Source organism: Coregonus lavaretus, assembly GCF_964263955.1.
Source record: "Coregonus lavaretus genome assembly, chromosome: 28".
Lineage (NCBI taxonomy): Eukaryota > Metazoa > Chordata > Actinopteri > Salmoniformes > Salmonidae > Coregonus > Coregonus lavaretus.
The window spans coordinates 16592710-16664798 of record NC_140015.1 but is presented as its reverse complement, the minus strand read 5'-3'; the positions used below and the strand labels follow the sequence as shown (position 1 = coordinate 16664798).

Genomic DNA, 72089 nt, shown 5'->3' with positions numbered 1-72089 from the left:
AGCCAGGACACCCACTCTTACAATAAGTGCCATGGGATCTTTAGTGACCACAGAGAGTCAGGACACCCGTTTAACAAAGGTAAAGTATTTTAAATTATTTTATTTAGACAGGAGTCATTATATAATTTTGGCAAAACATCAATTTACTTTAGAGGAAGCCAGCATCCGAACAGTGCACCATGCACCCGCCAATTTTCCTTTCTAATTCGCAAGTGGCTGAAACCAGAGATCTGTATATAATGACGAGATGCTCATGTCTCCGCCCTCACAATGTGAGTCGTTTTCCCAATGGCGGGAATGCAGGCAACAAGTTTAGGTCTGCATATTATGTTCATAGAAATGTATTGGGCTTATTGAGGAAATATTTTGGTGAGCCCTCTCGCTTCGACACTTCCGCTCTGCTGAAACTAGCGAGCAAAACAGCGCCCCGCCCATGTATATGACGCTGTCTGAACAGAAAAAGTATGTGATGCCATACTCCTTTTGTCCAGACAGCATCAGATACATGGTGAACACATACGGCGACAGAGGGGCGCTGTTTTGATCATTCGGTTGCTTTATCTGAGATTGATCCGTCTTTCTGTCTGTGCGCGTCCCGCTCAAATAAATGATCAATATTTAAATATTCTATTTGGACGGCAAGGACGTACGGTAGGGCAGGCCAGGCCCCCTAGCTCCCGCCAGCGCTCCCGAGTGGCAGCGGTCTAAGGCATTGCATCTCAGTACTTGAGGCATCACTACAGACCCCCTTGTTCTATTCCAGGCTGTATCACAACCGGCCGTGATTGGGAGTCCAATAGGGCGGCGCACAATTTGCCCAGCGTCGTCTGGGTTTGCCCAATGTAGGCCGTCATTGTAAATAATAATTTGTTCTTAACTTACTTGCCTAGTTAAATAAAGGTATAAAAAATAACGCCGACCCTGTTCATATTCAGAGAAGCCCAATCTGAACTGAGGAACAGGGACTGAAGTGTGACATTAATACATATTTTCTCTCTGTGAGACTCAGGTCCTTATTGGTTTACCACAGACATGGTGAAAGTGAACGAGAAAGAGGGAAACAGGCTCAGACAATATGGAAACTTACTGAACAAGACCAAAAGACAAACACAAAAAGGAAGGGGGATAGGGAAACATTCAGGATGGATCCAGAAAGATGGACATACAGGAGGAGAACATTCAATTATAGGATTCAAGGTGGGACTCAATTCAGAATTTTGTATTGACTCCCATTCAACTCATGAGTTGAAATTCGAATTTAATTAGCCACAACCCACAGCATGTAGAATTAGAATTAGAGTTTGAGTGATGGGAAGTAGTATTTAATTCAGTGCAATTCAAAGAAATTCCACTCAGTCATAGAACATGAGAGTTTTATTGAATCTAACAGGTCACACTTCCTCATACCAAAGAATATATCACTCACTTTTCTCTGAAAACAATGTTAATTTACTCCTTAGTGCTTAGAATAGACAAGTATATTTTCTCGACAAGCAATGCAGTTACTGTATATTAGACCATACCTTATACAGTGCTTTTAGAAAGTATTCGCACCCCTTGACTTTTTCCACATTTTGTTGTGTTACAGCCTGAATTTACACATACAGTTATCTGTAAGTTCCCTCAGTCAAGTAGTTTTCCAATGCCTCGCAAAGGGCACCTATTGATAGATGGGTAAAAAAAAAAGAAGCAGATACTGAATTTCCCTTTGAGCGTGGCGAAGTTATCAATTACGCTTAAGATGGTTTTTCAATACACCCAGTCACTACAAAGATACAGGCATTCTTCATAACTCATTTGCCAGAGAGGAAGGAAACCGCTCAGGGATTTCACCATGAGGCCAATGGTGATTTTTAAACAGTTATAGAGTTTAATGGCTGTGATAGGAGAAAACTGAGGATGGATCAACAACATTGTAGTTACTCCACAATACTAACCTCCATGACAGAGTGAAATAAGGAAGGGGGAGATCACAAACTTCAATTCTTCCCAGTCTGATATTGACATGCAAGCGGTCGGTCACATTCTAAAATAAAGCATTTTGTGTGTACGGTACCTGTTAAATGTTGGGGGCTTCCTTGGATGTGCTTTTGTATGTTAATGCTGTAAGAGCAAGTTAGCTAGCATGTTCTAATTGTAATGGTCACATTAGCTCCCTGCTAATTCACAGTTATTTCCATGCTAACAGACAAATCACGAATCAACAGCCATCAGCATGCTGTTGTCCTGCACATCTAATGTGCTTCCTTGTGTCTATCGTGAAGTACTTACATTTATTGTATTTTGTACTATTTTTGTTATTGTTATGATGTTTGATTACAAAATACCCAGTCTGATATTAACATGCAAGGGACGAATCACGACTCTAAAGCCATCAACATACTGTTGTCCTGCACATCTGATGTGGTTCAATCAACTGGGATTGCTGGCTGGACAAAACAAAACAAAAAACACAACGCAAGAGTGTTACGAAGTGTGATGACATCTGTTACATATGTATATAACAACATGTTTGATGTTTACGTCGAAGATCTAACACTAACCCTAATAGAAGAGGCATTTGGATTAAATTATATTTCCTTTCATTCAAATTCTGTATCCTGTTTACTACATCATTATTATTTTTTTTAAATAGTCATGTTTAGCAGACACTCTTCTCCAGAGCAATTAGGCGTACAGTGCCTTGCAAAAGTATTCATCCCCCTTGGCGTTTTTCCTATTTTGTTGCATTATAACCTGTAATTTAAATGGATTTTTATTTGGATTTCATGTAATGGACATACACAAAATAGTCCAAATAACTTGTTTATTAAAATTTTAAAAAATAAATAACGGAAAAGTGGTGCGTGCATATGTATTCACCCCCTTTGCTATGAAGCCCCTAAATAAGATCTGGTGCAACCAATTACCTTTAGAAGTCACATAATTAGTTAAATAAAGTCCACCTGTGTGCAATCTAAGTGTCACATAATCTCAGTATATATACACCTGTTCTGAAAGGCCCCAGAGTCTGCAACACCACTAAGCAAGGGGCACCACCAAGCAAGCGGCACCATGAAGACCAAGGAGCACTCCAAACAGATCAGGGACATACAGTGAGGGAAAAAAGTATTTGATCCCCTGCTGATTTTGTTCGTTTGCCCACTGACAAAGAAATTATCCGTCTATAATTTTAATGGTAGGTTTATTTGAACAGTGAGAGACCAGATTCCAGAAAAACGCATGTAAAAAATGTTAGAAATTGATTTGCATTTTAATGAGGGAAATAAGTATTTGACCCCCTCTCAATCAGAAAGATTTATGTCTCCCAGGTGTCTTTTATACAGGTAACGAGCTGAGATTAGGAGCACACTCTTAAAGGGAGTGCTCCTAATCTCAGTTTGTTACCTGTATAAAAGACACCTGTCCACAGAAGCAATCAATCAATCAAATTCCAAACTCTCCACCATGGCCAAGACCAAAGAGCTCTCCAAGGATGTCAGGGACAATATTGTAGACCTACACAAGGCTGGAATGGGCTACAAGACCATCGCCAAGCAGCTTGGTGAGAAGGTGACAACAGTTGGTGCGATTATTCACAAATGGAAGAAACACAAAATAACTGTCAATCTCCCTCAGCCTGGGGCTCCATGCAAGATCTCACCTCGTGGAGTTGCAATGATCATGAGAATGGTGAGGAATCAGCCCAGAGCTACACGGAAGGATCTTATCAAAGATCTTAAGGCAGCTGGGACCATAGCCACCAATAAAACAATTGGTAACACACTACGCCGTGAAGGACTGAAATCCTGCAGCGCCCGCAAGGTCCCCCTGCTCAAGAAAGCACATATACAGGCCTGTCTGAAGTTTGCCAATGAACATCTGAATGATTCAGAGGAGAACTGGGTGAAAGTGTTGTGGTCAGATGAGATCAAAATCGAGCTCTTTGGCATCAACTCAACTCGCCATGTTTGGAGGAGGAGGAATGCTGCCTATGACCCCAAGAACACCATCCCCACCGTCAAACATGGAGGTGGAAACATTATGCTTTGGGGGTTTTTTTCTGCTAAGGGGACAGGACAACTTCACCGCATCAAAGGGACAATGGACGGGGCCATGTACTGTCAAATCTTGGGTGAGAACCTCCTTCCCTCAGCCAGGGCATTGAAAATGGGTCGTGGATGGGTATTCCAGCATGACAATGACCCAAAACACACGGCCAAGGCAACAAATGAGTGGCTCAAGAAGAAGCACATTAAGGTCCTGGAGTGGCCTAGCCAGTCTCCAGACCTTATTCCCATAGAAAATCTGTGGAGGGACCTGAAGGTTCAAATTGCCAAACGTCAGCCTCGAAACCTTAATGACTTGGAGAAGATCTGCAAAGAGGAGTGGGACAAAATCCCTCCTGAGATGTGTGCAAACCTGGTGGCCAACTACAAGAAACGTCTGACCTCTGTGATTGCCAACAAGGGTTTTGCCACCAAGTACTAAGTCGTGTTTTGTAGAGGGGTCAAATACTTATTTCCCTCATTAAAATGAAAATAAATTAATAACATTTTTGACATGCGTTTTTCTGGATTTTGTTGTTGTTATTCTGTCTCTCACTGTTCAAATAAACCTACCATTAAAATTATAGACTGATCATGTCTTTGTCAGTGGGCAAACGTACAAAATCAGCAGGGGATCAAATACCTTTTTTCCCTCACTGTAGTTACAGATCAGGGTTGGGTTATAAAAAAATATCCAAAACTTTGAACATCCCACGGAGCATCATTAAATCCATTATTAAAAAATTGAAAGAATATGGCACCACAACAAACCTGCCAAGAGAGGGCCGCCCACCAAAACTCACAGACCAGGCAAGGAGGGCATTAATCAGAGAGGCAACAAAGTGACCAAAGATAACCCTGAAGGAGCTGCAAAGCTCCACAGCGGAGATTGGAGTATCTGTCCATAGGACCACTTTAAGCCATACACTCCACAGAGCTGGGCTTTACAGAAGAGTAGACAGAAAAAAGCCATTGCTTAAAGAAAAAAATAAGCAAACACGTTTGGTGTTCGCCAAAAGACATGGAAGAAGGTATGCTGGTCAGATTAGACTAAAATTGAGCTTTTTGGCCATCAAGGAAAACGCTAGGTCTGGCGCAAACCCAACACCTCTCATCACCCTGAGAACACCATCCCCACAGTGAAGCATGGTGGTGGCAGCATCATGCTGTGGGGATGTTTTTCATCGGCAGGGACTGGGAAACTGGTCAGAATTGAAAGAATGATGGATGGCGCTAAATACAGGGAAATTCTTGAGGGAAACCTGTTTCAGTCTTCCAGAGATTTTACCTTCCAGCAGGACAAAGGTTTACCTTCCAGCAGGACAATGACCCTAAGAATACTGATGAAGCAACACTTGAGTGGTTTAAGGGGAAACATTTAAATGTCTTGGAATGGCCTAGTCAAAGCCCAGACCTCAATCCAATTGAGAATCTGTGGTATGACTTAAAGATTGCTGTATACCAGCGGAACCCATCCAACTTGAAGGAGCTGGAGCAGTCTTTCCTTGAAGAATGGGCAAAATTCCCAGTGGCGAGATGTGCCAAGCTTATAGAGACATACCCCAAGAGACTTGCAGCTTGAATTGCTGCAAAAGGTGGCTCTACAAAATATTGACTTTGGGGAGTGGGGGGAGGGTGAATAGTTATGCACACTCAAGTTTTCTGTTTTTTTGTCTTATTTCTTGTTTGTTTCACAAGAAAAAATATTTTGCATCTTCAAAGTGGTAGGCATGTTGTGTAAATCAAAAGATACAACCCCCCCCAAAAATCAATTTTAACTCCAGGTTGTAAGGCAACAAAATTGGAAAAATGGCAAGGTGGGTGAATACTTTCGCAAGCCACTGTAAGTGCCTTGCTCAAGGGCATGTCATCAGATTGTTCACCTAGTCAGCTCAGGGATTCAAACCAGCAACCTTTCAGTTACAGGCCCAACACTCTTAACCGCTAGGCTACCTGCCATCCAATAATTAAATGGGAATTTATGAGGCATTCTGAATTGAGCCCAACCCTGATACAAATAACAGCAGGAAGAGAGCTGTATCCTCCATCATCAACTATCGCTAGACAATTTTTGCTGCTCATGACTCAACTCCTGATTTGACTCTTCCTGTCTTTCCTGTCCTTACAATAGCCTCATAAGATATATATTTCCTGTCTGTTATCTGGTCCCACACAGGTTTTTTGCTCATATTTCCTTATGTACCTCGACCTTTAAAAAAATAAACTGCGACCTGGCCAAGATAAAGCAAAGCAGTGCGATTAAAAACAACAACACAGAGTTACATATGGGGTAAACAAAACATAAAGTCAAAAATACAACAGAAAATATATATACAGTGTGTGCGAATGTAGTAAATTATGGAGGTAAGGCAATAAATAGGCCATAGTGCAAAATAGTTACAATTTCGTATTAACACTGGAATGATAGATGTGCAAAAGATGGTGTGCAAATAGAGATACTGGGGTGCAAATTAGCAAAATAAATAACAATATGGGGATGAGGTAGTTGGATGGGCTAATTTCAGAATGGCTGTGTGCAGGTGCAGTGATCGGTAAGCTGCTCTGACAACTGACGCTTAAAGTTAGTGAGGGAGATAAGAGTCTCCAGCTTCAGAGATTTTTGCAGTTCGTTCCAGTCATTGGCAGCAGAGAACTGGAAGGAATGGCGGCCAAAGGAGGTGTTGGCTTTGGGGATGACCAGTGAGATATACCTGCTGGAGTGCAGACTACGGGTGGGTGTTGCTATGGTGACCAGTGAGCTAAGATAAGACAGGGATTTGCCTAGCAGTGATTTATAGATGACCTGGAGCCAGTGGGTTTGGCGACTAATATGTAGTGAGGGCCAGCCAGCAAGAGCGCACAGGTCACAATGGTGGGTAGTATATGGGGCTTTGGTGACAAAACGGATGGCACTGTGATAGACTACATCCAATTTGCTGAGTAGAGTGTTGGAGGCTATTTTGTAAATGACATCGCCGAAGTCAAGCATTGGTAGGATAGTCAGTTTTACGAGGGCATGTTTGGCAGCATGAGTGAAGGAGGCTTTGTTGCGAAATAGGAAGCCGATTCTAGATCAAACTTTTGATTGGAGATGCTTAATGTGAGTCTGGAAGGAGAGTTTACAGTCTAACCAGACACCTAGGTATTTGTAGTTGTCCACATACTCTAGGTCAGACCCGCCGAGAGTAGTGATTATAGTCGGGTGGGCGGGTGCAAGCAGCGTTCGGTTGAAGAGCATGCATTTAGTTTTACTAGTGTTTAAGAGCAGTTGGAGGCTACGGAAGGAGTGTTGTATGGCGTTGAAGCTCGTCTGGAGGTTTGTTAACACAGTGTCCAATAAAGGGCCAGATGTACAGTGGGGAGAACAAGTATTTGATACACTGCCGATTTTTTAGGTTTTCCTACTTACAAAGCATGTAGAGGTCTGTAATTTTTATCAAAGGTACACTTCAACTGTGAGAGACGGAATCTAAAACAAAAATCCAGAAAATCACATTGTATGATTTTTAAGTAATTAATTTGCATTTTATTGCATGACATAAGTATTTGATCACCTACCAACCAGTAAGAATTCCGGCTCTCACAGACCTGTTAGTTTTTCTTTAAGAAGCCCTCCTGTTCTCCACTCATTACCTGTATTAACTGCACCTGTTTGAACTCCTTACCTGTATAAAAGACACCTGTCCACACACTCAATCAAACAGACTCCAACCTCTCCACAATGGCCAAGACCAGAGAGCTGTGTAAGGACATCAGGGATAAAATTGTAGACCTGCACAAGGCTGGGATGGGCTACAGGACAATAGGCAAGCAGCTTGGTGAGAAGGCAACAACTGTTGGTGCAATTATTAGAAAATGGAAGAAGTTCAAGATGATGGTCAATCACCCTCGGTCTGGGGCTCCATGCAAGATCTCACCTCGTGGGGCATCAATAATCATGAGGAAGGTGAGGGATCAGCCCAGAACTACACGGCAGGACCTGGTCAATGACCTGAAGAGAGCTGGGACCACGGTCCCCCTGCTCAACCCAGCGCATGTCCAGGCCCGTCTGAAGTTTGCCAATGACCATCTGGATGATCCAGAGGAGGAATGGGAGAAGGTCATGTGGTCTGATGAGACAAAAATAGAGCTTTTTGGTCTAAACTCCACTCGCCGTGTTTGGAGGAAGAAGAAGGATGAATACAACCCCAAGAACACCATCCCAACCGTGAAGCATGGAGGTGGAAACATGGAGGTGGCAACTAAGGAGTGGCTCCGTAAGAAGCATCTCAAGGTCCTGGAGTGGCCTAGCCAGTCTCCAGACCTGAACCCAATAGAAAATCTTTGGAGGGAGCTGAAAGTCTGTATTGCCCAGCGACAGCCCTGAAACCTGAAGGATCTGGAGAAGGTCTGTATGGAGGAGTGGGCCAAAATCCCTGCTGAAGTGTGTGCAAACCTGGTCAAGACCTACAGGAAACGTATGATCTCTGTAATTGCAAACAAAGGTTTCTGTACCAAATATTAAGTTCTGCTTTTCTGATGTATCAAATACTTATGTCATGCAATAAAATGCAAATTAATTACTTAAAAATCATAAAATGTGATTTTTTTTGGATTTTTGTTTTAGATTCCATCTCTCACAGTTGAAGTGTACCTATGATAAAAATTACAGACCTCTACATGCTTTTTAAGTAGGAAGACCTGCAAAATCAACAGTGTATCAAATACTTGTTCTCCCCACTGTATACAAAATGGTGTCGTCCGCATAGAGGTGGATCCGAGCGTCACCAGCAGCAAGAGCGACATCATTGATATACACAGAGAATAGAGTCGGCCCGAGAATTTAACCCTGTGGCACCCCCATAGAGACTGCTAGAGGTCCAGACAACAGGCCCTCCGATTTGACACATTGAACTCTATCTGAGAAGTAGTTGGTGAACCAGGCGAGGCAGTCATTTGAGAAACCAAGGCTATTTAGTCTGCCAATAAGAATGTGGTGGTTGACAGAGTCGAAAGCCTTGGCCAGGTCGATGAAGACAGCTGCGCAGTACTGTCTTTTATCGATCGTGGTTATAATATCGTTTAGGACCTTGAGCGTGGCTGAGGTGTACCCATGACCAGCTCGGAAACTGGATTGCATAGCGGAGAAGGTACGGTGGGATTTGAAATGGTCGGTGATAGGTCTGTAACAGTTTGGATCTAGAGTTTCACCCCCTTTGAAGAGGGGGATGACCGCGGCAGCTTTCCGATATCTGGGGATCTCAGACGTTATGAAAGAGAGGTTGAACAGGCTAGTAATAGGGGTTGCAACAATTTCGGCAGCTAATTTTAGAAAGAAAGAGTCCAGATTGTCTAGCCCAGCTGATTTGTAGGGCATGGGCAAGTTGCAGCGGAGGGTGCAGAGCTGGTGGCCGGGGTAGTGGTAGCCAGGTGGAAAGTATGGCCAGCCGTAGCAAAATGCTTGTTGAAATTCTCGATTATTGTAGATTTATCGGTGGTGACAGTGTTTCCTAGCCTCAGTGCAGTGGGCAGTTGGAAGGAGGTGCTCTTATTCTCTATGGACTTTGCAGTGTCCCAAAACTTTTTGGAGTTAGTGCTACAGGATGCAAATTTCTGTTTGAAAAAGCTAGCCTTTGCTTTCCTAACTGATTGTGTATATTGGTTCCTGACTTCCCTGAAAAGTTGCATATCACGGGGGCTGTTCGATGCTAATGCAGTACGCCACAGGTTGTTTTTGTGCTGGTCAAGGGCAGTCAATTCTGAGGAGAACAAGGGGCTATATCTGTTCTTAGTTCTGAATGTTTTTGAATGAGGCATGCTTATTTAAGATTGAGAGGAAAGCACTTTTAAAGAACAACCAGGCATCCTCTACTGACAGAATGAGGTCAATATCCATCCAGGATACCCGGGCCGGGTCAATTAGAAAGGCCTGCTCGCTAAAGTGTTTTAGGGAGCGTTTGACAGTGATGAGGGGTGGTCGTTTGACTGCGGACCCATTACGGACGTAGGCAATAAGGCGGTGATCGCTGAGATCCTGGTTGAAGACAGTGGAGGTGTATTTAGAGGGTAAATTTGTCAGGATGATATCTATGAGGGTGCCCATGTTTACAGATTTTGGGTTGTACCTGGTAGGTTCGTTGATAATTTGTGTGAGTTTGAGGGCATCTAGTTTAGATTGTAGGTTGGCCGGTGTGTTAAGCATATCCCAGTTTAGGTCACCAAGCAGTACGAACTCTGAGGATAGATGGGGGGCAATCAGTTCACATATCGTGTCCAGGGCACAGCTCGGGCTATTGGGGGGTCTGTAGCAAGCGGCAACAGTGAGAGACTTATTTCTGGAAAGGTGGATTTTTAGAAGTAGAAGCTCAAACTGTTTGGGCACAGACCTGGATAGTATGATAGAGCTCTGCAGGCTATCTCTACAGTAGATTGCAACCCTACCCCCTTTGGCAGTTCTATTGAGATGGAAAATATTGTAGTTGGGGATGGAAATGGCTGAATTTTTGGTGGCCTTCCTAAGCCAGGATTCAGACACTGCTAGAAAATCAGGGTTGGTGGAGTGTGCTAACGCAGTGAATAACTCAAACTTAGGGAGGAGGCTTCTGATGTTAACGTGCAAGAAACCAAGGCTTTTACGGTTACAGAAGTCAACAAATGATAACGCCTGGGGAATAGGAGTGATACTTGGGGCTACAGGGCCTGGGTTAACCTCTACATCACCAGAGGAACAGAGGAGGAGTAGAATAAGGATACGGCTAAAGGCTTTAAGAACTGGTCTTCTAGTGCATTGGGTACAGATAAAAAAAGGGGCAGATTTCCGGGCATTGTAGAATAGATTCAGGGCATTATGTACAGACAATGATATGGAAGGATATAAGTACAGTGGAGGTAAACCTAAGCGTTGGGTAACGATGAAAGAGATAGCATCACTGGAGGCACCGATTGAGTCGGTCTCCGCGTGTATGGGGGGTGGGACAAAGGAGCTGTCTAAGGCAGGTTGAGCTGGGCTGGGGGCTCTGCAGTGAAATAGTACAATAAGAAATAACCGAAACAGCAATAAGCAAGGCATATTGACATGGGAGAGAGGCATAAAGCAATCACAGGTGTTATTTGAGAGAGCTAAGGCAACAGCTGGTAATGGCGACAAAGTTTGGGCTGAGGCTAAACATAAACAGGATGCGGTACCGTATAAAGGAACAGTCCAGCAGGCATCAGCTGTATAGCTGAGTTATCATAAGGTCCGGTGAACAGCAATAGGAGAGTTCTGAGGTAGTTTGGGGGCTGCTACAGCACTGGCGAGCAAGAGGCCCGGCTTGCGTGTGCTAGCAGGCCGGGGCTAGCAGATGGATCTTCGTGGTCGACGTTGTAACGGGAAGCCTGTTGAAACCACATCAGACGATTTCGTCGGCAAACCAGTCGTGTTGGATTGGCGGGGCTCCGTCTCAACACTAGGAGGTCCCATCCAGTTGACAGAGGGGTAGATAGCCGGGAGATGGGCCTGGCTCGAGGCTAGCTCAAGGCTAACTGGTGCTTGCTAAGGGGCAATGGTAAATATTCAACGACAACAGCCATTTGGTTGCAGCTAGGGTCCATAGATTCCGGCAGAAAATCCGATATGCTCTGGGTCGATAGCATGCTGTGCAGACTGGCCAACAAATTGTCCAGGCTAGAGCTAGAGCTGGCTGGTGGGTAGTGCAGGCCACGTACAATGGTGAAGACGCTAACGGTGGCTAATAGTAAGTAGCTAGCTAGCTGGCTACCACAGCCATTCGGTTGCAGCTAGACTAGTTTCAGCTTAAGGTTCTTGATAAAAGTTATAAAGAAATAATAGAATCCTTTCCACGTTGGGTGAGGCGGGTTGCAGGAAAGTATATTTAGTTAAAGAATGAAAAGTAAAATTTAGAAATATATATACAAAATAGACTAAAAAACTAAACATCTGTCTATTTACACAAGGACACTACAGAAAACACGACCGCACTGCTACGCCATCTTGGAAAATCTTTGTACATTAGAGGGTAGAAAGTTCCCCACCCATCTATTTGCAGTACAGTGTTTCTGAATGTGTTGAAAGGTTTTTCTTTTGAGATGACTGGAAAAGTGGAAGTAACGTTGATAACGACTTCTAAGAATCCCGACAGGGAAGTCTATGATTGAACAATCAACAACCACGGCCACCCAGAAATACAGTGGATATGGGGAGTAATGGCTAAACCCTTCTGGAGTATGACGCTAGTATACTGTATGATAAAAAAACATATCTAGTCATCAGCATGTGATACGAGTATTCTTAAAAGTTCAGACAGAACCAAGTTTATGCTCTATGGCAGCATTTACATAGGCAGCCCAATTTTGATCTTTTGCCCAATTATTGTCAAAAGAGCTGATCTGATTGGTCAAAAGACCCATTAGTGGAAAAAGATCTGAATTGGTCTGCCTGTGTTAATGCAGCCAAACAATCTTAAATTTATTATACGCAAACATTGTGCTGGCTAACATTGTGCTCTCTGTGAGTGATTTTTCCATGGATTATTCTCCATGATGATTGGCAAACAAAGAATGGCATCATCTGGATCATTCCCAGAACAGTTCGTATGGAAGTAGAGTATACCTTCCCTCAGAGCACATACTGTACGTAGTCCAGATTGGACCCAATCAGGGAAAACAAGTGACTGGTTTTGGCCAGGAAAGTTTGTTTACTTACATAAGCACTAAGGGGTGTGTGACAGAGAAAGAATGATCAGGAGAAAGTGTTTACATCATTGTAAAATAGGGACCTTGTAGCAGACGTAAGAGAAGAAGTGTTGCAGGAGTCAGACAGGATCCGGTGCAGAAGTTGACTTTTATTTACAGAAGAAGATGGTGGTTCAGATGTGCAATTGTATTTTGTAAATATCAATATTTACAAAACAATACAAAAAATAGTTTATTTACAAACTTCACAATTTAACTGGTCAATGAAAAGAAAATGCATTATTGGAGCAGACAAACCTGTCTAGTCCATAAGACTCAGGTTGGGGGTATGTCAGGCTCACGTCACTATTACCAAGACGAATCTGTCAGAGAAGCCCAAAACAGGTGTTTATGCTCTCCCTGGGACATACCAATGTCAAATGACAATGAAATGACTTTTTATCACGTTTCAGGAGAAGACCCAGATGCAGACAGTGTCGAAGTAACACAAGTTTATTACAAAAACAGGGGGCAGGCAAATGACAGGTGAAGGGCAGGCAGAGGTCAGTAATCCAGATCAGAGTCCAAAAGGTACAGAATGGCAGGCAGTCTCAGGGTCAGGGCAGGCAGAGTGGTCAAAACTGGGAAAACTAGAAAACAAGAACTTGAAAAAGACAGGAGCAAGGGGAAACTGCTGGTAGGCTTGATGAAACAAAACGAACTGGCAACAGATAAACAGAGAACACAGGTATAAATACACTGGGGACAATGGGGAAGATGGGCGACACCTGGAGGAGGTGGAGACAATCACAAAGACAGGTGAAACAGATCAGGATGTGACACTTAAAAAAAACAAAATCTAAATTTTTGATGTAAATGTCAATCATGTTAACTTTGAATAAGAATATGGCCATGTGAATGCTGTAGGCCTACTGGACGTTCATGTGTGTGACTGATTTGAGCTAGGATTAGCTGATATCGATCGAATCGTTGCAGATGATCCAGACTGCAGTTCTGTTGTCGTCATTAATCATTATTGCCTGGCTACCCAAACTCCTTGCTCCAGTCAAATGCTACGCCCACAGACATTAGTTTCTTCTCCGTAATGAGTCTGGATCTGAGTACCTTCCCAACGATTTCTAGAATGCAAACATATTCTAACCATTCTGACTGGTCCCAGAAACCGATGGGTTGAGCCAGAGTCATAACACACGTGGGTAAAGAGGCATTTGGAAAATTCTGTATGTAGCAAACAAAGAGCAGCAGAATCAGTTTGAGTCTTCATGCAAGAATCATTATGGAAGTAGTTATAGTCTTATGAACAGCCATCGTTCTGCAACATGGTCTCAGAGCATTTCGTATTATTATTTAAGTAAATCCGAGACACTCCATTTAGTATGCTATGTTATGTTTCGTATGGTAAGTATTAATTTGTGGATGTCCATCATCCATTTCGTATGATATGTTACGGATTACAATTTGTTTGATATGTTACGAATTGCAATTCATAAAATATGTTACGAAATGCAATTCGTACAATATGTTACGAATTTGCAAAACGTACAATATGTTAAAAATTTGCTAAACGTATGAAATGTTATGAATTCCAATTTGTTGTGGCTAATGTTAGATGGCTAGGCAGCTAACACTAACATTAGCTAGCTCAACGGGTTAGGGCTTAAGGTTAGGAGTTAGGTTAAAGGGTTAAGGTTAGGGTTAGGGTTCGATAAAAGGGTAAAGGTTAGGGTTAGGTGAAGGGTTAGGTAACATGCTAAAAATTAGTAAGTAGATGCAAAGTTGCTAATTACCTAAAGTTGTCAATGATGAGATTCGCACGCGCAACCTTTGGGTTGCTAGACGTTCGCATTATACGCCCACCCACCATACTTTCGTTTTTGTCATAAGTAACCTACAATCTTATGTAACCACACCAAACATAACATATCATACTAATTTGAGTGTACCGGATTTGATGTTAACTACAGTATGTTACGTCTAGTCTATGAGACCAGTCTGGGGCAGCTGACAGGTCAGAGTTAAATTGGGAGGAGAATTCCCTGGAAATGTCTTTATCTTCCTAAAACTCAGGACTAAACATAGAGCATGTGCAGACGTGGTTGCGAGTGTGTGTTCTGAGAATAATGTGTGTTTCACAAACTCGGATTCAACCTTGTGGGTGTTTAGTTAGAAACCCCCTTTCAGTTTTATACTGAGGGAGTGAGTGGCAGATGCTCTATCTAAAATCTACTCTAAATACTGTTTGGGAAAATACCCCCTACCCAGAGAGCAGCCAACCCACTTACTCACCCACTCACCAGGCCTTATCCTAATTGCCAAGATATGGGAAATGGCTTCTAAATGCCAGTAGCCCCATGAGGAACATGTAGTCACAGAGGGGCTTTTGTTGAGCTCATGTATTCTACATGATCATATTTCAGATGTTTGCGTCAGGAATTAAACGAACAACGACCAGATTGTTTTAATGTGCTCCACAAAATGTAGCCATTTTTGACTTTATATCTTTTACACTTCCAAACAGTTTACTGAACTGTGTTAACAACGAGACTGTTGACTGTACTCAGAAGTGTGAGAAAATACATTCTGGTCACTAAAGCTGACGTGGTCTTTAGTTTGTCAACAGGGTACAAGGTCATGCCATCGGTGTCCTGTATCAAAGCATTACAAAGCTATCAGAGGCTGGCCTTGGAGTGGGACACACACTGACTGTGCGCACGCACGCACACACACACACACATGTGTACACACTGAGGGGCACAGAGAGCAATGAAATAGTGAGGAGAGAGGAATGGAATGTGATAGGGCCACCGAAGGGTGAATAGATGGATAGATGAATACACTGTAAGGGGGACATAAGGTACAGGGGGCCACATTCTGCATTTCAGAAACAGTGTAAGAGGGTGCCAACATTTTCCTTTTCCCCAATTTCTACTTTCTGGAACACATTGTACTGTTTTCCTCTGTAATAGTGTTTTAATTTGTCTGGTGCATTCTCTGTTCTTTTCATGTTGCCAGAAGGGATGTACTGTCCTGCAAATGTTGCACTGTTGTCACGTGTTCTTGTGTCAAAGTTGCTAAAAAAAGTAATGAAAGTGTCATCTTAAGGGGAAGTCACGTGTGGGAAGAACACTCAAAGAAAAGCTGCTGTGTTTCAAATCCTCAAATTGTATTCGTTTTGACATGTCGCTCACTGAAACATGAGTTGCAAACTGAACCTTTGATCCACAGGAAACTGAAATGTTTGAGGTCTGACCCAACAAGCAATGTGTTAACTCCCTCCAGGTCTCTCTGCTTTAATGTACAGGGTAGCTACAGGATATCTGGTGGTAAAGTATCAAAACATACACAGGGCTGACAAAGGGGAGCGAGAGGAAAGCTGAGTTTTGGTTTCCTCAGCTAGAGATCTGAAAATATCTGTCCCGTTTGGCAACTGTTTATTTACTTTGCCTTTGAACTTGTTGCTTAGATAAGCAACACCCCTGTGTGAAGATTAAAGTTTCCTTTTGGCTGGAGGTCAATAACAACGTTTTTGATCTATCAATTTACATCTAATACTATTATTCACATTGAGTGTCTGTGTATGAACTTTCTATATCGTTTTTGGACATTGAATAGAGACTTTACATGTTGATGCAGGACATATAACACAGACGCAGAATGTCTTGAGGACATGGTTCCAGTAATGCCTGGCGAAAACCAAACTCTGCATTCCACAGTAAGAACATCATACCAAAGGTCAAGCATGGTGGTGGTGGTGTGATGGTTTGGGGATGCTTTGCTGCCTCAGGACCTGGACGACTTGCCTTAATAGAAGGAACCATGAATTCTGCTCTGTATCAGAGAATTCTACAGGAGAATGTCAGACCATCCGTCTGTGAGCTGAAGCTGAAGCGCAGCTGGGTCATGCAGCAAGACAATGATCCAAAACACACTATCAAGTCTACATGAAAATTGCTAAAAAGCAACAAATTGGAAGTTTTGGAATGGCCTAGTTAAAGTCCAGACCTAATTCCAATTGAGATGTTGTGGCAGGACTTGAAACGAGCAGTTCATGCTTGAAAACCCACACGTCACTGAGTTAAAGCAGTTCTGCATGGAAGAGTGGGCCACAGCGACGTGAGAGACTGATCAACAACTACAGGAAGCATTTGGTTGGAGTCATTGCAGCTAAATGTGGCACAACCAGTTATTGAGTGTAAGGGGGCAATTACTTTTTCACACAGGGGAATTGGGTGTTGCATGACTTTGTTTATGAAATAAATGAAATAAATATGTAATTGTTGTGTTATTTGTTCACTTATGTTCCCTTCATTTAATATTAGGTTTTGGTTGAAGATCTGATAACATTCAGTATCACAAATATGCAAAAGTAGAGAAAATTAGAAAGGGGGCAAATTATTTTTCATAGCACTGTATAAACACAGACAAGATATGGGCTGATGGATGATGGAGGGCTAAGAAATAAACTAAAAGGCTAGAGATTTAGCTACATAATTACATTATATTAGTCCAGACTGTTACAGTGACTAGACTGAGGGTCCCATTCAGACTAGTAGCAGATACAGGTTTTGATTGGATGGAGCTCTTGAGTTTCTTCCCACCTGCACTTGCCCACCTATGGGTTGCTTTAAAGCCTGTATAGTGAATAAGATAGTGAGGGAGGCATTTCTGTGTTCTCAACATCTCTATTCTTACTAAATCTCAGTCTCAGCCTACAGAGATGTTAATTGTGGATGGAGCCATTCCACCGCCCACTACCTCCCCCTCATCTAATGACTTATTATATCATCACCACTTCACAACTCAGTACTGCATCCACTCTACCAGAGCACACATCACATTATTAGGATATTTAGTACTTTCCACGAGTCTCATAGAAAGGAAACTGCGGAGAGAAACAGGAAATTACAGGTAATTCTAGAATAAACAGAGATTGTCCCCTATTGTACTAATTTCAATACTATGCAAAATTATAATACAAATATGAACTTTGACAAATGTATTTCAATGTATCAGGGGTGCTGTGGCACCGGCACCCTTCCCGCGGCTATGATTCTATAAGGAAATAAATGATGAAGTACAACGCTGGAGAGATGGTAGTACAGTTGCAGGCTCATGTCTATCAGTGTCACGAATTCAGCCGAGGCTGCCCCTCCTCCTTGCTCGGGAAGGTTTCGGCGTTCGTCGTCACCGGCTTACTAGCCACTACCGCTCCATTTATCATCACTCCATTTGTCTTGTCTTGTCTTGTCTTGTCAATCACACACACCTGGTACTCATTCCCTCATTAGTCTGTGTATAAGTGTTCCCTCTGTCCCCTTGTCCTTTGTGAGTGATTGTTCATTGTGAGAGTGAGTAGCTCGGTTGAGCTACTCTTTCCTTGTATGTAGCCAAGGTGGATTTTTCCCTTGTGCTAGTTTCGTTTTGACGCTTGCGGCGCTTTATTCATTGAATAAACTCTGGATTTCGGTGTTTTACCTCCTGCGCCTGACTCCGTCATTCACACCTCATCACAGAATCACTCACCTCTATGGAGTCTGCAGGAGAGGAGCACGTGCCTGGAATAGTGGCAAGGATCCAGGAACATTCCGCTATGCTGGCCAGCTTGGGGGAAGCGATGGATCGGGTTCTTCAGGTCGTCCAACGCCTGGAGAGAAGAGGAACCGATCCGTCCAGACCAGCTGGCCAACCGGATCCAGCCACCTACATCACAGCACCCGGAGGGATCCAGATATCTCGACCACGGGCGTTCGATGGGACGCCGGCTCTGTGTCAGGGATTCCTTCTCCAACTGGAGCTGTACTGCTCCAGTGTCAGGCCGGCGCCATCAGATCGAAAGCAGGTGTCCGTCCTCATTTCCTGCCTCTCGGGGAAAGCCCTGGAGTGGGCCAACGCGGTTTGGAGAGAAGGAGGAGCCGCGTTGGAGGACTACAGGGAGTTCGCCCGCCTATTTTGGGCGGTTTTCCATCACCCGCCCGAGGGTCGAGAGGAGGTGAGCAGCTGGTCCACTTGAGGCAGGGGACGAGGACAGTACAGGAGTTCGCGCTGGAGTTCCGGATTCTGGCAGCAGGATCCGGTTGGAACGAGCGGGCCCTGATCAACCAGTTCCGGTGCCGTCTATGGGAGGACGTCCGAAGGGAGCTAACCTGCCGTGACACCAGTTTGTCTTTTACCGAACTGGTGGACATGGCCATTCGTCTGGATAACCTGCTGGCAACCAGAGGACGTCCTGGAGGAGGTCTGCCCGTTCCCGCCCCGCCCAACGCGGATCCAGAGCTCATGGAGCTGGGTGGTACCGCGCACTGAGAGAGCGGAAGACGACAGCGCCAGTGCCAATCGGATGGCACGAAGGGACATTCCACCACACGTTGTCGTCAGCGCTCTTTTGGGTCAGGAGGCGGCCGGCAGGGCACTCTCGCATCACCCCAGGTATTGAGCACCCACACTTGTTCAGAGCCCTCTGCTGCGCACTGTACCATACCCATATACTTCCCTGATTACATGAGAGTTCCCAAGTGTAAGGCGCTAGTAGATTCAGGCGCAGCTGAGAACTTTATGGATAACACTTTCGCACGCCGCCAGGGCATTTCATTAGTTCCCCTATCCATTCCACGCCCCATCAGAGCACTTGAGAGTCGACCATTAGGGTCCAGGTTGATAAAGGAAGTCACGGTACCAGTCACCATGATCACACAGGAGACGAATTGTGAGCAGGTCACTTTTTCCATCATTGAGTCTCCTGCTTTCCCTGTGGTGTTAGGTATTCCGTGGCTAGCACTCCACAACCCCACTTTCTCATGGCCGCAGAGGGTTCTCACGGGGTGGTCGCAAGAGTGTCAGGGTAGGTGTCTGGGTGTTTCCGTTGGTGCAACCACGGTGGAAAGTCCAGACGGTGCCTCCACCGTGCGCATTCCCCCTGAATACCATGATCTGGCACAAGTTTTCTCCAAGAATAAAGCAACTAAATTGCCACCTCATCGGGCGGGGGATTGCGCAATAAACCTTTGGGTAGACGCTGTACCTCCCAGGAGACGGAGGCTATGGAGACATACGTCACCGAGTCCCTGCGCCAGGGGTACATACGTCCTTCCACTTCACCCGCCTCCTCAAGACAGAACAAGAACAGCGCCGGAAGAAGATGGCTGCCGTTTTACAGCCCTCTAACCAATTGTACTATTATGTGTGTTTTTCCGCGTTATTTGTAATTTATTTTGTACATAATGTTTATGCCATCGTCTCTTATAACCAAAGAGAGCTTCTGGATATCAGGACAGCGATTACTCACCTCGCGTTGGACGAACACTTTTTTTTCAACGAGGCGTTCGCGAAGGATATTCTACAGACTCCAGACAAGGCCCAGATCCCCGTCATTCGCGTGAGGAAGAGACGGAGATACCGTGGACGTAGGTCGGGGTGCCTTGTAAAGATCCGACGGCGAACGAGTAAACTGCCTCTCCCATCAATCCTATTAGCCAACGTTCAAGCTTTGGATAATAAAATGGACGATTTAAGATTACGGTTATCCTACCAACGGGACATTAAAAACTGTAATATCTTATGTTTCACGGAGTCGTGGCTGAATGACAACAATGACAACATTCAGCTAGCAGGCTATACGCTACATCGGCAGGACAGAACGGCAGACTCGGGTAAGACGAGGGGTGGCGGTCTCTGTATTTTTGTAAACAACAGCTGGTGCACAAAATCAAATACTAAGGAAGTCTCAAGGTTTTGCTCGCCTGAGGTAGAGTATCTTATGATAAGCTGTAGACCACACTATTTACCAAGAGAGTTTTCATCTATACTTTTCATAGCTGTCTATTTACCACCACAAACCAATGCTGGCATTAAGATTGCACTGAATGAGTTGTACAAGGCCATTAATCAACAGGAAAACGCTCATCCAGATGCAGCGCTCCTAGTAGCAGGGGACTTTAATGCAGGGAAACTTAAATCCGTTCTACCTCATTTCTACCAGCATGTTAAATGTGCAACCAGAGGGGAAAAAACTCTAGACCACCTTTACTCCACACACAGAGACGCATACAAAGCTCTCCCTCGCCCTCCATTTGGCAAATCTGACCATAACTCTATCCTCCCGATTCCTGCTTATAAGCAAAAACTGAAGCAGGAAGCACCAGTGACTCGGCTAATAAAAAAGTGGTCAGATGACGCAGATGCTAAGCTACAGGACTGTTTTGCTAGCACAGACTGGAACATGTTCAGGGATTCTTCAGACAGCATTGAGGAGTACACCACATCAGTCACTGGCTTCATCAATAAGTGCATCGATGATGTCGTCCCCACAGTGACCGTACGTACATACCCCAACCAGAAGCCATGGATTACAGGAAACATCCGCACTGAGCTAAAGGGTAGAGCTGCCGCTTTCAAGGAACGGGACTCTAACCCGGACGCTTATAAGAAATCCCGCTATGACCTCCGACGAACCATCAAACAGGCAAAGAGTCAATACAGGTCTAAGATTGAATCATACTACACTGGCTCTGACGCTCGTCGGATGTGGCAGGGCTTGAAAACTATTACAGACTACAAAGGGAAGCACAGCCGCGAGCTGCCCAGTGACACAAGCCTACCAGACGAGCTAAACCACTTCTATGCTCGCTTCGAGGCAAGCAACACTGAAGCATGCATGAGAGCACCAGCTGTTCCGGACGACTATGTGATCACGCTCTCCGTAGCCGATGTGAGTAAGACTTTTAAGCAGGTCAACATTCACAAGGCCGCAGGGCCAGACGGATTACCAGGACGTGTACTCCGAGCATGTGCTGACCAACTGGCAAGTGTCTTCACTGACATTTTCAACATGTCCCTGACTGAGTCTGTAATACCAACATGTTTCAAGCAGACCACCATAGTCCCCGTGCCCAAGAACTCTAAGATAACCTGCCTAAATGACTACCGACCCGTGGCACTGACGTCTGTAGCCATGAAGTGCTTTGAAAGACTGGTCATGGCTCACATCAACAGCATAATCCCAGAAACCCTAGACCCACTCCAATTTGCATACCGCCCCAACAGATCCACAGATGATGCAATCTCTATCGCACTCCACACTGCCCTTTCCCACCTGGACAAGAGGAACACCTACGTGAGAATGCTATTCATTGACTACAGCTCAGCATTCAACACCATAGTGCCCTCAAAGCTCATCACTAAGCTAAGGATCCTGGGACTAAACACCTCCCTCTGCAACTGGATCCTGGACTTCCTGACGGGCCGCCCCCAGGTGGTAAGGGTAGGTAACAACACATCTGCCACACTGATCCTCAACACGGGGGCCCCTCAGGGGTGCGTGCTCAGTCCCCTCCTGTACTCTCTGTTCACCCATGACTGCATGGCCAGGCACGACTCCAACACCATCATTAAGTTTGCCGACGACACAACAGTGGTAGGCCTGATCACCGACAACGATGAGACAGCCTATAGGGAGGAGGTCAGAGATCTGGCCGTGTGGTGCCAGGACAACAACCTCTCCCTCAACGTGACCAAGACAAAGGAGATGATTGTGGACTACAGGAAAAAAAAGAGGACTGAGCACGCCCCCATTCTCATCGACGGGGCTGTAGTGGAACAGGTTGAGAGCTTCAAGTTCCTTGGTGTCCACATCACCAACGAACTATCATGGTCCAAACACACCAAGATAGTCGTGAAGAGGGCACGACAAAGCCTATTCCCCCTCAGGAGACTAAAAAGATTTGGCATGGGTCCTCAGATCCTCAAAAAATTCTACAGCTGCACCATCGAGAGCATCCTGACTGGTTGCATCACCGCCTGGTATGGCAACTGCTTGGCCTCTGACCGCAAGGCACTACAGAGGGTAGTGCGTACGGCCCAGTACATCACTGGGGCAAAGCTCCCTGCCATCCAGGACCTCTATACCAGGCGGTGTCAGAGGAAGGCCCTCAAAATTGTCAAAGACTCCAGTCACCCTAGTCATAGACTGTTCTCTCTGCTACCGCACGGCAAGCGGTACCGGAGTGCCAAGTCTAGGTCCAAAAGACTTCTCAACAGCTTCTACCCCCAAGCCATAAGACTCCTGAACAGCTAATCATGGCTACCCGGACTATTTGCACTGCCCCCCCACCCCATCCTTTTTACGCTGCTGCTACTCTGTTAAGTATTTATGCATAGTCACTTTAACTCTACCCACATGTACATATTACCTCAACTAGCCGGTGCCCCCGCACATTGACTATGCAACGGTACCCCCCTGTATATATAGCCTCCCTACTGTCACTTTATTCTATTGTGTATATATAGCCTCCCTACTGTCACTTTATTTTTTACTTCTGCTCTTTTTTTTCTCAACACTTTTTTGTTGTTGTTTTATTCTTACTTTTTTGTTTAAAATAAATGCACTGTTGGTTAAGGGCTGTAAGTAAGCATTTCACTGTAATGTCTGCACCTGTTGTATTCGGCGCATGTGACCAATAAAATTTGATTTGATTTGATTTGAAGTTTCTTTATTGTGAAGAAGAAAGACGGCGGTCTGCGCCCGTGCATTGACTATCGACCACTGAACAAGGAGACGATTAGATTAGTTATCCTCTCCCCCTCATTCCGTCAGTGGTTGAGTCATTGCATGGAGCGCGCTTCTTCACTAAATTAGATCTCAGGAGTGCGTACAACCTGGTGCGTATCCGAGAGGGAGATGAGTGGAAGACAGCATTCAGCACAACCACGGGGCATTATGAATACCTGGTGATGCCCTATGGTTTGATGAATGCTCCCTCAGTCTTCCAGTCCTTTGTGAACGAGGTGTTTCGGGACATGCTTGGTCGCGGTGTAGTGGTCTACATCGATGACGTCTTGGTGTATTCCGCTACTCACGCCGAGCATGTGTCCCTGGTTCGCAAAGTACTGGCCCGACTGTTGGAAAATGACCTTTATGCTAAGGCAGAAAAGTGTATGTTTTTCCAAGAGTCTGTCTCCTTCCTCAGATACCGCATTTCTACCACAGGTGTGGAGATGGAGGGCGACCGCATTGCAGCCGTGCGTAATTGGCCGACTCCAACCACAGTAAAGGAGGTGCAGCGCTTCCTTGGCTTCGCCAACTATTATCGGAGGTTTATCCGGGGCTTTGGCAAGGTCACAGCTCCCATTACATCTCTGTTGAAGGGTAGGCCGTCCCGGCTCCGCTGGTCTGCTGAGGCTGACAGGGCCTTCAGTAACCTAAGGGAACTGTTCACCTCGGCCCCGGTACTGACCCACCCCGATCCATCACTACCGTTCGTAGTGGAGGTGGATGCGTCCGAGGTTGGGATGGGAGCAGTCCTGTCTCAATGCTCGGGCACGCCACCCAAGCTCCGCCCCTGTGCGTTCTTCTCAAAGAAGCTCAGCCCGGTGGAGCAGAACTACGGCGTTGATGATCGGGAGCTGTTGGCTGTTGTCCGAGCTCTGACCGTGTGGAGACATTGGCTCGAGGGGGCGAAACACCCATTTCTCATCTGGACGGACCACCGTAACCTGGAGTACATCCGGGCAGCGAGGAGGCTGAACCCTTGCCAGGCCAGGTGGGCCCTATTCTTCACCCGGTTTGATTTCATACTGTCATATTCCGGGTATGAAGAACGTGAAGGCAGATGCACTGTCCCGGCTGTATGATACAGAGGTGAGGCCCATAGACAATACCCCCATACTGTCAGACTCATGCATTGTGGCGCCGGTAGTATGGGCGATGGAAGCGGATATAGCACAGGCATTACGCACAGATCCATCTCCACCGCAGTGTCCAGCTGGGCTGCAGTACGTGCCTGTGCTTATCCGTGATCGTCTGATCTACTGGACACACACGTCACCCTCCGCTGGTCACCCAGGTATCGGTCGTACAGTGTGCTGCCTGACCGAAAAGTACTGGTGGCCTACCTTGGCTAAGGACGTGAGGGTGTATGTTCCCTCCTGCTCAGTGTGCGCCCAGAGTAAGGCACCTAGGCACCACCCAGTGAGTAAGTTAAAACCTTTACAAGTTCCACAACGACCATGGTCTCATTTGAGTGTTGATTTTTTAACTGATCTGCCTCTCTCTCAAGGGAACACCACCATCCTGGTCGTTGTGGACCGCTTTTCGAAGGCCTGCCGCCTCCTTCCTCTGCCCGGTCTCCCCACGGCTCTGCAAATTGCGGAGGCCCTGGTTACACACGTCTTCCGGCACTACGGGGTACCAGAGGATATAGTGTCTGACCGAGGTCCCCAGTTCACGTCAAAAGTCTGGAAGGCGTTCATGGAACGTCTGGGAGTCTCGGTCAGCCTGACCTCTGGGTTCCACCCTGAGAGTAATGGGCAGGTGGAACGGGTAAATCAGGATGTGGGTAGGTTCCTGAGGTCCTATTGCCAGGATCGGCCGGGGGAGTGGTCGGTGTTCCTGCCATGGGCAGAATATGCCCAGAACTCTCTCCGCCACTCCTCTACAAACCTAACGCCATTTCAGTGTGTTTTAGGTTATCAACCGGTTCTGGCACCGTGGCACCAGAGCCAGACCGAAGCTCCTGCGGTGGATGACTGGTTTTGGCACACGGAGGAGACGTGGAACACTGCCCATGTTCACCTCCAACGCGCTGTGCGTCGTCAGAAGGCCAACGCTGACCGTCACCGCAGTGAGGCCCCCGTCTTTGTACCGGGGGATGGGGTCTGGCTCTCGACCCGGAATCTGCCCCTCCGCCTGCCCTGCCGGAAGCTGAGCCTGCGGTTTGTAGGGCCATTCAAAGTCCTGAGGAGAATCAACGAGGTCACATATAGGTTATTACTCCCCCCTGATTACCGTATTAACCCCTCGTTTCATGTGTCTCTCCTCAGGCCGGTGGTGGCTGGTCCGCTCCAGGAGTCTGGCGCAGGAGGTCCCTCCACCTCCTTTGGACATCGAGGGGGCGCCGGCGTACTCTGTCCGTTCCATACTGGATTCGAGGCGCCGGGTGGGGGGCCTTCAGTATCTCGTGCAGTGGGAAGGGTACAGTCCGGAGGAACGGTGCTGGGTCCCGGTGAGGGATATCCTCGATCCCTCTCTGTTGAGGGACTTCCATCGTCGCCATCCGACTCGCCCTGCTCCGCGTCTTCCTGGCCGTCCCCGAGACCGGTGTCAGCGCGCTGCTGGAGCTGCGCGTCAAGGGGGGGGGGGGGGGGGGGGGGTACTGTCACGAATTCAGCCGAGGCTGCCCCTCCTCCTTGCTCGGGCAGGTTTCGGCGTTCGTCGTCACCGGCTTACTAGCCACTACCGCTCCATTTATCATCACTCCATTTGTTTTGTCTTGTCTTGTCAATCACACACACCTGGTACTCATTCCCTCATTAGTCTGTGTATAAGTGTTCCCTCTGCCCCTTTGTCCTTTGTGAGTGATTTTTCATTGTGAGAGTGAGTAGCTCGGTTTCCTTGTATGTAGCCAAGGTGGATTTTTCCCTTGTGCTAGTTTCGTTTTGACGCTTGCTGCGCTTTATTCATGTACACTGTAGCTCAGTTGGTAGAGCATGGCGCTTGCAACCCCAGGGTTGTGGGTTCGTTTCCCACGGGGGCCAGTATGAAAACATGTATGCACTCACTAACTGTAAGTTGCTCTGGATAAGAGCTTCTGCTAAATGACTAAAATGTAAATGTTAATAAACTCTTGATTTCGGTGTTTTACCTCCTGCGCCTGACTCCGTCATTCACACCTCATCACAATCAGAGCGAGAGAGATCATAGAAAGTGAATGTCATTCTAGTTCTGTGAGAGATACAGGCGCGCTTCACTCTCTCACCAAAGCAATGGCCACCCGTTGGTCTGTAAGCATTACAATGTTGCGCAAACCATAAAGCCGGGCCGGCCAACTCTAATCAATACTTACTATAGAATATCAGCCACGTTTTCACATTACGTTTTTTAGAGGATAGGCGAATTACAGAGGCAACTTGAATTAACTCTGATTGCTTTTATTATAATTTTTTACAATGCAAACAGTGCCGAGAGAGGTACCAGTCCTGGAAAATGGCTTTCCGGAAAGAAACAGTCCAAAACTGAGAAGTCCGATCCGTCTCATATTAAGCACTGGTTAGGTGTCAATTACATTGTTATTAGGCCTATGCATTAATTGAATACTGATCATTGTAAACAATGTAATATTTGCAGAACAGAGGACATTTTCAATGGATTGTAGGCTATGTAGAGGCCGAACAATGTGATATAAAACGAGTTGAAAAGAACACTTAGCCCACTTGGTATAGGCAGGCTTTGGTGTTCTTATTATGTCCTAGCGATAGTAAACTCCGTATTATGCAAGCACGAGGGGTTTGGGAAATTCCCAAAGTCGACATCGAAAGGTATTTTGCGCTTGATGACTGAATCAATTGAAGGGGTCTTCCAGTAAAGAGCACGTGACTTCTCACTATTTCACAGTCTTATTCTTGTAATTCAATACAGAGCCAAAATATATTGTAGGACCACTCACGACTGCGCCTGTTGAAGAGTTGGACTGTGTGCATGTGGGGACTGGACGCTTGGACATCACTGACACTGACCGCAAGGAATACCTACATTTTTCAACGTCTTTCTGAGAATAAAACATTAGTTTAATATCAAATGTGTGAAATAATATTTCGTCGGATTTTTCTTGGGTTTCCCGTCCTACTCCTCTGGATGGCAGGTAAAGTTAGTTTTGTTATACCAGTATTAAAAGATTTAAGAATTTCAAGCAGAATAGGAACACAGATAACGCTAAAGTATTTTACATTCCTGATAGAGGGATAAGAACAGTATCCGCCTTGGTTCGCGTTAAAATCCACAATAACTGTATCATATTTCATAGTGGCTAGAGAGATAGACCAATAACCCTTTTTGGAATAACCAGGAGAGGGCAATGTAGTAGCGAATAAAATCTGTCTGCTCGCAGTGAAGATGATTTGACATATGACACAAAATGATAATTCTTTAAGTTCTTTGTCTTAATGGGTATGTCTTTGTCCAATACATTACTTTTTAAACTTTATGCTCCTATATTTCAATTACTGATTAGCAACTGCCTTCTGAAAAAGGCAACTAATTTTAACCTCTTGGTAGTTTACCATTCTGCATCCTAGGCCTATGCTTAGGATCCTTTTTGTTTAAAGCTACAGTATTTGTATTTATTATGGATTTGTCTGCTTGAGAATGCAATTTAGCTGATTATGGTCTCTGTCATGTGGTCTGACCTGTAGGCAGGCCTACACATGCCGCCTGTCCTTTTGAGTTCAACCCTCCCAGAGTGGTGGTGAGATATGGAGACTCAGTCGCAGTCAACTGCAGCACATCATCCACAGACCACGAGGGGATGGGCTGGGAGGCCACATACGGAGGTACAGGTTTAGAAGATGTCAACTTTGTCATCTGGACTGTGGAGAATCTAACATACTGGACAATACAACCTAAATGCTACATCGCACTAAAAAATGGAAGTCAGTGTTTGGAAAATTTCCCTGTCATTCTATACAGTAAGTTGTTTTTCATTTGCGTCTTGTAGTGAGTTTTGTCAGTGAAAACAATTAGTTTTTCTCACTATATGTAACTATTTTGTCTCTAGAGATTCCAGACAGAATCTCCATCTCTGTTCTGAGCCACTCTGGTCCCATGGTGGAGGGGACAGAGTACCAGCTGCAGTGTGACATACAGAATGTCGCTCCTCTACGGAACCTGGTTGTGAGGTGGTACAAAGGGAATGAAACTGTAAAAACTCAAACATTTAATACATCCACGAGGGAACCAGAGGATGTGTCCTCCACCCTCAACATCACCCCCAGGAGATTTGAAGATGAAGTAGAGTACAGATGTGAGGCAGAGCTGGTCCTGGGACCAGAGGGACCACAACCTTCTGTCATGTCATCACAGCATCTTCATTTTCCTGTTTACTGTAAGTCTTTTTGTTTTCTTTTTGGGGCTGTTCAATGTTGGTCCTGGAATGCTGAAACACTTCTGGTTTTCATCCTCTCCTTCTAACAATGGACTAATTCAGACCTAGGACACCAGGTAAGAGCAATTAACTACCAGGTAGAAACAAAAAAACAGAAGTGTTTCTGGCCTCCAGGACCGGAATTGAACAGCCCTGCACTAAAAGGACCTTTTAAAGGGCTAAGGGACTTTTTCATTTCACATTCTTCAAACGATCCTAAAGTGATGTCATTGACCCTATTGTTTGACGTTAAGGTCAGTCTGCAGTGCCTGTAGTCTGTATCACTGGCATGAACTGTCATCTGCCAAAACAGTGGTCAAATCCTTGGTTGCTGCACCCATTGCCACTAGCGGCTGGATGTGGGGACTGCTGACTGAGGGGAACTGTAGTTCTGCCTGGATGACAGCTTGCGGTGGCTCATCTTAAAGGGGAAGGCAGCCATTATTTTGGTCTGCGCCATATTGCCTGACAACTCAAACTGAATTCTTACACTGCTCTATGTTTGTTACAAACCTCAATCTAAAACTGCCATCGTTGAAGTTGTTTGTGGTGACGTCAAAATGAGTGGTGTTCTACAACACAAAGTAATCAGCGTTTGGATCATCTCTAACCAATCAGGTACTCAGATCCAGACTCATTGCGGAGAAGAAACTAACGTCTGTGGGCGTAGCGTAGTGTATCATTTCAAATCAAATCAAATCAAATGTTATTGGTCACATACGCGTGTTTAGCAGATGTTATTGCGGGTGTAGCGAAATGCTTCTGCTTCTAGCTCCGACAGTGCAGTAATATCTAACAAGTAATATCTAAGAATTTCTCAACATATATCCGATACACACAAATCTAAGTAAGGAATTAATTAAGAATAGATACAGTACCAGTCAGTTTGGACACACCTACTTATTCAAGGGTTTTTCTTTATTTTTTACTATTTTCTACATTGTAGAATAATAGTGAAGACATCAAAACTATGAAATAACACATATGGAATCATGTAGTAACCAAACAAGTGTTAAACAAATCAAAATATATGTTATATACTTCAATTAGCCACCCTTTGCCTTGATGACAGCTTTGCACACTCTTGGCATTCTCTCAACCAGCTTTACCTGGAATGCTTTCCAACAGTCTTGAAGGAGTTCACACATATACTGAGCACTCGTTGGCTGCTTTTCCTTCACTCTGCCATCCGACTCTTCCCAAACCATCTCAATTGGATTGAGGTCGTAGGATTGTGGAGGCCAGGTTGTCTGATGCAGCACTCCATCACTCTCCTTCTTGGTAAAATAGCCCTTGCAATGCCTGGAGGTGTGTTGGGTTATTGTCCTGTTGAAAAACAAATGATAGTCCCACTAAGCCCAAACCAGATGGGATGGCGTATCGCTGCAAAATGTGGTGGTAGCCATGCTGGTTAAGTGTGCCTTGAATTTTAAATAAATCACAGACCGTGTTACCAGCAAAGCATCCCCACACCATAACACCTCCTCCTCCATGCTTTACGGTGGGAACTACACATGCGGAGATCATCCGTTTACCCACACCGCGTCTCACGAAGACACAGTGGTTTGAACCAAAAATCTCCAATTTGGACTCCAGACCAAAGGACACATTTCCACTGGTCTAATGTCCATTGCTCGTGTTTCTTGGCCCAAGCAGGTCTCTTCTTCTTATTGGTGTCCTTTAGTAGTGGTTTCTTTGTAGCAATTCGACCATGAAGGCCTGATTCACACAGTCCCCTCTGAACAGTTGATGTTGAGATGTGTCTGTTACTTGAACTCTGTGAAGCATTTATTTGGGCTGCAATTTCTGAGGCTGGTGAACTTATCCTCTGCACCAGAGGTAACTCTGGGTCTTCCATTCCTGTGGCGGTCCTCATGAGAGCCAGTTTCATCATAGCTCTTGATGGTTTATGTGACTGCACTTTAAGACATTTTTTTTCCCGTATTGACTGACCTTCATGTCTTAAAGTAATGATGGACTGTCGTTTCTCTTCGCTTATTTGAGCTGTTCTTGCCATAATATGGACTTGGTATTTTACCAAATAGGGCTATCTTCTGTATACCCCCCTACCTTATCTGTTACGCTATGGTTAAACCCAGCACTCAGAGAAACAAAACACGACTAAGGGAGTGGAAGAAACAAAAATTATTTTAATAAAAGTTCAATTTGTCTTAGTCCAAAAAACAACTGAAGAAAAGGAACAGAGTGGGCTAGTCGGCTCCGGAGGAAGGAGAGGCTGAGGCAGGCAGGCAGGAAGGCATGTCTGAACTGAAGACAAAACAAACGACAGGTTAAGGAGAGTAAAAAGCCAGGCTGAAGACAAAGACAATATAACTATACTGGTGAGCCAAGTTACCGCTCTAGTAAGAACAACGATCTGGCGCCGGTGGAGAGCCATGCCCAGGAATTAGTAGTGCAGGTTGATGAGAGAATAGGATGCAGCTGCGTAGGTAGGAATCACTGGAAACAACCCGCAGCTGCACAGGAGAGGCAGATCCTGAGCACGCCCCCCGATCCACTCCAGACACACCCACATAATGGGGACAAACACACATACAGATACAACAGACAAAGAGGGGACAAAACAAGGAGGAAGGGAAACAGAAAAGGGAGAGACAAGCTGCCCACATAACAGTACCCCCCCCCTCAATGGTCGCCACCTGACGACCCACCAGGCCTGTCAGGGTTGTCGTGATGGAAGTCCGTGATCAGCTGAGGATCCAACACAAAACGCTTAGGGACCCAAGACCTCTCCTCTGGTCCATAACCTTCCCAATCGACTAGGTATTGGAGACCCCTACCCCGCCTCAGAGAGTCCAGGAGCCTACTGACGGTGTAGGCCGGATGGTCGTCAATGAGGCGAACAGGTGGAGGTGGATCTGCCGGCGGACACAAAAGGCTGGAGGACACAGGTTTCAGTTGGGAGACGTGGAAAGTAGGGTGTATCTTCATGGCTGAAGGCAACTTCAAACGAACCGCAGCGGGGTTAATGATGGACTCCACCACAAACGGACCCAGGTACCGAGGAGACAGCTTGCGTGATCTGGTATGAAGAGGTACGTTCTTAGATGACAGCCAAACCTCTTGACCAGGATGAAACACAGGTGCGGGAGTCCTGCTCCTATCCGCTGTCGTCTTGTTCCTGTCGGTGGTCCGAAGCAACGCTTCCCGAGCGTCGCTCCACACTCTCTGGCAGCGGCGGAGGTTCTCCTGAACCGAAGGAACAGCCAATTCCTTCTCCTGAGCAGGAAACAGAGGGGGTTGATAACCCATGGTAACTTCGAAGGGTGAAAGGCCGGTGGCAGAGGTGGTGAGGGAGTTGTGGGCGTACTCTATCCAAGGCAGATGTTTGGCCCAGGATGATGGATGTTGAGCAGTCACACAACGAAGGGTTGCTTCGAGGTTTTGATTGGCTCTTTCTGTTTGACCGTTGGTCTGGGGATGAAACCCTGAGGACAGACTAACGGAAGCACCCAAAGCAGAACAGAAAACCTTCCAAACACGGGAAGTAAACTGTGGGCCTCTATCAGATACGATGTCCACAGGTATTCCATGGGGGACGGAATACATGTTGGACTAGGAGGTCCGCTGTCTCACTGGCAGACGGTAATTTTGGTAATGCTATATAGTGAACAGATTTAGAGAATCTGTCCACAATGGTAAGTATAGTATCATTACCTTCAGACTTGGGTAGGCCGGTGACAAAATCCATGGCTATGTGGGACCAGGGACGGCTGGGAACTGGGAGGGGTAGCAGCAGGCCCGAAGGGGACTGATGGGAGGCTTTGCCCCGAGCACAGGTTGAACAGGCTGCCACAAAAGCCCGAATGTCAGTTTCCATTGAAGGCCACCAAAAATGTCTCCTAAGCAGCGTCAACGTGCGTCTCATCCCAGGGTGACCAGCAAAACGGGAGGTGTGAATCCACTGCAACACCTGAGACCGGACCGTCTCGGGAACAAAGAGTAGGTTGGGAGGTCCATCACCCGGTCCCGGGTCCGTGGCAAGTGCAGTCTTCACAAGAGACTCGATCTCCCACTGTACTGCCGCCACGACGCATGAGGAAGGCAGGACTGCCTCAGGCTCGCTGGTCTCCGAAGGGTCAGCAAACTGGCGGGACAAAGCATCTGGTTTAACATTTCTTGACCCCGGTCTGTATGTAAGAATAAAGTTAAACCTACTAAAAAACAGGGCCCATCTGGCTTGGCGTGAGTTGAGTCTCTTAGTGGCTTGGATGTAAGCCAAGTTTTTGTGGTCTGTCCAGACCACAAACGGCAGTTCAGCTCCATCCAGCCAGTGCCACCATTCTTCCAGTGCTAGCTTGACCGCCAGCAGTTCCCGGTTTCCAACGTCGTAATTCCGTTCTGTGGGTGACAATTTCTTGGAGAAAAAAGCACAGGGGTGAAGCTTTTGATCAGTGGGGGAGCGCTGGGAGAGGACTGGTCCCACACCTGAGTCCGACGCGTCCACCTCCACAACAAACTGCAGAGAGGTATTGGGGTGTATCAACACGGGGGAGGTGGAAAACAGTTCCTTCAAAACCCCTACCGCCTGCTCCGCCTCAGGGGACCACAGAAAAGGGACTTTAGGGGATATGAGTCTAGTAAGGGGTGCCACCACTTTACTAAAACCCTTAATGAATCTACGGTAGAAGTTAGCAAAGCCCAAAAATCATTGAAGTTGCTTACGGGTGGTGGGTGTGGGCCATTCCGTCACTGCCCGGATCTTCTCGGGGTCCGCCTTCACCTGCCCGCTCTCAATGATAAAACCAAGGAACGATGTAGACTGTTTGTGGAACTCACACTTTTCTGCTTTGACGTACAGCTTGTTCTCCAAGAGCCGTTGAAGGACTTGACGGACGTGTGACTCATGCTCCTCGGGTGACTTGGAAAAAACAAGAATATCATCCAGGTATACAAAGACAAAACGGTTCAAAAAATCCCTAAGAACATCGTTCACCATGGCTTGGAAAACAGCAGGGGCGTTTGAGAGCCCAAAGGGCATGACCAAATACTCAAAATGTCCCAGTGGAGTGTTGAAAGCGGTTTTCCACTCATCTCCCTTTCGGATTCGGACAAGGTGATAAGCGTTCCTGAGGTCGAGCTTGGAGAAAACTGTGGCGCCATGCAGAGGTTCAAAAGCAGAGTTGATGAGTGGAAGGGGATACTTGTTTTTAACAGTTATGTTGTTTAAACCCCTGAAATCGATAAAGGGGCGTAACGACTTGTCTTTCTTTTCCACTAAAAATAAACCTGCACCCAAAGGAGACGACGAGGGACGGATTATGCCCGAGGCCAGAGAATCACCAATATACTGCTCCATTGCCTCTCTTTCCGGTCGGGACAGATTGTATAAGCGACTAGAGGGCAAGGGAGCACCAGGAAGCAGTTCAATAGGGCAATCATAAGGCCTATGTGGTGGTAGAGACAGCGTTGTCCTTACTGAAAACCTCCGCTAAGTCATGGTATTCTTTGGGGACAGATGACAGATCGAGAGGAGCTGAGGGATGAGTTGGGTTACTCTTAGTGGGGGGAACCGCTGACCTAAGGCACTCTGAATGGCAGTTAGTGCTCCAACTGAGAATGGTGTGACGTGTCCAATCAATTTGTGGGTTGTGAAGAGCCAACCAGGGGAAGCCAAGGATTAGGGAGGTAGCTGAGCCAGACATAACTCTTAACTGAATGCTTTCACAATGATTGCCAGAAATCACTAGGGAAACGGGGGTGGTTTGATGAGTTATCTCCGCGAGGAGGCGCCCATCAAGGGCTGTGACCCGAATGGGGGTAGGTAGTGGCTCCATGGGGATACGAGCTTGTGTAACGAACTGGTGGCTAATAAAGTTGTCTTCTGCACCTGAGTCTATGAGAGCTGAGAGTGGCAGGGAATGACTCTGGAAACGTAAGGTTACAGGTACTTGTAATCGGGGAATGATGGGTTCAGGATCTAACTCTGGGCTCGCAAGTAGACCCACCGTTACGAGCGAGCCTTGTCTTTTGGTCGCTTAGGGCATGTAGCCAGAATGTGTGTGGCGTCTCCACAGTACAGGCACTCACCCGCCTGGAGGCGCCGTTGCCGCTCTGCTGGAGGTAGTCGAGCTTGACCCACTTGCATAGGTTCCTCCTCTGTGCTCGGGATGGGATCAGGAACAAGAAGCTGCCGGCTCCGGGGAGGCGAGACTCGAGTGGTTGAAGGCTGGGGAACTCGTCCTCCTAGATGTGGCCGACCGCCTCTCTCCCGACGCCTCTCCCGCAACCGGTTGTCTAGCTTAATGGACAGGGAAACGAGAGAATGTAAATCATGTGGCTCATCACGAGCAGCCAGTTCATCCTTAATGGCTTCATTCAAACCGTTTAGAAATGCTCCTTGAAGTGCCACATTGTTCCACTTGGAGTCCGCTGCCAACGTCCAGAACTCAATAGAGTACTCAGCCACACTGTTAGAACCCTGCCTCAAATTAAAAAGTATCTTGGAGGAATTACCCACATGGTCAGGATGGTCAAAAACGGTCTTCAATTCAGCAGAAAAATCTGCAAAAGTCAATCCAGTCAAAGTTTGATTTGAGCACACAGCCTCAGCCCAAACCAGAGCTCTCCCTCTTAACAGCCCCAGAACATAATGTACCTTAGAGGAATCAGTAGAAAACGACAGTGGTCTCTGCCGAAAAATCAAGTCACACTGAAGCAAAAATCCCCGGCACTTGTCCAATTCTCCATTGAACGGTTCAGGCGACGTGACTGGGGGTTCCCGATGGAACGAAGCCTGCATAATGTCCGAGGAAACAACTTGGGGTGCATCAAACTGGGGGTCAGAGAGAGATGGAGAACTGATAACAGACAATTTAGAGACTTGCGTAGTTAACTGAGTCACCTGGTTCAGCAGTTGATGATTATCTTCCAAAAGAGTCCGAATCAATTGGTCATGCTGTCCTAGCAACGTTCCTTGAGCCTGGATAGCTTGTTGGAAGCTGTCTTCGTTTGCCCCGTGCTGTTTCTCTGTTGGGTCCATGGCCAGATCGTTCTGTTACGCTATGGTTAAACCCAGCACTCAGAGAAACAAAACACGACTAAGGGAGTGGAAGAAACAAAAATTATTTTAATAAAAGTTCAATTTGTCTTAGTCCAAAAAACAACTGAAGAAAAGGAACAGAGTGGGCTAGTCGGCTCCGGAGGAAGGAGAGGCTGAGGCAGGCAGGCAGGCAGGCAGGAAGGCAGGCAGGCAGGCAGGTTGGGAGGTATGTCTGAACTGAAGACAAAACAAATGACAGGTTAAGGAGAGTAAAAAGCCAGGCTGAAGACAAAGACAATATAACTATACTGGTGAGCCAAGTTACCGCTCTAGTAAGAACAACGATCTGGCGCCGGTGGAGAGCCATGCCCAGGAATTAGTAGTGCAGGTTGATGAGAGAATAGGATGCACCTGCGTAGGCAGGAATCACTGGAAACAACCCGCAGCTGCACAGGAGAGGCAGATCCTGAGCACTCCCCCCGATCCACTCCAGACACACCCACATAATGGGGACAAACACACATACAGATACAACAGACAAAGAGGGGACAAAACAAGGAGGAAGGGAAACAGAAAAGGGAGAGACAAGCTGCCCACATAACATTATCACAGCACAACTGATTGGCTCAAACGCATTAAGAAGGAAAAAAATTCCACAAATTAACTTTTAAGAAGGCACACCTGTTAATTGAAATGCATTCCAGGTGACTACCTCATGAAGCTGGTTGAAAGAATGCCAAGAGTGTGTAAAGCTGTCATCAAGGCAAAGGGTGGCTATTTGAAGAATCTGTTTAAAAAACATTTGTTTACTACATGATTCCATATGTGTTATTTCATAGTTTTGATGTCTTCACTATTATTCTACAATGTAAAAAATAGTAAAAATAAAGAAAAAGCCTTGAATGAGTAGGTGTGTCCAAACTTTTGACTGGTAGTGTACATATATGGACGAGCGATGTCAGAGTGGCATGGACTAAGATACAGTAGAATAGTATAGAATACAGTACATACAGTTGAAGTCGGAAGTTTACATACACCTTAGCCAAATACATTTAAACTGTTGTTTTAACTTGGGTCCAACGTTTCGGGTAGCCTTCCACAAGCTTCCCACAATAAGTTGGGTGAATTTTGGCCCATTCCTCTTGGCTGATTTCTTTTGATTTTACCATGATGTCAAGCAAAGAGGCACTGAGTTTGAAGGTAGGCCTTGAAATACATCCACAGGTACACCTCAAATTGACTCAAATGATGTAAATTAGCCTATCAGAAGCTTCTAAAGCCAACACATCATTTTCTGGAATTTTCCAAGCTGTTTAAAGGCACAGTCAACTTAGTGTATGTAAACTTCTGACCCACTGGAATTGTGATACAGTGAATTATAAGTGAAATAATCTGTCTGTAAACAATTGTTGGAAAAATTACTTGTGTCATGCACAAAGTAGTTGTCCTAACCGACTTGCCAAAACGATAGTTTTTTAACAAGAAATTTGTGGAGTGGTTGAAAAACTAGTTTTAATGACTCCAATCTAAGTCTATGTAAACTTCCGACTTCAACTGTACTGTGAGTAATACAAGATATGTAAACGTTATTAAAGTGGCTAGTGTTCCATTTCTTAAAGTGGCCAGTGATTTCTAGTCTATGTCTATAGGAAGCAGCTTCTAATGTGCTAGTGATGGCCGGAGCAAGGAGTTTGGGTAGCCAGACACGGACTAATGGTGTCCAACAAATCAAAAATTCAAAACGATCACAACATCAATTTGCATGTGTTTTGTCTCTCCTACCTTTCCAATTGGCTTCATTGTGCTGTTAATTTAACGGCCCGCTGAAAGGTCTCTGTAATTTTTTCCCTTATACTGTTACTATACTTATTGAGATATTACGGCAGTAATATTATGAGTACTATGAGAATTATGAGTACATAACCCATAACCTGAGCTGCACTGTTAAGGGTTATCCTGTACCTGAGGTAATCTGGTACAATATAAAGAGTATTTAAAATCTTTCAATTGATTTAGCGGTGCTTCATTGAGCTTATCTGTGCAATGGAATCAATGCAATAGTCCCAAAAGTGCAAACCCCACCCACATAGCAATCCAGACAGGCCCAAGCAAATATGCAAAGTATTTTCATGAAAATGTAAAAAAAACTATTTGAACCCAGGTCTTCTGTCTATATTTGTATTTTCTATATCAGTGCTTGTTGCATTTTGGTCTTATTATGCTCATGTGACTCTCGTGCCTCCAGTCCCGCCACAGGATATTCTGGAGCTGAAGGACACAGAAGTTGATGTTGGTTCCCGTACTGGGTTGAAGTGCTCCTCCAATGGGAACCCCCGGCCAGAGTACTCCTGGACTTATCACCGGGCTCCCAATGTAAAGTTGAAGAATGATGGGGTGTCCCTACTGACCATCGAGCAGGCCACAGGGGAGAACATCGGGTACTACACATGCTACGCCAGTAATACCCTGGGAAAAGTCTCTAAAAGAGCCAGGGTCTCTGTCAGAGGTAAGACCTTCTCCAATTTTAATACATTATTGGATTTTGCCTGTCCGGACGCTCAAAGCGCTTTACATATTAAGGGGGACACTCACCTCATCAGCCTCTGTCATCAAAGCGTCCAGGACATTGGTAATGTAGGCTAATGACACTCTTGGCTCAGGTCTACCATGTCTCTCTCTATGGTGCTACAGTGGCTTGCGAAAGTATTCACCCCACTTGGCATTTTTCCTATTTTGTTGCTACAACCTGGAATTAAAATGGATTTTTGGGGGGTTTGTATCATTTGATTTACACAACATGCCTACCACTTTGAAGATGCAAAATATTTTTGGGGGTGAAAGTCAATCATTTGTAGAGCCACCTTTTGCAGCAATTACAGCTGCAAGTCTCTTGGGGTATGTCTCTATAAGCTTGGCACATCTTGCCACTGGGATTTTTGCCCATTCTTCAAGGCAAAACTGCTCCCGCTCCTTCAAGTTGGATGGGTTCCGCTGGTATACAGCAATCTTTAAGTCATACCACAGATTCTCAATTGGATTGAGGTCTGGGCTTTGACTAGGCCATTCCAAGACATTTAAATGTTTCCCCTTAAACCACTCGAGTGTTGCTTTAGCAGTATGCTTAGGGTCATTGTCCTGCTGGAAGGTGAACCTCCGTCCCAGTCTCAAATCTCTGGAAGACTGAAACAGGTTTCCCTCAAGAATTTCCCTTTATTTAGCGCCATCATCATTCCTTCAATTCTGACCCGTTTCCCAGTCCCTGCCGATAAAAAACATCCCCACAGCATAATAATATAATAATATAATATGCCATTTAGCAGACGCTTTTATCCAAAGCGACTTACAGTCTTGTGCGCATACATTTTTACGTATGGGTGGTCCCGGGGATCGAACCCACTACCCTGGCGTTACAAGCGCCATGCTCTACCAATTGAGCTACAGAAGACCACGGTGAAGCATGCTGCCACCACCATGCTTCACTGTGAGGATGGTGTTCACGGGTTAATGAGAGGTGTTGGGTTTGCGCCAGACATAGCGTTTTCCTTGATGGCCAAAAAGCTCAATTTTAGTCTCATCTGACCAGAGTACCTTCTTCCATATGTTTGGGGAGTCTCCCACATGCCTTTTGGCGAACACCAAACGTGTTTGCTTATTTTTTTCTTTAAGCAATGGCTTTTTTTCTGGCCACTCTTCTGTAAAGCCCAGCTCTGTGGAGTGTATGGCTTAAAGTGGTCCTATGGACAGATACTCCAATCTCCGCTGTGGAGCTTTGCAGCTCCTTCAGTGTTACCTTTGTTCTCTTTATTGCCTCTCTGATTAATGCCCTCCTTGCCTGGTCCATGAGTTTTGGTGGGTGGCCCTCCTTTGGCAGGTTTGTTGTGGTGCCATATTCTTTCCATTTTTTAATACTGGATTTAATGGTGCTCCGTGGGATGTTCAAAGTTTTTGATATTTTTTTATAACCCAACCCTGATCTGTACTTCTCCACAACTTTGTCCCTGACCTGTTTGGAGAGCTCCTTGGTCTTCATGGTGCCGCTTGCTTGGTGGTGCCCCTTGCTTAGTGGTGTTGCAGACTCTGGGGCCTTTCAGAACAGGTGTATATATACTGAGATCATGTGACAGATCATGTGACACTTAGATTGCACACAGGTGGACTTTATTTAACTAATTATGTGACTTCTGAAGGTAATTGGTTGCACCAGATCTTATTTAGGGGCTTGCTAGCAAAGGGGGTGAATACATATGCACTCCCCACTTTTCCGTTATTTATTTTAAAGAATCTTTTGAAACAAGTTATTTTTTTCATTTCACTTCACCAGTTTGGACTATTTTGTTTAAATAAAAATCCATTTAAATTACAGGTTGTAAGGCAACAAAATAGGAAAAACGCCAAGGGGGCTTAATACTTTTGCATGGCACTGTATACTCTATGTCTATGTGCTGTATTCACAGTTGCATTTGTGTCATCTTTGCTTAAGCCTACTGTCATGGTTCAGTGATGCATTTGGATATGATAGTCTATTATAATATGATAATATCACAATTTCGTGACATCAAATATGATGAGGAACATGAATTGAAATAAATATTACTGGACTCTCCCTTTAATACCAGGAAAAAAACTGAGCTCAACCAGTATCTTACTGGAGAGAAAAAAACAGTATGCCTACAGCTTTGTTTTCCCAAGTTCATCTCTGCTTTCTGAAATGTCGTTATTTATAGCATAGATAACCTTTTTTATAGCCTAGATAATGTTTTTTGATGTGGTTTCTCGTTCCATAATTGAATAACACATTTAGAAACGGCCTGGCCCTCCATAAAGGCGCTGGTGCTTGTGGGGGAGGGTTGGTTCCTATTATATTTAAGAGGAGTGGAGTTGAGGGATAGAGTGAATGTGCCGTGCTGGCTGCACTTTCGTTAAATAAGTCAACAAGTCGGCGCCGCGCGGCTGCAACTTCCAGTGAACTGGAGGAAAGCACTCGAGTAGATATATTCAGAGGCTGCTAGATAACGGGCCGCTAGACATTCAGACGGGTTACAAAGCCTCTGAAGAGCTCAGGCAATGAAGGATTTGTACCTAAATCGTCTTATTTCAATCGCTTTGACTTTGGAACTGTTGTTGCTGTTGAATGGGTCAGAATCAAGTAAGTTTTTGTCGCGCACTGAACGGGACGTCATCGGTGTTGTCCACTGTAGGAAATGTTAATGTTCTCGTCGTAATACAAATTGCTGACAACTTTATTTTGCCTATCCAAAAATATGATGAGAAAAAAATACCACACTAATAAACGCACATTGTTGAGATGAAAGTGGCTTCAAAGGTAGATATTGACTTATATGGGATAACCTGGCACTGGGCTCTCTGATTCTGAGAGAGTCAACATCATGTATAGAAATATTATTCCTAGGTATTTTATTCATATTCATGAATCCAGCAATAGTGTTAAAGAACAAGGGAAGTGCGTGCACACACACACTAGACCCCAGTTCATTGAATAAATCATTGTTTAACTAGTTGAAGTTACATTGAAGTTACATAGATATGTGCTTTATGCAATGTTTGTTGTGAAGTATGTTACTTTGTTGTGAAGTGGGTTATATAATTGATGGAGCTTATTAGGGAAAGGACAGTGACATAAAAGCTGCACTAAAGAATGGGAGGCAAAAAACGTCAATTTTTGTGAAGGAAGGGTACCCTTCCTGACTCATTTTCCTGTATTTTGGTCTACTGAGTCAATGGCGGCTTTAGTTCCAGCTGCATGTCACATTTGACCACCCTTTTCCTTTTTTGCTGCTGGTCATTGAAATATGATGTGATTTATTGTTGGTTATTACCAGGTATTTAAATGATGTAATTCATTATCTCTCTTTTCTCCTAACTCTGTAGGTGCAGAGCCGGTATGTCCTATGAACCTGAGCACTGAGAGTGTGGTGGTGGAATATGGATCTCCAGTCTCAGTGTCGTGCAGCAACACAACTAGTGTTGAAGAGATCTACTGGACCACAGGTCCCCAAGTTGTCAATGATACTACCTGGAGTGTTGTGGAACTCCTAGACTGGGACATAAGGCCTAGTTGTAATGCAACCTTTCAGGGGATTGGAAGATGCAGTATACCTCTGCACATCACACTATACAGTAAGTGAAGATGCTGTCTTCCTCATTCTCTATGTCAGAAGAACAATGGGACTTGTTGTCGCCATCCGTAGTGGGTATCCTCTGTATCTGGTGGGTATAATATATTATACTGTATATTGTATTATATGAACATTGTGAATGGCATTTCATTTTCCTGTTGTACCGAAACAAATTGTGACCCCAAAACCACAATACGTACCGAACCGTGGGTTTGGTGAACCGTTACACCTCTATTGTTCACGATATGCTCTTACACATATTTACTGTCTCTTTTTTACTGTTTCATATTAACTTCTAGTTTTTTTTTAAAGGTTAGATTTGATCTTGGAACACTAATAAGTCTGAAAATTGTCTTCCACAGAGACTCCAGACAGAGTGTCCATCTCTGTTCTGAGCCACTCTGGTCCCATGGTGGAGGGGACAGTGTACCAGCTGCAGTGTGGCATCCAGAACATCGCTCCTCTACAGAACCTGGTTGTGAAGTGGTACAAAGGGAATGAACCCGTAGATAATGTAACTTACAGTAACATCATTAAGACACCAGTGAATGTGTCAGCTACTCTGATGATCACCCCCAGTAGAGATGATGATGGAGCTCAGTATAGATGTGGAGCAGAACTGGACCTGGGACCAGAGGGACCACAACCCCATCCTACAGTGACATCAGAACCTCTCAACATTACTGTGCACTGTGAGTTGCAGAGAACTGTTAATATATAGAAACCACACTAACGTTGCATAACATGTGTGATAATGCAATGTCCCAATGCACATTCCATAAATGCCTAATATTCTACGGTGAAGTCTCACTCCACTCCACTTGTAATGTTAGGAGAAATTAATCAAACGTGCAATTGTGTTTGTCTCCTTCACTGCAGTAATTCATTTAAGAAACCACCTGACTTTATACTCTCTCTCTCTAAGATAAGCCATGCATCAATGCATCTCGACTGCCACTGAGGATACCTGTGTTCAGGGGCTATCCTGAGGAGTTAGTGTGTGAGGCTGAGGGTTACCCACAGCCCAGGATACAGTGGCTCTATGACCCAGCGAAGCATGTTAGTGAGGCGGGAGGCAACCTGACTGTCTCTGAGGCAGGGCTCTACAACTGCACCGCCACCAACGATGTGGAGACTAGCTTCATTGTGGTAGAGGTGGTTTTAAAAGGTAATGGAACCTTTATTAAACTGTATTAAACCCTTTATTAACCCATGATTTACTGTTTATGAACATCTTGTAGGATGATTCTTCTGGCTGGTGTAGCTTTCTGTCTGCTTCCTCCTCCCATCTCTCTGGTCTCCTTTCTCTGTCTGTGTCTGCTATTCATGGGTTGACTGATTAATGTTCTCTGAACAAATGTAATTATTAACTTTTAACTAAGCAGTTTTTCTCATATGTCCTTTATCCTTTGAGCTATCCAATACCTCTTAGTTACTGCTTTCTGAACTGCTCTCCTCCTGCCACATTCTGTAGTCAGATACATGTAGTACATATATGTTGTGTGAGGGAGTTTGAACCAAAGCTGCAAAACATGAGGAGATGATGAGGAGACAGTATATTTTTATGCACATATAAGACCAGGTATCAAACACACTCATTGGGAAGGTCCCATGGTGAAGCTATAGATCAGGCATCAAACACACTCCTTGGGAAGGGCCCATGGTGAAGCTATAGATCAGGCATCAAACACACTCCTTGGGAAGGGCCCATGGTGAAGCTATAGATCAGGCATCAAACACACTCCTTGGGAAGGGCCCATGGTGAAGCTATAGATCAGGCATCAAACACACTCCTTGGGAAGGGCCCATGGTGAAGCTATAGATCAGGCATCAAACACACTCATTGGGAAGGGCCCATGGTGAAGCTATAGATCAGGCATCAAACACACTCCTTGGGAAGGGCCCATGGTGAAGCTATAGATCAGCCATCAAACACACTCCTTGGGAAGGGCCCATGGTGAAGCTATTGACCGTTTGTCAGAGTGCTAGGTAGAACTGAGCATCATCCATCATTCATTGAAGAGTGTTGGGTGAAGTTGTTGAATATTTGGCAGTTTAGCTCAGTGCTGACTGTTGCCTTGTAGAATAGTATTTCAAGGGTAAAGTTAAGTGATGTCCCCACTCTTATGGTAGATGTTGTAGATCTACTCTGACTGGCGGGATCATGTAATATTATGTTAAGTGATTCGTGCTTATTCTTTCCTGTTGGTGGAAGTAGGATAAATCAGTGTATTGACTCACCTCTATTTGAAGGTGACAATGGTTCAGTCTGAGGTGGCGCCACAACGTTAACAGAGTGTGATGGATTGATGGGTGTTTGTTGTTTTGTCTCTCTTGTCACAGAGGACTACCTGCCCCTCATAGCGGGCTTCGTGGCCTTCATGGTCGTGGTCATCTCCGTCATCTTTGTCTTAATCTACTCCATCTACTACAAGAACACCAAGATGGGCCGCTACAGCCTAAAGAACGCCAAGCTCAGCAGCACGCCCAACGGCAACGTAGCGCAGGACGGTGGCCGGGACATTCCGCTCCCCATGACTAAACTGTCTCAGCCAAACATCTACTTCTAGGAGGATGAGTTGTATTGGGTTGTCTATGGGATGGGCCACTCTGAATGAAGAGCCCTCTTTCCCCAATGAGAGACTAAGTGGTTGAGGTGGTTGAGGGACTGGTAGCAACTCATTCAGCTGGCAGACTCAGGTCTGGATTGTGATAGTTGGGAGTGTCTCCTGACTCTCCTCCAACCTCCCTATGCTTCATATGCACTCCCTTTCCTCTTTAGCACTAAGATTTTAAGTACAAATCAGTCCCTCTTTTTCCCCTTCTCCTGGAGAACCTGATGAAGTATAATCACCTTTTATTTTAGTGTGAGCTATATGATCTATTTACCATCAAAGTGTAGCTGATGTTTTCTCTGAAGGACAAGAAGAAGATGCAGCAAATGGACAAGGTGAAATCCCTCTTTGGAAAACAGCTTTATTGAAATGTATTTTTTATATGACTGGTTTTGGAAAAACTGGTTTGTGTTGCATAAGCACCAACAAGTGAATTCTGATGTCATTTTGAATGTCTTTTTTTAGTTTGGTCTGATGACAATGTAATTGCTATCACATTATGTTATTGCTTGAAGAGCAGCACATGGTTGAAATTGTGAGAATGTCCCTTTTGCTTGGATGTGATGTCTTGCTCGTGACAAGAAGCTTGGAGTGTAAACCTACAGTACAGTGGAGGCTGCTGAAGGGAGGACGGCTCATAATAATGGCTGTAACGGAGCGAATGGAATGGCATCAAACACTTGGAAACAATGTTTGATGTATTTGATAGCATTCCACTGATTCCGCTCCAGCCATTACCACGAGCCCGTTCTCCTCAATTAAGGCGCTACCAACCTCCTGTGCTACAGTATATACACACAACCTCTTTAGGTTGTGAGCACAATGATCACTGAAACCAATTAACTTAGCCTACGTGAATATGAAGAGTATTATTTCCCCAGAGTGCAAATTATACCGTGAAATTCAGGTGGTCTCAATTTTTTTTACGGGAGTTCCTAACATTTATTTGGGGCCTAATAGTAAAGATATATTTTAACGGTAAACATGTATTACCTTTTAATGTGGCATGAACACAACCAGTCATGATGGTTTCATCTGATTCTCAAACAAATCACTTCAAAATGTAAGTTACCTGTGCATTTTTGTCCACTCCAAATGAATACCAACTTCCAAACAGTGCACAGGCAGAGTAGAGAGATGAATGCATTGAAAGAACCTGAACCAATTGAAAGTGGTTTAAACCAGTGGGGAGATCATTTAGGGGAGCTCATGTCTCATTTGGGGGTCAAAGCTACTCTGTTACTACTCTACACTGCTTCTACTCACCCAGCACTGCATCTGGAGTGTTCAGTGTTTTAACTGCATCGCTGTAATGCCTGACTGCATGTGGATTCTGAATGTGTGGAAGGGGCAGTTGGTGTGTGGTTGCCTCTTCCTGTAAACAGATTGAATCAAGCCATTATTATCAAATGTAGGAGTCAAGAGAAAGCCTGGAGATCAAGAGTAATGTCAATACGTTTTAGGTCCCACTTCACATTGAGTGGCCTAAAACCTTTGTAATTACATGGTAGTTACATTGTTACATAGTACTTACAGCTGTTATACATTTTTTTATACAGTTACAAGTATGTAACAGTTTGTAATTACAAGGTGCCCATATACACTCACCGGCCAGTTTGTTAGGTACACCACCCCGTACACGAAAATGGATCGCTCCTACAGACAGTTAGTCACGTGGCCGTGGCTTGCTATATAAATTAGGCAGACAGGCATCGAAGCATACAGTTAATGTTTGATTGAACGTTAGAATGGGCAAAACAAGTGACCTAAGCGACTTTGAGCATGGCACGCCAGATCCAGTATCTCAGAAACGGGTGCCCACGACCCATCCTGCCTGATGTCAACGGTACAGGCTGGTGGCGGTGGTGTACCACTGTCCAAGCTGCAGCAACTGCGTGATGCCATTGCGTCAGCATGGACCAACATCCCTGTGGAATGTTTCTGACTTGTAGAATCCATGTCCCGAATAATTCAGGCTGTTCTGGAGGCAAAGGGGGTCTGACCCGGTACTAGATGGGTGTACCTAATAAACTGGCCGGTGAGTGTATGGAACTACAATATAAATGCATACGTTTTAGGCCACTTCATGTAAACTCAAAGCCTTTTGTGTATGTAATATAAAATATAGAACTGTATATTTATTAAAGTCTGTAAAAATGAGTGCCTCAACATTTAAGGGCCCTTAGAGTACATGGAGAATAGATTGCAAAGAAGGGGGCTGATAGGGAAGACGAGAACAATTCATATTGTACAAAGGGATAGTCAGTGTCGATTTTCTATCAATATTGGTCCTCTGGTTGTTAGGAGAGAGAGTATCTCCCTTGACCCCCTTTCGCCACTGTATGTAGCCTACACACAATTTGTATTAATCTTTTGTATAATATTGCTTTGAGTTATCATTAAAATATGGAGTTTTTATAATGATAATTATTGTTTTATTGTGAAAATGACTGAAAAAAACTATCGAGCAAAATGTGTTAATATTTCTCTAAAAATATGTCAGAAAGTAAATTATATATTTACAAATATTTTTTAACTGTTACATTTGTGGCCACAAAATGTAAATTAGGCCCCTATGTCTTTTTATAGCCCTAGTAGGCCTAGAGGATACCCCACACTACAGCATTTCTTTGGTGAATTTTGTGCGCCCCCTGGAGATCAATTTATGAGTATTTAAAATGTAACTTGTGAAAAATATATCAAATATTTCAATAGGCCTTTTGTTTAGAAAAACAATCATATCCTTAGGCCTAATGAATTATAGAAGAGACCTGAAAACGCACTAATGTGTTAATTTCAAAGAATCTATCTCATAAGATTTGTTGTGTGATTTGCAGAACTTTATTTTTCTTGTATGTTGCTCATATGAGGAATCTACAGGATTTCAAAACAGCTGGTCATCATTCTGATCTTGCACAACAGTTCCTTTGCGACGCGCCCCTTGGGATCTCCGTCAGCCCCGATGAAACAACGGAAGCCCATTCATTTTCATTGAAGGAAGCGAAGTGGTCGGGGCGAACATTGGGCGACGCGAGCGTGGAGACGGAGCGTGAACAGGGCGGGACCAAAATTGGGGAAAGTCTGTATATCCATAATCTTTGGGAAAGTTGAAATATTGAACTTTTGTCGCTTCCGCGACATCGTGTTGCTATTGACCAATCTAATCTCACTATGGTTTCCAGCCCGTACTGGATTGGCTGTTGATAGCACCACCATGAGGGCGATGATTCAGGGTTGCCATGTTCGAAATGTTTGTACAATTGGGCTACTTTGAAAACGATGTCGCGGATGAAAATGTAGCCTATTGGTTGCGGGTTTTTGGGCTACTTCTATGTTACATGGCGGCCGCCATGGCATTTTTCTTAAAAATAATATATAATTTACTGTGACCTGCTGCTGCTGAATATCTGGCAGTGGGTGAGTGAGTTATGGGGAGGGGAGAGGAGGGGAGGGGAGGGCCAGAGGGGTTGTGTGTGTGTTGAGACTGGGCGCAGCAGCTGAGTCACGTGAGTGAGAGTAGCGACAGCAGCACGCGCACATCTTGACAACTTTTTAGCAGTTGTAGGTAGGCTATTTAGATTGTCATTATGGAGACCTATTTCCAACCCTTTTTCTATAAAACATTAACGCGCTAGAACAGAACAGATGCGCATCAAGCAATAACGGCGACAAACCCCAGGAAAACAACTTTAGGCGGTCTAGAGCGCATTAGATAAATTCGCTAGGTGGTTTAAACTGCATTCTAATGTCGATTTTGCTTATGGAAAACCATAGTAAGCGAAGGATTTTACGCATGCTCAGTGGACATTTTTAAATGGAAGTTATGGAACTCCCTCGCGTGCTTCTATTAAGGGGAAAAGACCACAATGAAACTGGCATTACATTTGGAAAATGATATCCTACATTTGTATCTGTTGGCCATCAAGTAGCCTATTAATTTCTATGCCTATGTAGGATACTGTAGCCTACCATTTGATACAATTACTATATCACTGGAGTCATTGCAAATCAATTTGTGACACTTGTGTAGCCTTCCTGGAGTTGGCAAACGGTTTTAATAAATAGCCTATAACGTCAGTTTATTGTTGTTGTAGCCTCGTGTTATTATGTAATTATTAATGGGCATGTTTAGTTAATGAAATGGGAAGTTATCAATTGTGATCATGGTCACAGTTCTATCGCAATTGCCGATCAGCTGTTATTAGAATGCATTAGACTGAAGGTAACAGTCAGTCAGATTAGGATACAGGTAAAAAAAAAATCAGTTCATATCCTTATTATTAATATTTGAATCAGTGATTGAAATTACGACCCCATCCTCACTAGCCTATTCCAGTAGAGCAACAGAAGCACTTCTTACCTCGAAATCGCCTCGCTATTCATGTTGAATAAATTAGTCTGTCAATTTGAACTAAGCAAGCTGCTAAATCGTTCATTTTACATCTTACCTACATCTTGCCTAGGTTACTTTAGGCTATCTGAAATTAGATGTAGGTCTATCAGGGGATATAGGCTACCTGCATCTAGTTAACCAAACCATGGCAAAATTGAATTACAATCATGAACCCAGATTTTAGTCAGTAGGCCTAGCCTATTGAAATGACAAGTCAATCTCGCAAATAGGCCATTTATAACGGTTTGTAGTCTTAACGTCTGGCACATAATAAAGTCACAATTGCCAGAAAATTGCCTAACATTACTTTTTTTAAGTGGGTGGTTTGAGCTCTGAATGCTGATTGGCTGAAAGCTGTTGTATATCAGACCATATACCACAGGTATGACAAAAAAATGACTTTTTTGAACAGTGAGAGACAGAATAACAACAAAAAAATCCTGAAAAACGCATGTCAAAAATGTTATAAGTTGATTTGCATTTTAATGAGGGAAATAAGTATTTGACCCCCTTTCAATCAGAAAGATTTCTGGCTCCCAGGTGTCTTTTATAAAGGTAACGAGCTGAGATTAGGAGCACACTCTTAAAGGGAGTGCTCCTAATCTCAGCTTGTTACCTGTATAAAAGACACCTGTCCACAGAAGCAATCAATCAATCAGATTCCAAACTCTCCACCATGGCCAAGACCAAAGAGCTCTCCAAGGATGTCAGGGACAAGATTGTAGACCTACACAAGGCTGGAATGGGCTACAAGACCAACGCCAAGCAGCTTGGTGAGAAGGTGACAACAGTTGGTGCGATTATTCGCAAATGGAAGAAACACAAAATAACTGTCAATCTCCCTCTGCCTGGTCCTCCATGCAAGATCTCACCTCGTGGAGTTGCAATGATCATGAGAACGGTGAGGAATCAGCCCAGAACTACACGGGAGGATCTTGTCAATGATCTCAAGGCAGCTGGGACCATAGTCACCAAGAAAACAATTGGTATCACACTACGCCGTGAAGGACTGAAATCCTGCAGCGCCTGCAAGGTCCCCCTGCTCAAGAAAGCACATATACAGTGGGGAGAACAAGAAATTTGATACACTGCCAATTTTGCAGGTTTTCCTACTTACAAAGCATGTAGAGGTCTGTAATTTTGATCATAGGTACACTTCAACTGTGAGAGACGGAATCTAAAACAAAAATCCAGAAAATCACATGCAAGATCTCACCTCGTGGGGCATCAATGATCATGAGGAAGGTGAGGGATCAGCCCAGAACTACACGGCAGGACCTGGTCAATGACCTGAAGAGAGCTGGGACCACAGTCTCAAAGAAAACCATTAGTAACACACTACGCCGTCATGGATTAAAATCCTGCAGCGCACGCAAGGTCCCCATGCTCAAGCCAGCGCATGTCCAGGCCCATCTGAAGTTTGCCAATGACCATCTGGATGATCCAGAGGAGGAATGGGAGAAGGTCATGTGGTCTGATGAGACAAAAAAAAAAAAATAGAGCTTTTTGGTCTAAACTCCACTCGCCGTGTTTGGAGGAAGAAGAAGGATGAGTACAACCCCAAGAACACCATCCCAACCGTGAAGCATGGAGGTGGAAACATCATTCTTTGGGGATGCTTTTCTGCAAAGGGGACAGGACGACTGCACCGTATTGAGGGGAGGATGGATGGGGCCATGTATCGCAAGATCTTGGCCAACAACCTCCTTCCCTCAGTAAGAGCATTGAAGATGGGTCGTGGCTGGGTCTTCCAGCATGACAACGACCCGAAACACACAGCCAGGGCAACTAAGGAGTGGTTCCGTAAGAAGCATCTCAAGGTCCTGGAGTGGCCTAGCCAGTCTCCAGACCTGAACCCAATAGAACATCTTTGGAGGGAGCTGAAAGTCTGTATCGCCCAGCGACAGCCCCGAAACCTGAAGGATCTGGAGAAGGTCTGTATGGATGAAGTAGAGTACAGATGTGAGAAAGAGCTGGTCCTGGGACCAGAGGGACCACAACCTTCTGTCATGTCATCACAGCATCTTCATTTTCCTGTTTACTGTAAGTCTTTTTGTTTTCTTTTTGGGGCTGTTCAATGTTGGTCCTGGAATGCCGAAACACTTCTGGTTTTCATCCTCTCCTTCTAACAATGGACTAATTCAGACCTAGGACACCAGGTAAGAGCAATTAACTACCAGGTAGAAACAAAAAAACAGAAGTGTTTCTGGCCTCCAGAACCGGACTTGAACAGCCCTGCACTAAAAGGACCTTTTAAAGGGCTAAGGGACTTTTTCATTTCACATTCTTCAAACGATCCTAAAGTGATGTCATTGACCCTATTGTTTGACGTTAAGGTCAGTCTGCAGTGCCTGTAGTCTGTATCACTGGCATGAACTGTCATCTGCCAAAACAGTGGTCAAATCCTTGGTTGCTGCACCCATTGCCACTAGCGGCAGGATGTGGGGACTGCTGACTGAGGGGAACTGTAGTTCTGCCTGGATGACAGCTTGCGGTGGCTCATCTTAAAGGGGAAGGCAGCCATTATTTTGGTCTGCGCCATATTGCCTGACAACTCAAACTGAATTCTTACACTGCTCTATGTTTGTTACAAACCTCAATCTAAAACTGCCATCGTTGAAGTTGTTTGTGGTGACGTCAAAATGAGTGGTGTTCTACAACACAAAGTAATCAGCGATTGGATCATCTCTAACCAATCAGGTACTCAGATCCAGACTCATTGCGGAGAAGAAACTAACGTCTGTGAGCGTAGCGTAGCATTTCAAATCAAATCAAATCAAATGTTATTGGTCACATACGCGTGTTTAGCAGATGTTATTGCGGGTGTAGCGAAATGCTTCTGCTTCTAGCTCCGACAGTGCAGTAATATCTAACAAGTAATATCTAACAATTTCTCAACATATACCCGATACACACAAATCTAAGTAAGGAATTAATTAAGAATATATACAGTACCAGTCAGTTTGGACACACCTACTTATTCAAGGGTTTTTCTTTATTTTTTACTATTTTCTACATTGTAGAATAATAGTGAAGACATCAAAACTATGAAATAACACATATGGAATCGTGTAGTAACCAAACAAGTGTTAAACAAATCAAAATATATTTTATATACTTCAATTAGCCACCCTTTGCCTTGATGACAGCTTTGCACACTCTTGGCATTCTCTCAACCAGCTTTACCTGGAATGCTTTCCAACAGTCTTGAAGGAGTTCACACATATACTGAGCACTCGTTGGCTGCTTTTCCTTCACTCTGCCATCCCACTCTTCCCAAACCATCTCAATTGGATTGAGGTCGTAGGATTGTGGAGGCCAGGTTGTCTGATGCAGCACTCCATCACTCTCCTTGGTAAAATAGCCCTTGCAATGCCTGGAGGTGTGTTGGGTTATTGTCCTGTTGAAAAACAAATGATAGTCCCACTAAGCCCAAACCAGATGGGATGGCGTATCGCTGCAAAATGTGGTGGTAGCCATGCTGGTTAAGTGTGCCTTGAATTTTTAATAAATCACAGACCGTGTTACCAGCAAAGCATCCCCACACCATAACACCTCCTCCTCCATGCTTTACGGTGGGAACTACACATGCGGAGATCATCCGTTTACCCACACCGCGTCTCACGAAGACACAGCGGTTTGAACCAAAAATCTCAAATTTGGACTCCAGACCAAAGGACACATTTCCACTGGTCTAATGTCCATTGCTCGTGTTTCTTGGCCCAAGCAGGTCTCTTCTTCTTATTGGTGTCCTTTAGTAGTGGTTTCTTTGTAGCAATTCGACCATGAAGGCCTGATTCACACAGTCCCCTCTGAACAGTTGATGTTGAGATGTGTCTGTTACTTGAACTCTGTGAAGCATTTATTTGGGCTGCAATTTCTGAGGCTGGTGAACTTATCCTCTGCAGCAGAGGTAACTCTGGGTCTTCCATTCCTGTGGCGGTCCTCATGAGAGCCAGTTTCATCATAGCTTTTGATGGTTTATGTGACTGCACTTTAAGACATTTTTTTTCCCGTATTGACTGACCTTCATGTCTTAAAGTAATGATGGACTGTCGTTTCTCTTCGCTTATTTGAGCTGTTCTTGCCATAATATGGACTTTGTATTTTACCAAATAGGGCTATCTTCTGTATACCCCCCTACCTTATCTGTTACGCTATGGTTAAACCCAGCACTCAGAGAAACAAAACACGACTAAGGGAGTGGAAGAAACAAAAATTATTTTAATAAAAGTTCAATTTGTCTTAGTCCAAAAAACAACTGAAGAAAAGGAACAGAGTGGGCTAGTCGGCTCCGGAGGAAGGAGAGGCTGAGGCAGGCAGGCAGGAAGGCATGTCTGAACTGAAGACAAAACAAACGACAGGTTAAGGAGAGTAAAAAGCCAGGCTGAAGACAAAGACAATATAACTATACTGGTGAGCCAAGTTACCGCTCTAGTAAGAACAACGATCTGGCGCCGGTGGAGAGCCATGCCCAGGAATTAGTAGTGCAGGTTGATGAGAGAATAGGATGCAGCTGCGTAGGTAGGAATCACTGGAAACAACCTGCAGCTGCACAGGAGAGGCAGATCCTGAGCACGCCCCCCGATCCACTCCAGACACACCCACATAATGGGGACAAACACACATACAGATACAACAGACAAAGAGGGGACAAAACAAGGAGGAAGGGAAACAGAAAAGGGAGAGACAAGCTGCCCACATAACAGTACCCCCCCCTCAATGGTCGCCACCTGACGACCCACCAGGCCTGTCAGGGTTGTCATGATGGAAGTCCGTGATCAGCTGAGGATCCAACACAAAACGCTTAGGGACCCAAGACCTCTCCTCTGGTCCATAACCTTCCCAATCGACTAGGTATTGGAGACCCCTACTCCGCCTCCGAGAGTCCAGGAGCCTACTGACGGTGTAGGCCGGATGGTCGTCAATGAGGCGAACAGGTGGAGGTGGATCTGCCGGCGGACACAAAAGGCTGGAGGACATAGGTTTCAGTTGGGAGACGTGGAAAGTAGGGTGTATCTTCATGGCTGAAGGCAACTTCAAACGAACCGCAGCGGGGTTAATGATGGACTCCACCACAAACGGACCCAGGTACCGAGGAGACAGCTTGCGTGATCTGGTACGAAGAGGTACGTTCTTAGATGACAGCCAAACCTCTTGACCAGGATGAAACACAGGTGCGGGAGTCCTGCTCCTATCCGCTGTCGTCTTGTTCCTGTCGGTGGTCCGAAGCAACGCTTCCCGAGCGTCGCTCCACACTCTCTGGCAGCGGCGGAGGTTCTCCTGAACCGAAGGAACAGCCAATTCCTTCTCCTGAGCAGGAAACAGAGGGGGTTGATAACCCATGGTAAATTCGAAGGGTGAAAGGCCGGTGGCAGAGGTGGTGAGGGAGTTGTGGGCGTACTCTATCCAAGGCAGATGTTTGGCCCAGGATGATGGATGTTGAGCAGCCACACAACGAAGGGTTGCTTCGAGGTTTTGATTGGCTCTTTCTGTTTGACCGTTGGTCTGGGGATGAAACCCTGAGGACAGACTAACGGAAGCACCCAAAGCAGAACAGAAAACCTTCCAAACACGGGAAGTAAACTGTGGGCCTCTATCAGATACGATGTCCACAGGTATTCCATGGGGACGGAATACATGTTGGACTAGGAGGTCCGCTGTCTCACTGGCAGACGGTAATTTTGGTAATGCTATATAGTGAACAGATTTAGAGAATCTGTCCACAATGGTAAGTATAGTATCATTACCTTCAGACTTGGGTAGGCCGGTGACAAAATCCATGGCTATGTGGGACCAGGGACGGCTGGGAACTGGGAGGGGTAGCAGCAGGCCCGAAGGGGACTGATGGGAGGCTTTGCCCCGAGCACAGGTTGAACAGGCTGCCACAAAAGCCCGAATGTCAGTTTCCATTGAAGGCCACCAAAAATGTCTCCTAAGCAGCGTCAACGTGCGTCTCATCCCAGGGTGACCAGCAAAACGGGAGGTGTGAATCCACTGCAACACCTGAGACCGGACCGTCTCAGGAACAAAGAGTAGGTTGGGAGGTCCATCACCCGGTCCCGGGTCCGTGGCAAGTGCAGTCTTCACAAGAGACTCGATCTCCCACTGTACTGCCGCCACGACGCATGAGGAAGGCAGGACTGCCTCAGGCTCGCTGGTCTCCGAAGGGTCAGCAAACTGGCGGGACAAAGCATCTGGTTTAACATTTCTTGACCCCGGTCTGTATGTAAGAATAAAGTTAAACCTACTAAAAAACAGGGCCCATCTGGCTTGGCGTGAGTTGAGTCTCTTAGTGGCTTGGATGTAAGCCAAGTTTTTGTGGTCTGTCCAGACCACAAACGGCAGTTCAGCTCCATCCAGCCAGTGCCGCCATTCTTCCAGTGCTAGCTTGACCGCCAGCAGTTCCCGGTTTCCAACGTCGTAATTCCGTTCTGTGGGTGACAATTTCTTGGAGAAAAAAGCACAGGGGTGAAGCTTTTGGTCAGTGGGGGAGCGCTGGGAGAGGACTGCTCCCACACCTGAGTCTGACGCGTCCACCTCCACAACAAACTGCAGAGAGGTATTGGGGTGTATCAACACGGGGGAGGTGGAAAACAGTTCCTTCAAAACCCCTACCGCCTGCTCCGCCTCAGGGGACCACAGAAAAGGGACTTTAGGGGATGTGAGTCTAGTAAGGGGTGCCACCACTTTACTAAAACCCTTAATGAATCTACGGTAGAAGTTAGCAAAGCCCAAAAATCGTTGAAGTTGCTTACGGGTGGTGGGTGTGGGCCATTCCGTCACTGCCCGGATCTTCTCGGGGTCCGCCTTCACCTGCCCGCTCTCAATGATAAAACCAAGGAACGATGTAGACTGTTTGTGGAACTCACACTTTTCTGCTTTGACGTACAGCTTGTTCTCCAAGAGCCGTTGAAGGACTTGACGGACGTGTGACTCATGCTCCTCGGGTGACTTGGAAAAAACAAGAATATCATCCAGGTATACAAAGACAAAACGGTTCAAAAAATCCCTAAGAACATCGTTCACCATGGCTTGGAAAACAGCAGGGGCGTTTGAGAGCCCAAAGGGCATGACCAAATACTCAAAATGTCCCAGTGGAGTGTTGAAAGCGGTTTTCCACTCATCTCCCTTTCGGATTCGGACAAGGTGATAAGCGTTCCTGAGGTCGAGCTTGGAGAAAACTGTGGCGCCATGCAGAGGTTCAAAAGCAGAGTTGATGAGTGGAAGGGGATACTTGTTTTTAACAGTTATGTTGTTTAAACCCCTGAAATCGATACAGGGGCGTAACGACTTGTCTTTCTTTTCCACGAAAAAGAAACCTGCACCCAAAGGAGACGACGAGGGACGGATTATGCCCGAGGCCAGAGAATCACCAATATACTGCTCCATTGCCTCTCTTTCCGGTCGGGACAGATTGTATAAGCGACTAGAGGGCAAGGGAGCACCAGGAAGCAGTTCAATAGGGCAATCATAAGGCCTATGTGGTGGTAGAGACAGCCTTGTCCTTACTGAAAACCTCCGCTAAGTCATGGTATTCTTTGGGGACAGATGACAGATCGAGAGGAGCTGAGGGATGAGTTGGGTTACTCTTAGTGGGGGGAACCGCTGACCTAAGGCACTCTGAATGGCAGTTAGTGCTCCAACTGAGAATGGTGTGACGTGTCCAATCAATTTGTGGGTTGTGAAGAGCCAACCAGGGGAAGCCAAGGATTAGGGAGGTAGCTGAGCCAGACATAACTCTTAACTGAATGCTTTCACAATGATTGCCAGAAATCACTAGGGAAACGGGGGTGGTTTGATGAGTTATCTCCGCGAGGAGGCGCCCATCAAGGGCTGTGACCCGAATGGGGGTAGGTAGTGGCTCCATGGGGATACGAGCTTGTGTAACGAACTGGTGGCTAATAAAGTTGTCTTCTGCACCTGAGTCTATGAGAGCTGAGAGTGGTAGGGAATGACTCTGGAAACGTAAGGTTACAGGTACTTGTAATCGGGGAATGATGGGTTCAGGATCTAACTCTGGGCTCGCAAGTAGACCCACCGTTACGAGCGAGCCTTGTCTTTTGGTCGCTTAGGGCATGTAGCCAGAATGTGTGTGGCATCTCCACAGTACAGGCACTCACCCGCCTGGAGGCGCCGTTGCCGCTCTGCTGGAGGTAGTCGAGCTTGACCCACTTGCATAGGTTCCTCCTCTGTGCTCGGGATGGGATCAGGAACAAGAAGCTGCCGGCTCCGGGGAGGCGAGACTCGAGTGGTTGAAGGCTGGGGAACTCGTCCTCCTAGATGTGGCCGACCGCCTCTCTCCCGACGCCTCTCCCGCAACCGGTAGTCTAGCTTAATGGACAGGGAAACGAGAGAATGTAAATCATGTGGCTCATCACGAGCAGCCAGTTCATCCTTAATGGCTTCATTCAAACCGTTTAGAAATGCTCCTTGAAGTGCCACATTGTTCCACTTGGAGTCCGCTGCCAACGTCCAGAACTCAATAGAGTACTCAGCCACACTGTTAGAACCCTGCCTCAAATTAAAAAGTATCTTGGAGGAATTACCCACATGGTCAGGATGGTCAAAAACGGTCTTCAATTCAGCAGAAAAATCAGCAAAAGTCAATCCAGTCAAAGTTTGATTTGAGCACACAGCCTCAGCCCAAACCAGAGCTCTCCCTCTTAACAGCCCCAGAACATAATGTACCTTAGAGGAATCAGTAGAAAACGACAGTGGTCTCTGCCGAAAAATCAAGTCACACTGAAGCAAAAATCCCCGGCACTTGTCCAATTCTCCATTGAACGGTTCAGGCGACGTGACCGGGGGTTCCCGATGGAACGAAGCCTGCATAATGTCAGAGGAAACAACTTGGGGTGCATCAAACTGGGGGTCAGAGAGAGATGGAGAACTGATAACAGACAATTTAGAGACTTGCGTAGTTAACTGAGTCACCTGGTTCAGCAGTTGATGATTATCTTCCAAAAGAGTCCGAATCAATTGGTCATGCTGTCCTAGCAACGTTCCTTGAGCCTGGATAGCTTGTTGGAAGCTGTCTTCGTTTGCCCCGTGCTGTTTCTCTGTTGGGTCCATGGCCAGATCGTTCTGTTACGCTATGGTTAAACCCAGCACTCAGAGAAACAAAACACGACTAAGGGAGTGGAAGAAACAAAAATTATTTTAATAAAAGTTCAATTTGTCTTAGTCCAAAAAACAACTGAAGAAAAGGAACAGAGTGGGCTAGTCGGCTCCGGAGGAAGGAGAGGCTGAGGCAGGCAGGCAGGCAGGCAGGCAGGAAGGCAGGCAGGCAGGTTAGGAGGTATGTCTGAACTGAAGACAAAACAAACGACAGGTTAAGGAGAGTAAAAAGCCAGGCTGAAGACAAAGACAATATAACTATACTGGTGAGCCAAGTTACCGCTCTAGTAAGAACAACGATCTGGCGCCGGTGGAGAGCCATGCCCAGGAATTAGTAGTGCAGGTTGATGAGAGAATAGGATGCAGCTGCGTAGGCAGGAATCACTGGAAACAACCCGCAGCTGCACAGGAGAGGCAGATCCTGAGCACGCCCCCCGATCCACTCCAGACACACCCACATAATGGGGACAAACACACATACAGATACAACAGACAAAGAGGGGACAAAACAAGGAGGAAGGGAAACAGAAAAGGGAGAGACAAGCTGCCCACATAACATTATCACAGCACAACTGATTGGCTCAAACGCATTAAGAAGGAAAAAAATTCCACAAATTAACTTTTAAGAAGGCACACCTGTTAATTGAAATGCATTCCAGGTGACTACCTCATGAAGCTGGTTGAAAGAATGCCAAGAGTGTGTAAAGCTGTCATCAAGGCAAAGGGTGGCTATTTGAAGAATCTGTTTAAAAAACATTTGTTTACTACATGATTCCATATGTGTTATTTCATAGTTTTGATGTCTTCACTATTATTCTACAATGTAAAAAATAGTAAAAATAAAGAAAAATCCTTGAATGAGTAGGTGTGTCCAAACTTTTGACTGGTAGTGTACATATATGGACGAGCGATGTCAGAGTGGCATGGACTAAGATACAGTAGAATAGTATAGAATACAGTACATACAGTTGAAGTCGGAAGTTTACATACACCTTAGACAAATACATTTAAACTGTTGTTTTAACTTGGGTCCAACGTTTCGGGTAGCCTTCCACAAGCTTCCCACAATAAGTTGGGTGAATTTTGGCCCATTCCTCTTGGCTGATTTCTTTTGACTTTCCCATGATGTCAAGCAAAGAGGCACTGAGTTTGAAGGTAGGCCTTGAAATACATCCACAGGTACACCTCGAATTGACTCAAATGATGTAAATTAGCCTATCAGAAGCTTCTAAAGCCAAGACATCATTTTCTGGAATTTTCCAAGCTGTTTAAAGGCACAGTCAACTTAGTGTATGTAATCTTCTGACCCACTGGAATTGTGATACAGTGAATTATAAGTGAAATAATCTGTCTGTAAACAATTGTTGGAAAAATTACTTGTGTCATGCACAAAGTAGATGTCCTAACCGACTTGCCAAAACGATAGTTTGTTAACAAGAAATTTGTGGAGTGGTTGAAAAACTAGTTTTAATGACTCCAATCTAAGTCTATGTAAACTTCCGACTTCAACTGTACTGTGAGTAATACAAGATATGTAAACGTTATTAAAGTGGCTAGTGTTCCATTTCTTAAAGTGGCCAGTGATTTCTAGTCTATGTCTATAGGAAGCAGCTTCTAATGTGCTAGTGATGGCCGGAGCAAGGAGTTTGGGTAGCCAGACACGGACTAATGGTGTCCAACAAATCAAAAATTCAAAACGATCACAACATCAATTTGCATGTGTTTTGTCTCTCCTACCTACCAATTGGCTTCATTGTGCTGTTAATTTAACGGCCCGCTGAAAGGTCTCTGTCATTTTTTCCCTTATACTGTTACTATACTTATTGAGATATTACGCAGTAATATTATGAGTACTATGAGAATTATGAGTACATAACCCATAACCTGAGCTGCACTGTTAAGGGTTATCCTGTACCTGAGGTAATCTGGTACAATATAAAGAGTATTTAAAATCTTTCAATTGATTTAGCGGTGCTTCATTGAGCTTATCTGTGCAATGGAATCATTTACATTTACATTTATGTCATTTAGCAGACGCTCTTATCCAGAGCGACTTACAGTTAGTGCATACATTATTCTTTTGGTTTTTTTTTTTTTCATACTGGCCCCCCGTGGGAATCGAACCCACAACCCTGGCGTTGCAAACGCCATGCTCTACCAACTGAGCTACTGTCACGGTCGTCTATGTCGTCTAAGTATGACCAAGGCGCAGCGTGTCCAAGAAACATGACTTTATTAAGTAAACGTTATAGAACTACAAAACAAAAGACGACTCAATGAAGTCCACGGTACACTGACCGAAACGGAACAAAAACCCACAACTCCCACAGGAAAACATACAGATAAATATGGCTCCCAATCAGAGATAACGAGCCGACAGCTGACACTCGTTACCTCCGATTGGGAGTCATTGACCAAACCTAGAAATGAACCCCACAGAAATGCAAACATAGAAATACACCCAAATACCCAACAAAACAAAATACACCCTGGCTCAAATACAAAAGTCCCGGAGCCAGAGTGTCACAGTACCCCCCCCTAAAGGTGCGAACTCCGGGCGCACCAGCATACAGTCTAGGGGAGGGTCTGGGTGGGCGTCTGTCCACGGTGGCGGTTCTGGCCCTTGTCGTGGTCCCCACCCCACCTTAGTCACTATCCGCTTCCGTAGCCTCCTCCACATGACCACCCCCCAACTAAACCCCACTGGATTAAGGGGCGGCACCGGACTAAAGGGCAGCACCGGACTAAGGGGCAGCACCGGACTAAGGGGCAGTACCGGACTAAGGGGCAGCACCAGGATAAGGGGCAGCACCGGGCTAAGGGACAGCACCGGACTCAATGGCGGATCCTGGCTGGCTGGCTCTGGCGGATCCTGGCTGGACAGCTCTGGCGGATCCTGGCTGGACGGCTCATGGCTGGCTGAAGGATCTGGCTGCTCATGGCTGGCTGACGGATCTGGCTGCTCATGGCTGGCTGACGGATCTGGCTGCTCCTGGCTGGCCGACGGATCTGGCTGCTCATGGCTGGCCGACGGATCTGGCTGCTCATGGCTGGCTGAAGGATCTGGCTGCTCATGGCTGGCTGAAGGATCTGGCTGCTCATGGCTGGCTGACGGATCTGGCTGCTCATGGCCGGCTGACGGATCTGGCTGCTCATGGCTGGCGGAAGGCTCTGGCTGATCCTGTCTGGCGGAAGGCTCTGGCTGATCCTGTCTGGCGGAAGGCTCTAGCGGCTCCGGTCTGGCGGACGGCTCTGAAGGCTCATGGCAGACGGGCGGCTTTGCAGGCTCAGTCCAGACGGCCAGTTCAAGCGCCTTTGGGCAGACGGGCAGTTCAGGCCCCGTTGGGCAGACGGCAGACTCTGGCCGTCTGAGGCGCACCGTAGGCCTGGTGCGTGGTGCCGGAACTGGAGGTACCGGGCTGAGGACACGCATCTCAGGGCTAGTGCGGGGAGAAGCAACAGGGCATGCTGGACCCTGGGAACGCACATAAAGCCTAGTGCGGGGAGAAGGAACAGGGCATGCTGGACCCTGGGGACGCACATAAGGCCTAGTGCGGAGAGCAGCAACAGGACGCACAGGACTCGGGGAACACACAGGAGGCTTGGTGCGTGGTGTAGGCACTGGTGGTACTGGGCTGGAGCGGGGAGGTGGCGCCGGAAATACCGGACCGTGCAGGCTTACTGGCCCCCTTGAGCACTGAGCCTGCCCAACCTTACCCGGGTTGATGCTCCCCGTCGCCCGACCAGTACGGGGAGGTGGAATAACCCGCACCGGCCTATGTGGGCGAACCGGGAACACCATGCGTAAGGCTGGTGCCATGTACGCCGGCCCGAGAAGACGCACTGGTAGCCGGATGCGTTGGGCCGGCTTCATGACATCTGGCTCAACGCTCACTCTAACCCGGCCGATACGTGGAGCTGGAATGTACCGAACCGGGCTATGCCTGCGTACAGGAGACACCATGCGCTCTACTGCGTAACACGGTGTCTGCCCGTACTCTCGCTCTCCACGGTAAGTCCAGGGAGTAGGCGCAGGTCTCCTACCTGACTTCGCCACACTCCCTTTAAGCCCCCCCCCCAAGAAATTTTTGGGTAGTACCCACGGGCTTCCAGCCTTGACTCCGTGCTGCCTCCTCATACCGCCTCCTCTCGGCTTTAGCTGCCTCCAGCTCTTCACGAGGGCGGCGATATTCTCCCGGTTGTGCCCAAGGACCCTTTCCAGCCAGTATCTCCCCCCATGTCCATGAATCCTTTGGAGCTGGGTCCTGTTGCCGCTTGACACGCTGCTTGGTCCTATTATGGTGGGTTTTTCTGTCACGGTCGTCTATGTCGTCTAAGTATGACCAAGGCGCAGCGTGTCCAAGAAACATGACTTTATTAAGTAAACGTTATAGAACTACAAAACAAAAGACGACTCAATGAAGTCCACGGTACACTGACCGAAACGGAACAAAAACCCACAACTCCCACAGGAAAACATACAGATAAATATGGCTCCCAATCAGAGATAACGAGCCGACAGCTGACACTCGTTACCTCCGATTGGGAGTCATTGACCAAACCTAGAAATGAACCCCACAGAAATGCAAACATAGAAATACACCCAAATACCCAACAAAACAAAATACACCCTGGCTCAAATACAAAAGTCCCGGAGCCAGAGTGTCACAGCTACCTCCCTGCCGGCCATTCCCTCCCCTACCCTGGACGACGCTGGGCCAATTGTGCGCCGCCCCATTGTCTCCCGGTTGCGGCCAGTTACAGCAGAGCCTGGATTCGAACCAGGATCTCTAGTGGCACAGCTAGCACTGCGATGCAGTGCCTTAGACCACTGCGCCACTCGGGAGACGCAATGGTCCCAAAAGTGCAAACCCCACCCACGTAGCAATCCAGACAGGCCCAAGCAAATATGCAAAGTATTTTCATGAAAATGTAAAAAAAACTATTTGAACCCAGGTCTTCTGTCTATATTTGTATTTTCTATATCAGTGCTTGTTGCATTTTGGTCTTATTATGCTCATGTGACTCTCGTGCCTCCAGTCCCGCCACAGGATATTCTGGAGCTGAAGGACACAGAAGTTGATGTTGGTTCCCGTACTGGGCTGAAGTGCTCCTCCAATGGGAACCCCCGGCCAGAGTACTCCTGGACTTATCACCGGGCTCCCAATGTAAAGTTGAAGAATGATGGGGTGTCCCTACTGACCATCGAGCAGGCCACAGGGGAGAACATCGGGTACTACACATGCTACGCCAGTAATACCCTGGGAAAAGTCTCTAAAAGAGCCAGGGTCTCTGTCAGAGGTAAGACCTTCTCCAATTTTAATACATTATTGGATTTTGCCTGTCCGGACGCTCAAAGCGCTTTACATATTAAGGGGGACACTCACCTCATCAGCCTCTGTCATCAAAACGTCCAGGACATTGGTAATGTAGGCTAATGACACTCTTGGCTCAGGTCTACCATGTCTCTCTCTATGGTGCTACAGTGGCTTGCGAAAGTATTCACCCCACTTGGCATTTTTCCTATTTTGTTGCCTTACAACCTGGAATTAAAATGGATTTTTGGGGGGTTTGTATCATTTGATTTACACAACATGCCTACCACTTTGAAGATGCAAAATATTTTTGGGGGTGAAAGTCAATCATTTGTAGAGCCACCTTTTGCAGCAATTACAGCTGCAAGTCTCTTGGGGTATGTCTCTATAAGCTTGGCACATCTTGCCACTGGGATTTTTGCCCATTCTTCAAGGCAAAACTGCTCCCGCTCCTTCAAGTTGGATGGGTTCCGCTGGTATACAGCAATCTTTAAGTCATACCACAGATTCTCAATTGGATTGAGGTCTGGGCTTTGACTAGGCCATTCCAAGACATTTAAATGTTTCCCCTTAAACCACTCGAGTGTTGCTTTAGCAGTATGCTTAGGGTCATTGTCCTGCTGGAAGGTGAACCTCCGTCCCAGTCTCAAATCTCTGGAAGACTGAAACAGGTTTCCCTCAAGAATTTCCCTTTATTTAGCGCCATCATCATTCCTTCAATTCTGACCCGTTTCCCAGTCCCTGCCGATAAAAAACATCCCCACAGCATGATGCTGCCACCACCATGCTTCACTGTGAGGATGGTGTTCACGGGTTAATGAGAGGTGTTGGGTTTGCGCCAGACATAGTGTTTTCCTTGATGGCCAAAAAGCTCAATTTTAGTCTCATCTGACCAGAGTACCTTCTTCCATATGTTTGGGGAGTCTCCCACATGCCTTTTGGCGAACACCAAACGTGTTTGCTTATTTTTTTCTTTAAGCAATGGCTTTTTTTCTGGCCACTCTTCTGTAAAGCCCAGCTCTGTGGAGTGTATGGCTTAAAGTGGTCCTATGGACAGATACTCCAATCTCCGCTGTGGAGCTTTGCAGCTCCTTCAGTGTTACCTTTGTTCTCTTTATTGCCTCTCTGATTAATGCCCTCCTTGCCTGGTCCATGAGTTTTGGTGGGTGGCCCTCCTTTGGCAGGTTTGTTGTGGTGCCATATTCTTTCCATTTTTTAATACTGGATTTAATGGTGCTCCGTGGGATGTTCAAAGTTTTTGATATTTTTTTATAACCCAACCCTGATCTGTACTTCTCCACAACTTTGTCCCTGACCTGTTTGGAGAGCTCCTTGGTCTTCATGGTGCCGCTTGCTTGGTGGTGCCCCTTGCTTAGTGGTGTTGCAGACTCTGGGGCCTTTCAGAACAGGTGTATATATACTGAGATCATGTGACAGATCATGTGACACTTAGATTGCACACAGGTGGACTTTATTTAACTAATTATGTGACTTCTGAAAGTAATTGGTTGCACCAGATCTTATTTAGGGGCTTGCTAGCAAAGGGGGTGAATACATATGCACTCCCCACTTTTCCGTTATTTATTTTAAAGAATCTTTTGAAACAAGTTATTTTTTTCATTTCACTTCACCAGTTTGGACTATTTTGTTTAAATAAAAATCCATTTAAATTACAGGTTGTAAGGCAACAAAATAGGAAAAACGCCAAGGGGGCTTAATACTTTTGCATGGCACTGTATACTCTATGTCTATGTGCTGTATTCACAGTTGCATTTGTGTCATCTTTGCTTAAGCCTACTGGACATTATGTCATGGTTCAGTGATGCATTTGGATATGATAGTCTATTATAATATGATAATATCACAATTTCGTGACATCAAATATGACGAGGAACATGAATTGAAATAAATATTACTGGACTCTCCCTTTAATACCAGAAATAAAACTGAGCTCAACCAGTATCTTACTGGAGAGAAAAAAAACAGTATGCCTACAGCTTTGTTTTCCCAAATTCATCTCTGCTTTCTGAAATGTCGTTATTTATAGCCTAGATAACCTTTTTTATAGCCTAGATAATGTTTTTTGATGTGGTTTCTCGTTCCATCATTGAATAACACATTTAGAAACGGCCTGGCCCTCCATAAAGGCGCTGGTGCTTGTGGGGGAGGGTTGGTTCCTATTATGTTTAAGAGGGAGTGGAGTTGAGGGATAGAGTGAATGTGCCGTGCTGGCTGCACTTTCGTTAAATAAGTCAACAAGTCGGCGCCGCGCGGCTGCAACTTCCAGTGAACTGGAGGAAAGCACTCGAGTAGATATATTCAGAGGCTGCTAGATAACGGGCCGCTAGACATTCAGACGGGTTACAAAGCCTCTGAAGAGCTCAGGCAATGAAGGATTTGTACCTAAATCGTCTTATTTCAATCGCTTTGACTTTGGAACTGTTGTTGCTGTTGAATGGGTCAGAATCAAGTAAGTTTTTGTCGCGCACTGAACGGGACGTCATCGGTGTTGTCCACTGTAGGAAATGTTAATGTTCTCGTCGTCATACAAATTGCTGACAACTTTATTTTGCCTATCCAAAAATATGATGAGAAAAAAATACCACACTAATAAACGCACATTGTTGAGATGAAAGTGGCTACAAAGGTAGATATTGACTTATATGGGATAACCTGGCACTGGGCTCTCTGATTCTGAGAGAGTCAACTTCATGTATAGAAATATTATTCCTAGGTATTTTATTCATATTCATGAATCCAGCAATAGTGTTAAAGAACAAGGGAAGTGCGTGCACACACACACACTAGACCCCAGTTCATTGAATAAATCATTGTTTAACTAGTTGAAGTTACATTGAAGTTACATAGATATGTGCTTTATGCAATGTTTGTTGTGAAGTATGTTACTTTGTTGTGAAGTGGGTTATATAATTGTTGGAGCTTATTAGGGAAGGGACAGTGACATAAAAGCTGCACTAAAGAATGGGAGGCAAAAAACGTCACTTTTTGTGAAGGAAGGGTACCCTTCCTGACTCATTTTCCTGTATTTTGGTCTACTGAGTCAATGGCGGCTTTAGTTCCAGTTGCATGTCACATTTGACCACCCTTTTCCTTTTTTGCTGCTGGTCATTGAAATATGATGTGATTTATTGTTGGTTATTACCAGGTATTTAAATGATGTAATTCATTATCTCTCTTTTCTCCTAACTCTGTAGGTGCAGAGCCGGTATGTCCTATGAAGCTGAGCACTGAGAGTGTGGTGGTGGAATATGGATCTCCAGTCTCAGTGTCATGCAGCAACACAACTAGTGTTGAAGAGATCTACTGGACCACAGGTCCCCAAGTTGTCAATGATACTACCTGGAGTGTTGTGGAACTCCTAGACTGGGACATAAGGCCTAGTTGTAATGCAACCTTTCAGGGGATTGGAAGATGCAGTATACCTCTGCACATCACACTATACAGTAAGTGAAGATGCTGTCTTCCTCATTCTCTATGTCAGAAGAACAATGGGACTTGTTGTCGCCATCCGTAGTGGGTATCCTCTGTATCTGGTGGGTATAATATATTATACTGTATATTGTATTATATGAACATTGTGAATGGCATTTCATTTTCCTGTTGTACCGAAACAAATTGTGACCCCAAAACCACAATACGTACCGAACCGTGGGTTTGGTGAACCGTTACACCTCTATTGTTCACGATATGCTCTTACACATATTTACTGTCTCTTTTTTACTGTTTCATATTAACTTCTAGTTTTTTTTTAAAGGTTGGATTTGATCTTGGAACACTAATAAGTCTGAAAATTGTCTTCCACAGAGACTCCAGACAGAGTGTCCATCTCTGTTCTGAGCCACTCTGGACCCATGGTGGAGGGGACAGTGTACCAGCTGCAGTGTGGCATCCAGAACATCGCTCCTCTACAGAACCTGGTTGTGAAGTGGTACAAAGGGAATGAACCCGTAGATAATATAACTTACAGTAACATCATTAAGACACCAGTGAATGTGTCAGCTACTCTGATGATCACCCCCAGTAGAGATGATGATGGAGCTCAGTATAGATGTGGAGCAGAACTGGACCTGGGACCAGAGGGACCACAACCCCATCCTTCAGTGACATCAGAACCTCTCAACATTACTGTGCACTGTGAGTTGCAGAGAACTGTTAATATATAGAAACCACACTAACGTTGCATAACATGTGTGATAATGCAATGTCCCAATGCACATTCCATAAATGCCTAATATTCTACGGTGAAGTCTCACTCCACTCCACTTGTAATGTTAGGAGAAATTAATCAAACGTGCAATTGTGTTTGTCTCCTTCACTGCAGTAATTCATTTAAGAAACCACCTGACTTTATACTCTCTCTCTCTAAGATAAGCCATGCATCAATGCATCTCGACTGCCACTGAGGATACCTGTGTTCAGGGGCTATCCTGAGGAGTTAGTGTGTGAGGCTGAGGGTTACCCACAGCCCAGGATACAGTGGCTCTATGACCCAGCGAAGCATGTTAGTGAGGCGGGAGGCAACCTGACTGTCTCTGAGGCAGGGCTCTACAACTGCACCGCCACCAACGATGTGGAGACTAGCTTCATTGTGGTAGAGGTGGTTTTAAAAGGTAATGGAACCTTTATTAAACTGTATTAAACCCTTTATTAACCCATGATTTACTGTTTATGAACATCTTGTAGGATGATTCTTCTGGCTGGTGTAGCTTTCTGTCTGCTTCCTCCTCCCATCTCTCTGGTCTCCTTTCTCTGTCTGTGTCTGCTATTCATGGGTTGACTGATTAATGTTCTCTGAACAAATGTAATTATTAACTTTTAACTAAGCAGTTTTTCTCATATGTCCTTTATCCTTTGAGCTATCCAATACCTCTTAGTTACTGCTTTCTGAACTGCTCTCCTCCTGCCACATTCTGTAGTCAGATACATGTAGTACATCTATGTTGTGTGAGGGAGTTTGAACCAAAGCTGCAAAACATGAGGAGATGATGAGGAGACAGTATATTTTTATGCACATATAAGACCAGGTATCAAACACACTCATTGGGAAGGTCCCATGGTGAAGCTATAGATCAGGCATCAAACACACTCCTTGGGAAGGGCCCATGGTGAAGCTATAGATCAGGCATCAAACACACTCCTTGGGAAGGGCCCATGGTGAAGCTATAGATCAGGCATCAAACACACTCCTTGGGAAGGGCCCATGGTGAAGCTATAGATCAGGCATCAAACACACTCCTTGGGAAGGGCCCATGGTGAAGCTATAGATCAGGCATCAAACACACTCATTGGGAAGGGCCCATGGTGAAGCTATAGATCAGACATCAAACACACTCCTTGGGAAGGGCCCATGGTGAAGCTATAGATCAGGCATCAAACACACTCCTTGGGAAGGGCCCATGGTGAAGCTATAGATCAGGCATCAAACACACTCCTTGGGAAGGGCCCATGGTGAAGCTATAGATCAGGCATCAAACACACTCCTTGGGAAGGGCCCATGGTGAAGCTATAGATCAGCCATCAAACACACTCCTTGGGAAGGGCCCATGGTGAAGCTATTGACCGTTTGTCAGAGTGCTAGGTAGAACTGAGCATCATCCATCATTCATTGAAGAGTGTTGGGTGAAGTTGTTGAATATTTGGCAGTTTAGCTCAGTGCTGACTGTTGCCTTGTAGAATAGTATTTCAAGGGTAAAGTTAAGTGATGTCCCCACTCTTATGGTAGATGTTGTAGATCTACTCTGACTGGCGGGATCATGTAATATTATGTTAAGTGATTCGTGCTTATTCTTTCCTGTTGGTGGAAGTAGGATAAATCAGTGTATTGACTCACCTCTATTTGAAGGTGACAATGGTTCAGTCTGAGGTGGCGCCACAACGTTAACAGAGTGTGATGGATTGATGGGTGTTTGTTGTTTTGTCTCTCTTGTCACAGAGGACTACCTGCCCCTCATAGCGGGCTTCGTGGCCTTCATGGTCGTGGTCATCTCCGTCATCTTTGTCTTAATCTACTCCATCTACTACAAGAACACCAAGATGGGCCGCTACAGCCTAAAGAACGCCAAGCTCAGCAGCACGCCCAACGGCAACGTAGCGCAGGACGGTGGCCGGGACATTCCGCTCCCCATAACTAAACTGTCTCAGCCAAACATCTACTTCTAGGAGGATGAGTTGTATTGGGTTGTCTATGGGATGGGCCACTCTGAATGAAGAGCCCTCTTTCCCCAATGAGAGACTAAGTGGTTGAGGTGGTTGAGGGACTGGTAGCAACTCATTCAGCTGGCAGACTCAGGTCTGGATTGTGATAGTTAGGAGTGTCTCCTGACTCTCCTCCAACCTCCCTATGCTTCATATGCACTCCCTTTCCTCTTTAGCACTAAGATTTTAAGTACAAATCAGTCCCTCTTTTTCCCCTTCTCCTGGAGAACCTGATGAGGTATAATCACCTTTTATTTTAGTGTGAGCTATATGATCTATTTACCATCAAAGTGTAGCTGATGTTTTCTCTGAAGGACAAGAAGAAGATGCAGCAAATGGACAAGGTGAAATCCCTCTTTGGAAAACAGCTTTATTGAAATGTATTTTTTATATGACTGGTTTTGGAAAAACTGGTTTGTGTTGCATAAGCACCAACAAGTGAATTCTGATGTCATTTTGAATGTCTTTTTTTAGTTTGGTCTGATGACAATGTAATTGCTATCACATTATGTTATTGCTTGAAGAGCAGCACATGGTTGAAATTGTGAGAATGTCCCTTTTGCTTGGATGTGATGTCTTGCTCGTGACAAGAAGCTTGGAGTGTAAACCTACAGTACAGTGGAGGCTGCTGAAGGGAGGACGGCTCATAATAATGGCTGTAACGGAGCGAATGGAATGGCATCAAACACATGGAAACAAAGTTTGATGTATTTGATACCATTCCACTGATTCCGCTCCAGCCATTACCACGAGCCCGTTCTCCTCAATTAAGGCGCTACCAACCTCCTGTGCTACAGTATATACACACAACCTCTTTAGGTTGTGAGCACAATGATCACTGAAACCAATTAACTTAGCCTACGTGAATATGAAGAGTATTATTTCCCCAGAGTGCAAATTATACCGTGAAATTCAGGTGGTCTCAATTTTTTTTACGGGAGTTCCTAACATTTATTTGGGGCCTAATAGTAAAGATATATTTTAACGGTAAACATGTATTACCTTTTAATGTGGCATGAACACAACCAGTCATGATGGTTTCATCTGATTCTCAAACAAATCACTTCAAAATGTAAGTTACCTGTGCATTTTTGTCCACTCCAAATGAATACCAACTTCCAAACAGTGCACAGGCAGAGTAGAGAGATGAATGCGATTGAAAGAACCTGAACCAATTGAAAGTGGTTTAAACCAGTGGGGAGATCATTTAGGGGAGCTCATGTCTCATTTGGGGGTCAAAGCTACTCTGTTACTACTCTACACTGCTTCTACTCACCCAGCACTGCATCTGGAGTGTTCAGTGTTTTAACTGCATCGCTGTAATGCCTGACTGCATGTGGATTCTGAATGTGTGGAAGGGGCAGTTGGTGTGTGGTTGCCTCTTCCTGTAAACAGATTGAATCAAGCCATTATTATCAAATGTAGGAGTCAAGAGAAAGCCTGGAGATCAAGAGTAATGTCAATACGTTTTAGGTCCCACTTCACATTGAGTGGCCTAAAACCTTTGTAATTACATGGTAGTTACATTGTTACATAGTACTTACAGCTGTTATACATTTTTTTATACAGTTACAAGTATGTAACAGTTTGTAATTACAAGGTGCCCATATACACTCACCGGCCAGTTTGTTAGGTACACCACCCCGTACACGAAAATGGATCGCTCCTACAGACAGTTAGTCACGTGGCCGTGGCTTGCTATATAAATTAGGCAGACAGGCATCGAAGCATACAGTTAATGTTTGATTGAACGTTAGAATGGGCAAAACAAGTGACCTAAGCGACTTTGAGCATGGCACGCCAGATCCAGTATCTCAGAAACGGGTGCCCACGACCCATCCTGCCTGATGTCAACGGTACAGGCTGGTGGCGGTGGTGTACCACTGTCCAAGCTGCAGCAACTGCGTGATGCCATTGCGTCAGCATGGACCAACATCCCTGTGGAATGTTTCTGACTTGTAGAATCCATGTCCCGAATAATTCAGGCTGTTCTGGAGGCAAAGGGGGTCTGACCCGGTACTAGATGGGTGTACCTAATAAACTGGCCGGTGAGTGTATGGAACTACAATATAAATGCATACGTTTTAGGCCACTTCATGTAAACTCAAAGCCTTTTGTGTATGTAATATAAAATATAGAACTGTATATTTATTAAAGTCTGTAAAAATGAGTGCCTCAACATTTAAGGGCCCTTAGAGTACATGGAGAATAGATTGCAAAGAAGGGGGCTGATAGGGAAGAAGAGAACAATTCATATTGTACAAAGGGATAGTCAGTGTCGATTTTCTATCAATATTGGTCCTCTGGTTAGGAGAGAGAGTATCTCCCTTGACCCCCTTTCGCCACTGTATGTAGCCTACACAAAATTTGTATTAATCTTTTGTATAATATTGCTTTGAGTTATCATTAAAATATGGAGTTTTTATAATGATAATTATTGTTTTATTGTGAAAATGACTGAAAAAAACTATCGAGCAAAATGTGTTAATATTTCTCTAAAAATATGTCAGAAAGTAAATTATATATTTACAAATATTTTTTAACTGTTACATTTGTGCCCACAAAATGTAAATTAGGCCCCTATGTCTTTTTATAGCCCTAGTAGGCCTAGAGGATACCCCACACTACAGCATTTCTTTGGTGAATTTTGTGCGCCCCCTGGAGATCAATTTATGAGTATT

General features: G+C 45.3%; 2 protein-coding genes across 2 annotated transcripts; both read left to right on the top strand.

The window, feature by feature from the left end:
* Positions 1-27040: 27040 nt before the first annotated feature.
* Positions 27041-45908, top strand: LOC311104450 (vascular cell adhesion protein 1-like). The gene is made up of 8 exons (XM_084146288.1): positions 27041-27331; positions 27882-28154; positions 28244-28570; positions 37858-38118; positions 41502-41750; positions 42112-42441; positions 42675-42917; positions 44093-45908. The coding sequence occupies exons 1-8, from the start codon at positions 27268-27270 to the stop codon at positions 44317-44319; spliced, it is 1974 nt and encodes a 657-aa protein (XP_084002414.1). The 5' UTR covers positions 27041-27267; the 3' UTR covers positions 44320-45908.
* Positions 45909-50487: 4579 nt separating this feature from the next.
* Positions 50488-71842, top strand: LOC311103896 (vascular cell adhesion protein 1-like; the record flags this gene model as incomplete). Its single annotated transcript, XM_084145526.1, has 6 exons — positions 50488-50800; positions 62918-63178; positions 66408-66656; positions 67018-67347; positions 67581-67823; positions 69146-71842. 6 exons carry the CDS (start codon positions 50488-50490, stop codon positions 69370-69372), a joined length of 1623 nt encoding a protein of 540 aa, XP_084001652.1. The 3' UTR covers positions 69373-71842.
* Between the last annotated feature and the right edge of the window lie 247 nt (positions 71843-72089).

What these genes read in the sequence shown, in the direction of transcription:
- LOC311104450 (XM_084146288.1), top strand. Translation starts at nt 27,268, where the DNA reads ATGTGTGAAATAATATTTCGTCGGATTTTTCTTGGGTTTCCCGTCCTA. An exon ending in CCTACTCCTCTGGATGGCAG is followed by an intron (nt 27,332 to 27,881) that starts GTAAAGTTAGTT and finishes TCTGACCTGTAG; the next exon opens with GCAGGCCTACACATGCCGCC. An exon ending in TCTGCACATCACACTATACA is followed by an intron (nt 41,751 to 42,111) that starts GTAAGTGAAGAT and finishes TGTCTTCCACAG; the next exon opens with AGACTCCAGACAGAGTGTCC.